At 44.6% G+C, this 72,089-nt stretch overlaps 1 protein-coding gene across 1 annotated transcript; it reads right to left on the bottom strand.

Annotated features, from left to right (window-relative positions):
• Positions 1-13,973: 13,973 nt before the first annotated feature.
• Positions 13,974-64,530, bottom strand: prok2 (prokineticin 2). Its single transcript, XM_068052265.1, has 4 exons — positions 64,361-64,530; positions 61,452-61,626; positions 27,190-27,315; positions 13,974-14,099 (listed from the first exon to the last, which is right to left on the bottom strand). The coding sequence occupies exons 1-4, from the start codon at positions 64,528-64,530 to the stop codon at positions 13,974-13,976; spliced, it is 597 nt and encodes a 198-aa protein (XP_067908366.1).
• Between the last annotated feature and the right edge of the window lie 7,559 nt (positions 64,531-72,089).

The raw sequence follows: 72,089 nt of genomic DNA, 5'->3' as shown, positions 1-72,089 counted from the left end.
ATATGTGACTCCAGACCCACAGCAATGTGATTGGACCAGCCGGCATCGACCTAGGCACTAGAAACGATAATGGCAAACCCAGCCCTGTTCACCCTGCAAAGTCCTCCTTACTAACATCTGGGGGCTTGTGCCAAAGTTGGGAGAGCTGTCCCACAGACCAGTCAAGCAACATCCTGACATAGCCATACTCACAGAATCATAACTTACAGACAATGTCCGAGACACCACCATCACCATCCCTGGGTATGTCCTGTCCCACCGGCAGGACAGACCCACCAGAGATGGTGGCACAGTGGTATATAGTCAGGAGGGAGTTGCGTTGGGAGTCCTCAACATTGACTCCGGACCCCATGAAGTCTCATGGTATCAGGTCAAACATGGGCACTGCTACTGACTGAGCTGGCCAAGTACTAAAGGATATAACTGCTAGACTGGGTCTGCAGCAGATGATGAGGGAACCAGCAAGAGGGAAAAACCTACTTGACCTCGTCCTCACAAATCTACCTGTCACAGATACTTCTGTCCATGACAGTATTTGTAGGAGTGACCACTTCACTGTCCTTGCAGAGATGAAGTACTGTCTTCACATTGAGGCTACCCATCATCATATTGTGTGGCACTACCACCATGCTAAATGGGATAGATTTCAAACAGATCTAGTAACTCAAAACTGGGCATCCATAGGGCGCTGTGGATCATTAGCAGCAGCAGAATTGTATTCAACCACAATCTGTAACCTTATGCCCCGGCATATCCCCCACTCTAGCATTACCATCAAGCCATGGACCAATCCTGATTCAATGAAGAGTGCAGGAGGGCATGCCAGGAGCAGCACCAGGCATTACTAAAAATATCAGCCTGGTGAACTGCAACACAGGACCATTTGCATGACAAACAGCGGAAACAGCATGTTATTGACAGGGTTATGCAATCCCACAACCAACGGATCAGATCTAAGCTCTGCAGTCCTGCCATATCCAGTCGTGAATGGTGGTGGACAATTAAAGCACTGATAGGAGGAGGAGGCTCCACAAATATCCTCCTCCTCAATGATGGGGGAGCCCAGCATATCAATGCAAAAGACAAGGCTGAAGCATTTGTATCCATTTTCAGCCAGAAGTGCCAAGTGAATAATCCATCTCGGCCTCCTCTGGAGGTCCCCTCCATCACAAATACCAGTCTTCAGCTAATCTAATACAGTCCATGTGATATCAAGAAACAGCTGAAGGCACTGGATACTGCAAAGGCGATGGGACCTGACAACATTCCAGCCATAGTACTGAAGACCTGTGCTCCAGAACTAGCCACACCGTTAGCCAAGCTGTTCCAGTATAGCTACAACACCGGCATCTACCCGGCAATGTGGAAAATTGCCCAGGTATGTCCTGTGCACAAAAGCAGGAAAATCCAACCTGACCAATTACCGCCCTATCGGTCTACTATCGATTTTCAGTAAAGTGATGGAAGGGGTCGTCGACAGTGCTATCGAGTGGCACTTGCCAAGTAATAACCTGCTCACTGACGCTTGGGTTCTGCCAGGGCCACTCAGCCCCTGACTTCATTACAGCCTTGGTCCAAGCAAGGACAAAAGAGCTGAACTCCAGAGGTGAGGTAAGAGTGACTGCCCTTGACAACAAGGTAGCATTTCACTCCGTATGGCATCAAGGAGCCCGAGTAAAGCTGGAGTCAATGGGAATCAGGGGGAAAACTCTCCGCTGGTTGGAATCATGCCTAGCACAAAGGAAAATGGTTGTGGTTCTTGGAGTTCAATCATCTCAGTCCCAGGACATCACTGCAGGAGTTCCTTAGGGTAGTGTCCTAGGCCCAAACATCTTCAACTGCTTCATCAACTTCTTCCATCATAAGGTCAGAAGAGGGGATGTTTGCTGATGATTGCACAATGTTCAGGCAATGATCATCTCAAATGAGAGAGTATCTAATCATCTCCCCTTGACGTTCAACGGCAATACCATTGCTGAATCCCCCACTATCAACATCCTGGGGGTTATCATTGACCAGAAACTGGACTGGACTCGCCACATAAATACTGTGGCTACAAGAGCAGTTCAGAGGCTGGGAATTCTGCAGCGCGTAACTCATCTCCCGTCTCTCCAATGCCTGTCCACCAACTGCAAGGCACAAGTCAGGAGCTTGATGGAAAACTCTCCACTTGCCTGGATGGGTGCAGCTCCAACAACACTCAAGAAGCTCGACACCATCCAGGACAAAGCAGCCTGCTTGATTGGCACCCCATCCACCACACTCAACATTCACTTCCTCCACCACCAAAGCAACATAGCAGCAGTGCGTACCATATACAAGATGCACTGCAGCAACTCACCAAGACTCCTTTGACAGCACCTTCCAAACCCCAGACCTCCACCACCTAGAAGGACAAGGACAGTAGATGCATGGGAACACCACCACCTGCAAGTTCCCCTCCAAGCCACACACCATCCTGACTTGGAACTATATTGCCCAGCGACTTGAAATTCCCCTCCTAACAGCACTGTGGGTGCACTTACACCCCAAGGACTGCAGCAGTTCAAGAAGGCAGCTCACCACCACTTTCTCAAGGGCAATTAGGGATGGGCAACAAATACTGGCCTAGCCAGCGATGCCCACATCCCACGAACTAATAAAAAAAATTTGGACCAAGGCTGTAATAACGTCTAGAGTTGAGTTATCCTGACAGAACTTAAGCTGAGCATCATTGAGCAGATAATTGCTGAGTAAATGTTGCTAGATAGCACTTGTCAATGGCACTTTCCATTTCTTTGCTGATAATTGAGAGTAGGCTAATGAGGAGTTAAATAACCTCATTGGATTTGTCCTACTTTTTGTGGACTGGACATACAAGGGAACTTTTCCACTTTGTCAGGAAGATGCCAGTGTTGTAGCTGTACTGGAACAGCTTGACTGAAGGTTTGGCTGTTCTGGAGTACAATTTTTCAACACTACAGCCTGGATGTTGGCCTTTGCAGTATCCAGTGCGTTCTGTGTCAACAAAGTGCAAGGGCATAGTAAATTCAGTTCTAATACCTTTGAACAATTGAATTGCCTGTCAACACTCACTGCCTTAGCTCACATGTAAAGAATTGGTGCACATTGATGCTGGAGAGTGATTAGCATTAATAAAAGCATAAACAGGAACAGTTGCTGCCTTCAGAAGAGAAGAAAAAATGGATGGTGGCAGAATAATATTCTGAGTTTTTATGAGTTTTTATATCTGGAGCAAGGTTTTGGATTTTGGGTCAGGACCCCGATGTTGGGGTCAAATGCCAGCCCCGATCACGCACTGCGTGGGGAGCAGTCATCCGGCAGTGATTTTTCCTGATTTGGCCAATTAGTGGCCAAAGAGCATGCTCGGCATCGAATTAAGAATGGTGGGCAAGCTCTCGAAGCTGGAGGGCCAATAGGAGACACTCCAACACTGTAGTAGCTGCAACCTGCTTTTTCAGGTAAGAGAGAGCGAGGGCACATCCATCTTAAAACATTTTAATTGAAAAATGGCCACAGCTACCGGGCCACCATCATGGAGGGGGAACTCCTCCACAGGGCGGCAACTGTGACCAAGTAGGCAGGGAGGGCTTCAAAGCCTGTCTGGAATGCTGGTCCTCTGGTCTGCCGCCGGGAGGCTGCTTTCAGGCAACTAGCCTGTTCCAGACACCGTGGGAGGGTGGGGGGGATGTGGGGGAAGGTGGGGTGGGGGGCGCGCATGTCGACTGGAAAATTCTCGTCAGCATCTACTAATTGGCCTTAATTGGCCTGATACTTACCTTAATTGGCTACCCACCACTTGCGGACTAGTAGCCCTTCTGCCGCTCAACCTGCCTCCAGGAAAATGGCCCGAGAAAGGGATGCTGCTGGCAAACTGGCATGCTGGCTGGTAGCGTGAAATTACATGCCCGCTTGCCTCTGTACTCTCTAGTATTTCAGGGCAAAAATTCAGTCCCTGGAGTCTAGTAAAGATGCGCATGCTTCATAATGCTTACAGAATCATGCAGTAATTTAGACCACTATTAAGGCAGTGCAAAAAGATATATGAATTGGTAAGGATGTTGTCATGAAGACCCCCACCTGCCAAGAATGAGGCATATTAATTTTGTCACATGAACATTAATTTTAAACTGTTGCTGGAGTGGAGAGATAACTTGATTAAAGAGATCAGCAGTGGCTGGCAAAATATTTGCATTCTAAGAGACAATTGCCTAGGAAAAGACAATGGGAACTGCTCACTGATTTAATTAACAGAGGCTGGTCTGGGCAATAGTGATCCACATCTTGTCAGTGTAAAATACAGCACTACACCGCCACACCGCCACCCCCCCACCCCACCCCCACTGAGAGCTTTGAAATCCACAAATGCAGGAGTGTGTTAAAAAAGCAAGTTACATGACTAACCTGCTGGCACAGGTTTGGTTTTGAACTGCTCACAGGACAACTTGGGTCAGACTGCAGATTGCAACTGAACTTGGAAGAAGAGAGCCTCTCTCTCTCTCTTTCACTAATTTCAGGATCCACTAAAGTCACTTAAACCTTAAGAGGGAAAAGACTCCTACATCGAAACAAGTTTTTAAGTGTGCACTGGGCCCCAATGAAACGGCAAGACTTACCGGCAACCAAAGACTCTACATCAAACTTAAAGGACCGTAAATAGAAACCCATCTATTGCCTCAAACTTTTCCCCTTTATTCTTTCTACTTTTTCTGTCTCTATCTGTGTGTATGCTTATCACCTATGCATGTGAGCGTGGTGACGTCGCGTATTCGTAGCCATTAACCGAATTAGAGTTTAAGATGAATAAACTTCTACCTTTCTTGTTTAAATCAAAGAAAACTTGTCTGATTGATTTCTTTGCCTTACGATTGGAAAGCAGTGAACAAGGATTCACTGAGGGAGAGCTAAAAACACGGCGTTTTTAAAATTAAACCCTGTTACAGTTAACCCAGGCAAAGGCGAAGAGGGAACTCCTAGACCCCGTTCTCACCTGGTTGTAACAATGTTGTGAATGATCCAGCAGGATTTATATTGCCAGACAGCTAATTAATACTTCAGATGAGAGTTAAGTGTTTCAATTACCTAAAACGTCCTCAATTTTATCTGTGAACTTGACAACATTCAAGCGTCACAGCCTGGTTCAGGTTGATCCATTCTTATTTTTCTTTTAAGATAAACATTTTTGAAATGCATCGTCTCTTAACAGATAAGACATTTAGTCCCATTTCACCTTAAAAATTAAGGGGTAGAAACACATTTGAGAATGTGTGTCACAAGAAAATTGAATGTTTTTTTTTATTCATTCATGGGATGTGGGCGTCGCTGGCCAGGCCAGCATTTATTGCACATCCCTAATTGTCCTTGAGAAGGTGGTGGTGAGCTGCCTTCTTGAACCGCTGCAGTCCATTTGGGGTAGGTATACCCACAGTGCTGTTAGGAAGGGAGTTCCAGGATTTTGACCCAGCGACAGTGAAGGAACGGCGATATAGTTCCAAGTCAGGTTGGTGTGTGACTTGGAGGGGAACTTGCAGGTGGTGGTGATCCCATGTATTTGCTGCCCTTGTCCTTCTAGTTGGTAGAGGTCGCGGGTTTGGAAGGTGCTGTCTAAGGAGCCTTGGTGCATTGCTGCAGTGCATCTTGTAGATGGTACACACTGCTGCCACTGTGCGTTGGTGGTGGAGGGAGTGAATGTTTGTAGATGGGGTACCAATCAAGCGGGCTGCTTTGTTCTGGATGGTGTCGAGCTTCTTGAGTGTTGTTGGAGCTGCACCCATCCAGGCAAGTGGAGAGTATTCCATCACACTCCTGACTTGTGCCTTGTAGATGGTGGACAGGCTTTGGGAAGTCAGGAGGTGAGTTACTTGCCTCAGGATTCCTAGCCTCTGACCTGCTCTTGTAGCCACGGTATTTATATGGCTACTCCAGTTCAGTTTCTGGTCAATGGTAGCCCCGAGGATGTTGATAGTGGGGGATTCAGCAATGGTAATCTCGTTGAATGTCAAGGGGAGATGGTTAGATTCTCTCTTGTTGGAGATAATCATTGTCTGGCACTTGTGTGGCGCGAATGTTACTTTCCACTTATCAGCCTAAGCCTGGATATTGTCCAGGTCTTGCTGCATTTCTACACGGACTGCTTCAGTATGTGAGGAGTCACGAATGGTGCTGAACATTGTGCAATCATCAGCGAACATCCCCACTTCTGACCTTATGATTGAAGGAAGGTCAATGATGATGCAGCTGAAGATGGTTGGGCCTAGGACACTACCCTGAGGAACTCCTGCAGTGATGTCCTGGAGCTCAGATGATTGACCTCCAACAACCACAACCATCGTCCTTTGCGCTAGGTATGACTCCAGCCAGCGGAGGGTTTTCCGCCTGATTCCCATTGACTCCAGTTTTGCTAGGGCTCCTTGATACGATACTCGGTCAAGTGCTGCCTTGATGTCAAGGTCAGTCACTCGCACCTCACCTCTTGAGTTCAGCTCTTTTGTCCATGTTTGAACCAAGGCTGTAATGAGGTCAGGGGCTGAGTGGCCCAGGCGGAACCCAAACTGAGCGTCACTGAGCAGGTTATTGCTAAGCAAGTGCCGCTTGATGGCACTGTTGATGACACCTTCCATCACTTTACTGATGATTGAGAGTAGGGTGATGGGGCATTAATTGGCCGGGTTGGACTTGTCCGGCTTTTTGTGTACAGGACATACCTGGGCAATTTTCCACATTGCAGGGTAGATGCTAGTGTTGTAGCTGTACTGGAACAGCTTGGCTAGGGGCGCGGCAAGTTCTGGAGCACAGGTCTTCAGTACTATTGCCGGAATATTGTCAGGGCCCATAGCCTTTGCAGTATCCAGTGCCTTCAGTCGTTCCTTGATATCACGCGGAGTGAATCAAATTGGCTGAAGTCTGGCATCTGTGATGCTGGGGACTTCAGGAGGAGGCCGAGATGGATCATCAACTCAGCACTTCTGGCTGAAGATTGCTGTAACTGCTTCAGCCTTATCTTTCGCACTAATGTGCTGGGCTCCCCCATCATTGAGGATGGGGATATTTGTGGAGCCACCTCCTCCAGTTAGTTGTTTAATTGTCCACCACCATTCACGGCTGGATGTGACAGGACTGCAGAGCTTAGATCTGATCCTTTGGTTATGGGATCACTTTGCTCTGTCACATGCTGCTTACGCAGTTTGGCACGCAGATAGTTCTGTGTTGTAGCTTCACCAGGTTGACACCTCATTTTGAGGTATGCTTGGTGTTGCTCCTGGCATGCCCTCCTGCACTCTTCGTTGAACGTGGGTTGGTCTCCTGGCTTGATGGTCATGGCAGAGTGGGGGATATGCCGGGCCATGAGGTTACAGATTGTGGTTGAGTACAATTCTGCTGCTGCTGATGACCCACAGCGTCTCATGGATGCCCAGTTTAGCATTGCTAGATCTGTTTGAAATCTATCCCATTTCGCACGGTGGTAGTGCCACACAACATGATGGACGGTATCCTCAATGTGAAGGCGGGACTTCGTCTCCACAAGGACTGTGCGGTGGTCACTCCTACCAATACTGTCATGGACAGATGCCCACACTACCATGCTCAGAATATAATTAAAAAGGCATATTGGCAAAGAATGATGACAACAGGACACTTTCTTGTACCTTAATAGTGACAATTTATATTTTTAATGAAGAGCTTAATTTCAGCAACTAGAATCAGGTAGAGCCAATACACAGCTGCCACCAGGCTGACTGGAGCGAAGAGGTAGTTCATTTAGGACTGAGATGAGGAGGAATTTCTTCACTCAAAGGATAGTGAATCTGTGGAATTCTCTACCCCAGAGAGCTGTGGAGGCTCGGTCATTGAGTATGTTCAAGACAGAGAGCGATAGATTTCTAAATATTGAAGATATTAAGGGATATGGGGATAGTGCGGGAAAATGGTATTGAGGTAGAAGATCAGTCATGATCTGGTTGAAGGGCGGAGCAGGCTCAAGGGTCGAATTGTCTACTGTTTCCTATGTTCCTAGGCTTCAAAGCTTCCCATTTCCCCCCTTACTGTAATGGGGGTGTGCGTCCTTTTGAAAAACAAATTACTTGCATCCCAGCTCCCCTTTGCATCGTGAAGAAAAATTTAAACACTAGGCATACATGCTAGCCAGTATACATTTGTTGCAAATTATTTTTTGTTATTAAGAGCTGTCTTTCACTGAAATGAAGTTGTTCAATGGCAGAGACAAGTTCCCAAAAACAGCTTTAATTGCACTGGATGCAGGAATGTGAAATAATAGGGCTGTTGCAGCCAGTCTTTTTTCCTAGGCAGCATTGATGATATTTTCACCACTGGCATAGTTTAACCATCCACTTTCTGGAACAGAGATGTATTACACTGTTAGGAATGTGCATGGATCTGACAATTCTCACACTGCATTTACATAGATTTTTGACAATTAAGTAAGTTTCTGTCACGAGATTCATTCCATCTCCAGAGGACTTCAGACAAACAAAACTAACCAATAGTGATTATGGTCTGAAGCTATGACTGATGATGACTGCTTTGCTTAAACCTAGCTGTCCTGTTGTTGAAAAACTGAAATCAAATTCATTGACCATCTTGACATGCAATAGAAATAACTTGGAATGCTTAAAATGCATTTCGCATGTCTGGATCACTCTAGATGCATATTACAATACAGCCCTCAAAAGATTTGACAGTTTTTTTGTGGCATTTGATGTCCTGCATAACATTGCTACTCAATACAAATCATGGTAGACATTCCCAAGGACAGAATAAAAATGCTTATCTCCAGTAAGCAGCTGAGGTACGTGGCCTTGTGTGAGCTAGTAATGTAAAAGATGAGCTAATCCAGCAACATTTGCTTGATTGAGTGCCCGGTCCCAACCTGATAATATCCATGCACATCAAAAAGAATAATAAATACTCCTCATTTTCAGAAAGTAGACTTTAACCAACCTCAATTTTAAACGTTTCTTGTGTGAAATATATAGTATTTTTCTCTCTTTCATATTGCCTCTTTCCACAGTGTTCAATTTAAATTTCTTTATGAGGTTTTAATTACTGATGGTCAGCCAATCATGATCTTAAATTTTACTCAATCCTGCGTGAATGAAGGGTTGTAGATATGTTATTTAATTATTAGAATTTTGCTTGCTGAAATAGTATGTGTTAATGGGCAGTAAAGTCAACATATCGAGAAAAAGCTCAAACCAATAGTTCATTATTTATCCTAATGGACATTCCTGTCAGGACTGTGATGGAATATGCTCCACTTGCCTGGATGAGTGCAGCTCAACAACACTCATGAAGTTCAACACCATCCAAGACAAGGCAGCCTGTTTGATAAGCACCCCAGCCACCTCCTTATACATTCAATCCCTCCACCACCGGCGCACAATGGCAGCAGTGTGTTCCATCGACAAGATGCACTGCAGCAATTTGCCAAGGCTCCTTTGATAGCACCTTCCAAATCTGTGACCTCTACCACCGAGAAGGACAAGGGCAGCAGGCACATGGGAACACCACCACCTGCATGTTCCCCACCTCATCCTGACTTGGAAGGATAGTGTTGCTCCTTCATTGTTACTGAACAAAATCCTTGCACTTCCTCCCTAACAGTACTGTGGGTGTACCTACACCACATGGACGGTATTGGTTCAAGAAGGTGGCTGACCACCACCTTCTCTCAGGCAATTAGGGATGGGAAATAAATGCCGGCCTTGCCAGTGACGCTCATGAGCCAAGAACAAAAATAAAATTGGCATGAGAAAGGGGAGTACAGTCAACAAGACGGTTGATATTGCTATTAACCTTCTCTCGAATTTTCCACTCTTTTGATTGCACTTACATATGGTAAAGGACAGTGGGCTGAATTTTAATAGTGTGCCATCGGTCTTGGTGGCGTGCTTCAAAGATGGTGGTGACCTCCCATCGTAGAGCTGCTGCAATATTTTGTGCGGCAGCTCATTAACATGGTGGGGGGTGGAGGGGGGTTGTAAAGACCGCCTCTGATGATGTAGAGAGGGCAGGCGCAGCATCCCCGGAAATGGCATCTGGCACCATTGCACAGGCGCTATTTTTAAAGGGCTTCAAGCCCTTACAGGTAATTAGAAGTTTTAAAGTGCAATTTTTTTTTTAGAGATACAGCACTGAAACAGGCCCTTCGGCCCACCGGGTCTGTGCCGACAACAACCACCCGTTTATACTAACTTTTTTTTTAGAGATACAGCAAATGGAGGGAACATTTAAATTTATAAAATTAATAAAAGATTGTAGACTCTCTCCCACGCCCCCAGTAACCAAACACTTCAGTTATTATATTTTCCACACACAAAAATTTACTTCCCATCATGAACTTCCCCCCCAAACTTTGTTTCCTTTGCCCTTCAAGTTTTTCACATATCCCCTCAGCCAATAGTAGTAGTTTTCGCTGCTCCCACCCACTGCCCTGAAAATTTCACTCTTCCCCCTCCCCACCAGTGTTACGCCTTGGGTCTCCGAACGGGACTTCTGGCGACCGACTGGAATATCGGCTGGGATGGCCGTCGCGATGAGGAAAGTAATTATTCTTTATTTATCATTTATTTAAAGATGTTAATTAGGTTTTTTTGCAGAGTGGCGGGGGAGGGGGAGGGGGAGGGGAAGGGGCAGGGGCAGCGGCACCCCGAGTCTTTGCCACCACTGGTAAAATGTTTCGGGGCCTTTCTGGCATCGAGGCCTGTCGTGGGCCTCTCCCGGAAGGATTTTCTGGGCACAGTGGCGCAGTGGTTAGCACCGCAGCCTCACAGCTCCAGCGACCCGGGTTCAATTCTGGGTGCTGCCTGTGTGGAGTTTGCAAGTTCTCCCTGTGTCTGCGTGGGTTTTCTCCGGATGATCTGGTTTCCTCCTACAAGCCAAAAGACTTGCAGGTTGGTAGGTAAATTGGCCATTATAAATTGCCCCTAGTATAGGTAGGTGGTAGGGAAATCTAGGGACAGGTCGGGATGTGGTAGGAATTTGGGATTAGTGTAGGATTAGTATAAATGGGTGGTTGATGGTTGGCACAGACTCGTTGGGCCGAAGGGCCTGTTTCAGTGCTGTATCTCTAAAACACCCCCACCCTGTGAGTTTCTTCAGAGTACTGAAAATTTTTTACTTGGCGCAGCAATAAAATAGATAGAATAAGACCCATAGCATAACATGAGATTCAAGATATAAAAATCTTTCAATTGCAAAACAAAAACATAAAATACTTACTTTATGTTGCACATTAATTTGGCTCTTCATGAGCTGTGAGATTTGGGATTTGAATTATTCACTGGTGCAAACAATCTTTACTATTTTGTTGCCTGCTTCAAAAGTTCTGGGTAAATTGCTTTACAGCAGTTGTGACTGTAAATTAGAGTGCTGATCTTGATATACAGTTGCTAGGTTTCCTACTGCTCTGGTATAATAATTTATCATGATTTACTTAACTTCATATTCAGCTAATCTTCAACCTTCACCTGCATACTTCAAACTAACTGGTCCTATCCAGTTCTAGTTGGTTCTACCTCAATGGATAAAGGAATGTCCATAAATGTGCATATGCAAACAGACATTAAGGAAATTTCTAAAAACGCTCATACAATAGCATTACTATGATGTAATTAGTTGTAATGATGTTAAGAATTTGAAAACCATCATCAGCGAGCTGAGTAGTAGCTTTAGCAATAAGCTTGACTCCACTTCATGTCACAGTGGTGTATGTCCTCTAAATGTTTTAAAAAGGTCCTCAAGCAGAAGCTGACAAGAACAGTTGTTTTTATCTCTGATATTTTGATGGTGTGCCAGGATGATGCCACAAAATAATTTTTTCAGGATAATACAAACAAGAACATAAGCCATTTAATACTATGAAGAACTTGTCCAAAATTATTCAATTTGCAGTTGGGTTTAAGTGATACAAGAAGGAAACATGTGCTCTTGCATAATTTATATTCACAAAGGAAGTGCATACTGCTGCTATTTTTAAGAAAGGCGCATTGGCAGTTAAAACAGAAAAACCTTGTTTTTTGCACATGGATTGCTCACTGGCAGATTATCTCTAAAAAGTGATTCAAAAGTAGAAGCAGTGTAGATAGTGTAGGTTCCTCCTCCTAATATTGAGCATGATTTTCTACTGTGTACTTGGGTTTGCTCTTTTCATAACCAAGTAGGCTAAGCTGCTCTCAGGATCCCTTCCAATGATATTCTGAAACCTGCTGCTGGGTGATGTGGAATGCTGCCCATCCATCTCTTAGGGGAAGTGATTAATGACAGGGGTAGATTTTCCACTTTAGGCATAATTGGGAAATTGTGCCCAAAATGCACTTGAAATTGATCTAATTAGATTACAGTACAAGCTTCTGATAAAAATCACTTGCATAATCACAATCATAAAATCTTCCATGAACCAGTGCAATCGGGCAGTGCAATCGAGTGTAATCATTTATTAAATTTTTGTTAAACAGTGCTTATTGATACATTTAAGTGTTGTAACTTGGTCAAGTATTATTAATAAATGGGTGAATCATAATAAAATAGGCATTTTTAATAAGATTGTCCAGTTCTCCACCATGACAACTTGATTTAAAATCACTGAAAAAGATGTAAAAGACTATACTGAACCATTTACTGCTTTAATTGGTGAACATTAATCAATTTCTTAGTAAATTAAATATTTTTTGATATGTAGAAGCTTTGATGACGTGCCTACTAGTGCCTCTGGGCCTACAAAAGTGAGAGCAATTTGAAAAGCCTTCCTGAACCAGTGCAATCACAATGTTGTCAGCTGTTGACAATTGCATAGTATCAGCTATGGCTCAGCTGGTAGCACTCCTACCTCTAAGTCACAAAGTTCTATGTTTAAGTCCCACTCCAGGGCTTGAGTACAAAAACAAATCAAGGCTGATACTCCCGTGCAGTACTGAGGGAGCACTGCACTGTCAGAGGTGCCATTTTTCGAATGAGACATTAAACTGAAGCCCCATCTGTTTGTTCAGGTGGATGCAAAAGATTCTATGGCACTATTTAGAGGAACAGCAGGGGAATTATCCCTGGGGTCCGGGCCAATATTTATTCCTAATCAAAATCACAAAAAAAAAAGACTATTTAGTCATTATCACATTGCTGTTTGTGGGAGTTTGTTGTGCACATACTGGCTGCTGCATTTCTTGCATTACAACAGCGACCACACTTCAAAAAAAAGGTACCTTATTGGTTGTAAAGTGTTTTGGTGGTTGTGAAAGGTGCTATATAAATGGAAGGCTTTCTTTCTTTTGTTGACCTGAGTGTGGCCAGTTTTATGCAGTGGTCCTGATCTGGTGAATTGAATCGTAAACCAGCTTAAAAGACTGTGGAAGAAAAGCATAAGTGGTTTTGGCTGTAACTCCCTTACATTTACAATTCACTGATCCTTTGCTCTGGTTGGCCGATTCCACACAGATTGCATTGATATTACTGATATAAATGAGCGGAAACACAATGTTTAATTGTCACTAACTCCCAATGATTTTCTTCCCTTTACTGCCTGGTCAAACATGAACTTATTCATTCCTTTGTAATATTTTAATTAACTCAGCAACTGCAGATCTTGGTGGTAGTCAAGAAAATCGGAAGATCTCCCACGTGATTAGTTCCATTGTGCTGTATTATCGAAGCACTCTTTTCACAAGAGAATCCCAAAGAATGTTTTGCTTTGAGTTGCACTTTACTCTTTATATGACAAACAAAGGAAAAACACCGTCCATTCTGATATAGAAATTTATAACAGCAACGGCCATTTACAGACATTCCCAAATGATGATGGGCAAATACATAAAATACTCACAACATCTTTATTTAAATACAAACAATCAACTTGAACATCACCTTACAAATGAATGTGACAAAAATGTACAATTTGTTTCTTTTGTATTGGTTGTTGGAAAGTGGGATAGTTAATGCAAATTTGGCTAACCAGGATTTTTCTGCTAAAAGAAGACATCTTCAATTTTGAACTGTGGTAAACATTTGTACTGGCCATTTCCAAATCTCATACAAATAAGATTTGGCGAACAAGGGCAGGTATGGTGCATTCGTTTCCCAAAGTATGGTACCTAAGAAACACAATAGAGAATAAATAACAGCAGATAATTGAAACAACATTATCATATGCAATAAGTAATTCTTCAAAGTAGTTGATAACTTGCCTTTAAAAGATAAATGTAATGGAATCATATATACATACCTCCAGCTATCTTTCTGTCAAGCCAAACCTTGCTTTAACTAAAGAATAAGTCTTTAGAGATGTTTTATAGGAATTTTAATTACTTTTTGTGTTTTTGTGTTCACAGAGGTGTGGATTATTAATGATGGGAAATAGAACATTTTGCACATACATAAACATGATCTGGTCTGTTTGACAACATACCAAATTAAACTTTGTTATATCTCAGCTATGGGTTTGGGCTAATACTTTGTTTTTTTTTTGTTTTCTGGCATCCAGCGTCAGCATCAAACACCACAAGGACAGATATTAGTAGACATACAGCAAAGTAAAACTGTCTTTTAGGCTGTATCACCTCAACCTCAAAAAAACACCCCTTGCTGGACCAAGTGACTTTTTTCCATTTCCTCCACCAACCATATTGTTGCCTCTGTGAGGGAGATTGCTGATTTGAGCTGAATTAAAGAAGGTTCCTGCTGTATGCCTGTATCCACAAGGAATTGGATGAAGACTATCTAAAAGCATTTAAAAAAGAAAACATGTTCTGTAGTGTTTAAATTAGAATTTGTTAAGAAGGGGGTCTCAGATTTCCCTATCTTGAGTTCCTTTGACTTTGTCTCTGAAAGCTTTAAGATTCCACAAGTACTTGATCATATGTAATAAGGAAAAGAACAACTAATCAAGTTTTTAAAAAATGACAATCAGTTTTTGTGTGCTTTAAGGCACATTTTTCAAAACTATTCTTGATTAAATCCAAGAATGTTTCATTGATGTATATGCATAATTTCTTGCAATCATTTTTTAAACACTAATTCCTTTATCCTTTTCTTTCAACATATAGTTAGATTCATATGATCTCTGTTCACTTTTATCTCTCACTAGATTTGTGATCATTGATGGATTAATGAATTCTCTTGATCAGGGACACGAGTGGAAACCCCAGGGTTAGCAGTCAGAACATCAAAGATGCACTTCTACATTAATTCCTCTTAATTATTGTGACTGACAATAACCAGTTGTTATAGATTCTTACAGCTTGTTCACTGTATTCAGCTTTGTGGATAAGCAAGGTGAGAGAAAACAGCAAACTTAACTGATCCTGAAGTCAACCTGAAAATAACCACTCTTTTTAAAGGGCAATATTTTCCTGAAACTACCAAACTTGTTTTGAACAGGCGTCATATAGACAAAATCCAGAGAGAATTGATCTCCCTATCAAGTCAAAAGGTAAGGAATTGCAGTGTGGCTGTCGGTCAGAAAGAGCAAGAAAACAAAAATGAGATTACTTTTCAAAAGGTAAACTTACCTGAGAAAGATAAATTTACCTTAGAAAAGTCTGGGAGCATGTCAGTCACCTATAAATGAAAGAAGCAGGATTGAATGTGATTTGCAAAAGACAGGTGCGTACTCAGAAAGCATGTTTCAACATTCCAGCAGTGAGTGCGGGACCAGAGGTGAGAGAATGATGGCGGGGGGGGGGTGGGGGGGGGGTGTGGGGGGAGTGTACGGAGGGTGGGGGGCTGTGTAAAAGGAGCAGCGGAGCAAGACAAAAAGAAAAAAAACATCAAGGAGTGATGTCACAGGACAGCAGATGGGTAATTGGTTGGTGAGTATTACAGCATTTTCTTTGTCTCTCTAAGCTAGGGCAGTTGTTTAAACTTAGAGCTGGGGAAATATATCTTTTACTTTGCTAAAATTAATATCTAAACGAATTAATATTTATAAATAATTGTTTAAAAAACAGATTTGATTTATTCAGGCTATCATTAAACAGTGGTTAGCACCGAGCCTCACAGCTCCAGCGACCCGTGTTCAATTCTGGGTACTGCCTGTGTGGAGTTTGCAAGTTCTCCCTGTGTCTGCGTGGGTTTCCTCCGGGTGCTCCGGTTTCCTCCCAGATGCCAAAGACTTGCAGGTTGATAGGTTAATTGACCATTATAAATTGCCCCTAGTATAGGTAGGTGGTAGGGAAATATAGGGACAGGTGGGGATGTGGTAGGAATATGGGATTAGTGTAGGATTAGTATAAATGGGTGGTTGATGGTCGGCACAGACTCGGTGGGCCGAAGGGCCTGTTTCAGTGCTCTAAACTAAACTAAACCAGAGAAAGCCAGGTACTGTAGAATGTGGGAGTTCGTGGACAGTGAGACACTCCCTGATTCCCACACCTATAGGAAATGTCTCTGCCTTCAGTCACTCCGGCTCGGAGTCATTGAACCAGAGTGCAAGTCAGACACACTCCCAAACATAAGGGAGGACGAGGAATTTCTGGATACAGTCACACCCCAGAGGTAAGCACAGGTTCAGTGAGCCTTGAAAGAGACGAGGAGAGGCTGACATCCACAGCTGGGGTTCCCCTCAGGGCACTTGAAGTGTCGACAGTGGCTCCTCAGCCCCTCCGCCAGTGAGGCCAGCTCCAGTAGCTGCGGTGCCTGAGGAGAGTCCTGTACCTGTGCAGCAACCCCTCAGGCAGTCAGAGGACGGCCGCCAAAGTTAACACAGGCCAAGGGGCAGCCTGATCAGCAACCTGACTCCAACTCAGCTGCTAGCAATGGTCTCACACCTCATAGAAGCACTTGTAAGTGTATAAAGAAAACCACCTAGATACAGTTAGGGGTTCAGATTTGCTATTTGTTTTGCATTATAAAGTTTTATCGTTATTGAAGTTACATAGATTTTAGCAAGGCTTTTGACAAAGTCCCGCATGGCAAACTGGTTAAAAAAATAAAATCCCATGGGATCGGGGAAATTCAGTAAGGTGGATACAAAATTGGCTCAGTGGCAGGAAACAATGGGTAATTGTTGCTGGGTATTTTTGTGACTGGAGGGCTGTTTCCAGCGGTGATCCGCAGGGCTCAGTACTGGGTCCCCTGCTTTTTGTGGTATATAACAACGATTTGGATTGTAAATGTAGAGGGCATGATCTAGAAGCTGGCAGATAACACAAAGATTGGCCTTGTGGTAGATAGCGAGGAGGATAGCTGTAGGCTGCAGGAAAATATTGATGGTCTGGTCAGATGGACAGAAAAGTGGCAAATGGAATTCAACCTGGAGAAGTGTGAGGTGATGCATCTGGGGAGGTCAAACAAGGCAAAGGAATACACAATTAATGGGAAAATACTGAGAAGTGTAGAGGAAGTGAGGGACCTTGGAGTGATAGTCCACCTATCCCTGAAGATTGCAGAACAGGTCGATAAGGTGGTTAAAAAGGCATACGGAATCCTTTCCTTTATTAGCCAAGGTATAGAATATCAGAGCAGGGAGGTTATGCTGGAACTCACTGGTTAGGCCACAACTTGAGTATTGTAAGTAGTTCTGGGCACCTCATTACATTGCACTAGAGAGGGTACAGAGGAGATTTACGAGGATGTTGCCAGGACTGGAAAAATTCAAATATGAGGAAAGATTGGAGAGACTGAGGTTGTTCTCCTTGGAACAGAGAAGGTTGAGGGGAGATCTGATTGAAATACACAAGATTTTGAGGGGCCTGGATAGAGTGGAGGTGAAGGCCCTATTTACCTTAGCAGAGAGGTCAGTGACTAGGGGGCATAGATTTAAAGTGATTGGTATAAAAATTAGAGGGGAGATGAGGAAAAACTTTTCCACCCAGAGGGTGGTGGGGGTCTGGAACTCACTGCCTGAAAGGGTAGTTGAAGCAGAAACCCTCAACTCATTCAAAAGGAGTCTGGATATGCACCTCAAGTGCAGTAACCTGCAGGGCTACGGGGCAAATGCTGGAAGGTGGGATTAGAATAGGTGGATCGTTTTTCAGCCGGCACAGACATGATGGGCCAAGTGGTCTTTTTCTGTGCCTTAAACTTTCTATTTCTATTTCTATTTCCATTTCAAGCCTTAATTGTGAGATGCTGACTTCACCCTTCTCCCTTAGTGGCTGCCAATGTAGGCAAAGCCTTCCTTTGGTAAGCGTCTCACCTGGGCCAGAGCAAGTAGGGACAAGGCACAGAATCCAAGTGAAAAGGAGGCGAAGGACTGAATGCTTTTAGGTAAGTCTTTATTGCTTTCACTCTGAGAGGCCATCGTGCAGGGAGCAGGTAAATATGAGACTGTCTCTTGCCTCCTTGGCCCTTCGCTTCATGTGGCTGGTCTTTTGTGCAAGGGATTCAACATCCAGTGCTGCCTGCTCATTAGCCTCCTCTGCGTTGCCTTGTTGGTTGAGGACTGGCAATCAATCTTGTTCTCTTCAGGTAAGGCCTCCGTCTTCTGCAGGGCTAGATTGTGCAGAACACAGCAGACCAGCACCATATGCGAGACCCTCGCTGGGGTATACTGCATGGCTCCACCAGATCGATCTAGGCACTGGAATCTCATCTTCAGCAGCCTAATGACCTGTTCAATTGTCACTCAGATGGACCCGTGGCAGGTGATGTACCTCTCCTCTGCTTCAGTGCGAAGGTTCCTCATAGGCGTCAGGAGCTATGTCTTCAATGGGTAACCCTTATCCCCCAGAATCCATCCCTGAAGGTGAGCGGGGGACTGAAAAGCTGTGGTACCTGGGACTGTCAAAGTATCTAGGCTTTGTGGCTGCTTCCCGGGAAGCGGGTACACATCTGCAGGAAACACTTTCGGTGGTCGCAAACCAACTGAATGTTGATAGAATGGAAGCCCTTCCTGTTGATGAAAGTGGTTGGCTGGTCTGATAGAGCCTTGATGGCCACATGCATGTGGCCAATCATACCTTGCACCTGGGGGAATCCAGTGATGGCCCCGAAGCCGATGGTCTTCTTTGCCTGACTGTCAGGATTGGTCATATAGTTGCCGGCCATCTTGAGCAGTGGATTGGTCACCTCCTTGATGCAACAGCAGGCTGCTGCCTGGGAGACCCTGCACATGTCCCTGGTGGATCCCTGGAAAGATCCAGGCGTGTAACATTTAGTGCCACTGTGATCTTCAGGGCCACTGGCATAGGGTGAGCAGCAAATCCCATAGGCTGCAACTCATCCTGCAGCAGGATGGCCTCCCTGGAGAGCCACATAAGTTAGTGATGGCCTCCCTGGAGAGCCGCAGTCTTTGTTAACAATGCCGCTCGGACATTTAGAGGTAGCTGAGGCAAGTCAGCTGCACTCCCTGTTGCATGTGGGCCCTTCTTGGCATGGCCAGCTGCTGTTGCTCTCGTTGTGGAGCTTCACGGGCAGGCATAGCTGCCTCCTGGCCCTCCATCCATTGGAGGCACTGCATCACGCCACAAGGAACCACAAAGACAGGGTGTACAAGACACATGCAAGGTGATCGGTAGGCCTCAAGAATGCATTCCTTGCAGTGACAAAATTGCCTTGGCATCTTTGCCTTTGCTACTCTTCTCGGCTTATGCTCAATATCCCTCAGTGCCCATCCTTGCAGATAGTCAACCCTCTCACCCAATAGGATGGCCACCCGACCTTCTCACCCAGCAGTATGGCTAACCATGCCAGCCACCAGAGACCAAGCCCCCCGGTACTGCCACCCGTAAATAAGGCCATCCGATACTGCCACGCGAGACTAAGCCCACCCGTGCAAAGAGCAGGGCACTGCAGACCGACAATGGCTTCCACTCCCCACTCTTCCCCTATCCAGTGCTGGTCATGGCTGCCTTCCCATCGTGGCGCTGAGGCCTTGTCTCGGTGCTGCCATCTTTCAGACATGTCAATCCACTGATGGAAAGCAATCTCATGCTGGCCAGCCAATTAACTGCTAGCAGCTGGAGGCGCCGACTAGTCCTGGAATGGAGGGGGCCAGTAAGGCGTGTTAGAGAAACTTCCAAGCCTGTTTGTGAAGAAGACACTGTGACTAGGATACTTTGGTGGAGACTCATTTGGAGACGTTGCCCCGTTTGGAGCCACTGTCCTGATTGGAGACGCTGCCCCATTTGGAGACGCTGCCCCATTTGGAGACGTTGCCCCGTTTGGAGCCACTGTCCTGATTGGAGATGCTGCCCCATTTGGAGATGCTGCCCCATTTGGAGACGTTGCCCCATTTGGAGACACTGCCCTGATTGGAGACGCTGCCCCATTTGGAGACGCTGCCCCATTTGGAGACGTTGCCCCGTTTGGAGCCACTGCCCTGATTGGAGACGCTGCCCCATTTGGAGACGCTGCCCCATTTGGAGACGTTGCCCCGTTTGGAGCCACTGTCCTGATTGGAGACACTGCCCTGTTTGGAGACACTGCCCTGATTGGAGCCACTGCCCTGTTTGGAGCCACTGCCCTGTTTGGAGCCACTGCCCTGTTTGGAGACACTGCCCTGATTGGAGCCACTGCCCTGTTTGGAGATGCTGTCCCATTTGGAGACACTGCCCCGTTTGGAGATACTGCCCTGTTTGGAGCCACTGCCCTGTTTGGAGACACTGCCCCATTTGGAGCCACTGCCCTGTTTGGAGACACTGCCCCGTTTGGAGCCACTGCCCTGTTTGGAGACACTGCCCCATTTGGAGACACTGCCTCATTTGGAGACACTGCCCCGTTTGGAGACAATTCCCCGTTTGGAGACACTGCCCCGTTTGGAGACACTGCCCCATTTGGAGACACTGCCCCACTTGGAGACACTGCCCCATTTGGAGACACTGCCCCATTTGGAGACACTGCCTCATTTGGAGACACTGACCTGTTTGGAAACGCTGCCCTGTTTGGAGACACTTCCCCGTTTGGAGACACTGCCCCATTTGGAGACATTGCCTCATTTGGAGACGCTGCCCTGTTTTGAGACTGCCCCGTTTTGAGACGCTGCCCTATTTGGAAACGCTGCCTTATTTGGAGACACTGCCCTGTTTGGAGACACTGCCCCATTTGGAGACACTGTCCCATTTGGAGACACTGCCTCATTTGGAGACACTGCCTCATTTGGAGACGCTGCCCTGTTTGGAGACACTGCCCCGTTTGGAGACGCTGCCCTATTTGGAGACGCCGCCCTGGTTGGAAATGTTGCCCCATTTGGAGACACTGCCCTGTTTGGAAACGCTGCCTTATTTGGAGACACTGCCCTGTTTGGAGACACTGCCCCATTTGGAGACACTGCCCCATTTGGAGACGCTGCCCTATTTGGAGACGCTGCCCTGGTTGGAAATGTTGCCCCATTTGGAGACACTTCCCTGTCTGGAAACACTGCCCCTATTGGAGACACTGCCCTATTTGGAGCCACTTCCCCACTTGGAGACACTGCCCCATTTGGAGACACTGCCCCATTTGGAGACACTGCCTCATTTGGAGACACTGCCCTGTTTGGAGACACTGCCCCTATTTGGAGACGCTGCCCTGGTTGGAAATGCTGCCCCATTTGGAGATGCTGCCCTATTTGGAGACGCTGCCCTGGTTGGAAATGCTGCCCCATTTGGAGATGCTGCCCCATTTGGAGACACTTCCCTGTTTGGAAACACTGCCCCTATTGGAGACACTGCCCTATTTGGAGCCACTTCCCCACTTGCAGACACTGCCCCATTTGGAGACACTGCCTCATTTGGAGACACTGCCCTGTTTGGAGACACTTCCCCGTTTGGAGACACTGCCCTGTTTGGAAATGCTGCCCCATTTGGAGATGCTATCCTGATTGAAGACACTGCCCTATTTGGAGACACTGCCTCATTTGGAGCCACTTCCCCATTTGGTGACACTGCCCCATTTGGAGCCACTTCCCCATTTGGAGACACTGCCCTGTTTGGAAATGCTGCCTCATTTGAAGACACTGCCCCATTTGGAGACGCTGCCCTGGTTGGAAATGTTGCCCCATTTGGAGATGCTGCCCTGTTTGGAAACGCTGTGCCATTTTGAGACACTTCCCTGTTTGGAAACACTTCCCCATTTGGAGACACTGTCCTGCTTGAGCCATTGATCTTTTCAGAACCACTGAACTCAGCGCAGTCCTGCCAGTGAGAGAAGCCCTATTGCTGACTGAAGCAGGCATTCTGAAGGCCTTAGTCAGTTGTAGGCATGACAGAAGGAAGATCCTGGGTGGCCCCCAGAGTTCAGTGATGACTCCCTGCAGGTTCTCCTCCAGGCTACTCAGGAAAGGTGGGAGGTCCTCTTCCCCCAGGACAGGAGCAGGAGACTGCCCTGCATGACCAAGCAAGTCTGGATGGAGATCACAGAGAAGATCAGCAGCCATGGGGTCATTCAGAGAGCCCGGCTGCAGTGCCACAAGCGCGTGAATGACCTTAATCGTTCCACAAGGGTGAATACTCCACCAGCTTAGTCATTGTGCTTATTTTTATTGGGCAACTAACATTGTTCGTTTTTTATTCCTGTAGTAAAATAGAACCCACAACGCCAAAGAAAGGACCCAGACTAGTGGCAGGGTGCTAGTCCTTGCCAACCTTGCACCGATGGAAGAGGAGCCTCTGGAATTGGCAGGGCAGCATGTCAGCCGCTCCATCATGGACAATGAAACAGGAATGCATTCGCAAGACCGTGAATAGCCTAATGACTAGGCACAAGGGAGCCTTTATCGAACATGAGGGATGTGCTCCTGTGTCTTCATTGTACACCCATGGATCTACACACTGGTTGGTTTTGGAGGCAGGTGTTTGGAATCACAAAACCCTTTGATCTATGTGTTCTCTCATGCAGGTTAACCACAAGAACAGAGAGCTGCCGTGACCATGGGACAGTCACCCACCTCTGCGGAGGAGGAGGGAACCTCAGAGGGTGCACTGTCACATCATTCCCTGCACCTCCAGTAGGTACCAGTTGGAAGACTGCGGGAGGCCAAGTTGATGCTGAGCCCCAGGCCTCGGGAGTTGTCAGTAAGGCGGCAGATGCTGGACATACAGTGTGAGGTACATGAAGCCCTGGCAGAGATTCCAGAGGGTATGCATGCCCTGGCTCGGATAATGGAGGAGTCCATCCAGGGGATGAGTGTTGCCATTTCCCTCGCCTGCATGTGTGGCCTCCTCCATTGAGAGATTGGCAACTGTCATAGAGGGCCTGATCCAGCAGACCACTCAGTGGATGCCGAGGATGCTCGCAGACATGCATGCCATCACCTTGACCAATAGGTCTATTCAGCAGTGGCAAGGCAAGAGGGAGACAGGATGCCTGGAGTCTCCACCAGCTCCTCAGACTACTCAGAAAAGCAGTGAGGTACAAGTGTGCCTGGTGAGCAAGGAGGAGCAGCTGCCTTCCACATCTGGGGGCTCCTCTCAGGGCGTTCCTGGTGTGGGCAACGACTCCTCAGCCCCTCTGCCAGTGACTCATTTAGCCGCAATGACAGCAGAGGCTCCTGCACTTGTGTAGGAGCCCCTCAACAGACCAGGGCCCTCCAGTCCTCAGGCGACCAGGGGCCAGCCGGCAAGGTAATCCCAAGCCACGGGCCAGCAGCCTGCTTTCACCTCAGCATACATCACAGGGGGAGCACCTTGTAGGAGCATATACAAAAGAATTAAGAAATGCCACTAGCTACACTTGGGGTTCGCGGGTTAAGGAGTTGTTCCTTGTGTCTGTTTAAGCTTTCAATAAAGATGTGCTGCATTCTGACAACATATCCCTCCATTATGGTGGCTCTCTGGTACTTCAGGAGTGCCTGGGCTCACCCAAAGGGCTGGCTGGGAGGATCCATAGCATGCGTGGTTGTCACTTTGCTCATGCTGAAGAACAAGGTGTCACTGGGTGCAGGGCCATAGGATTTTAAATGAAGGAAACAGAAACAGTGCAGCAGAAAGGTAGCCCTTTATTGAATTGGAAGGATGAGGTAGCAAGGGTCATCTAAAACTTGCTTGTCTTGGAGCATCCTGAGCCTCCCTACACCTATCTTATTGCACCGCATCCGCTGGTCATCAGCTTCTTCCACATCGTCCTTGTCTGAGGAGGCATCGTACTCCACTATATCCTCACTGTTCAATGCCTGCCCTCTCTGCAGCGCCAGGTTGTGTAGAGCACAGAAGACCACCACCATACTCGAGACCCTTGCTGGGGCATACTGAAGGGTGCCACCAGATCGATCCAGGCACCTGAATTACATCTTCAAGAGACTTATGGCCTGCTCAATGGTCCCTTGGGTTGTCCTGTGACAGGTGTTGTATCTGTCCTCTTCATCTGGCCGTTGGTTCTTCATAGGAGTAAATAGCCATCTCTTCAGTGGGTAGTCCTTGTCACCCAGTATCCAACCTTGAAGGCGCATGGGGGCACAGAAATCCTTGGGCATCTGGGAGTGCCTGAGTATGAATGCATCAAGGCTGTTTCCAGGGTACTGAGCACACACCTGCAGGATCCACTGTTGATGGTCACAGACCAGTTGGACATTGATGGAATGGAAGCCCTTTCTGTTGATGAGGGCCGCTAGCTGGCCTGGTGGAGCCTTGATGGCCACATGTGTGCAGTCAATCACAGCCTGCACCTGGGGAATGCAGCGATGACCCTGAATCATATAGCTCTCTCAGACTGACTGTCCGATCAGGGTGATAATGGATGTGCTGCTGGCCCTCCTGAAGAGGGCATCAGTCATCACCTTGATGCAATGATGTGCCACAGGCTGGGAGATCCCAAACATATCTCCAATGGGTCCCTGGAAAGAACCAGAGGTGTAGAGGCTTAGTGCCAGGATGACCTTCATCACCACTGGCATCAGGTGGCCCCCAACACCATCAGAGCTCAGCTCGTCTGCCAGCATGGCTCACAGATCTATGACGGCCTCTCTGGAGAGGCACAGTCTTCAGCGACACTGCTGCTCAAACATTTTTAGGTAGCTCATCTTCTGCCTGTAGACCCTTGCTCAAAGGGAGTATGGTCAAAAGAATCAGCACTGCAGAGCTGTTAACCTATTTCTGATTGGCACTCTGTTTGAGCACAGCTCCCCGCCGAGAGTGCGGGATGGGAAAATTTACCCCATTAGGTAGCACTTACTGTGTAAAAATGCATACCATATTTTACTTCCATTCCTAAATATTGAAAATATTGAAATGAATATTACTGCATTTTAGTAGAGATTATTACGAGGATGGGAAACATCAATATTTTGCCTTCAATTTGGACAAATGGCCCAGCTGATGATTGACACAACTTATCCAACCAAAACAAGTAAAATCATGTGACAGGATCCCTGAGATTTAAACTTATTGCCTTCTAATGGTGAAGAACTGAAGTACTGGCCAGGCTATTGGCACGGTCAGCCACGTCTCCCTCTTTTTGTCAAAACGTGGTCAGTAGTAGCTAATTAACTGAATGAATTTAGATTTTAATCCCACCAAAAATCACCTAATGTTCTTTTGATGTGCTATCTCTGAACCTACGCAAACTACTAACTCCGACAGAAAAGTTCCATTGCTAAAGAAAGTAAAATGTGTTCAAAGGACTGCTATCATGTGCAGTAGTTGCATGGAAAGCAGATGAGTAAAATTGTAGAAGAATGGTGCAGGGAGCTGTCAGTTGGATTGTAATTGTAACCATTCTGTCAACACAGTGCTGCCCTACATTGTGCTGCACAAGGCCTTTGCAGGAGCTTCCTATGAAAGTCAGTCTGCTAATGCCAGCCAATCAAATATTTTCATGCATAGCTTGGGATGATATTTGTCACTTGATAGAGAGATGAATGTTCCAAATTGTGCACAAATTTGCTAAGACACCAAGTCTTAGGACTCGGCTTCTCTCCTTATTTCACTTAGCTGTCTTCCTGTGAGTCATTAGAAGATGAAACCTTCATAGAGACAAGTGATTGAAGTAAGTGGAACAAACAAAACAGCAATCAAACAACTAAATCTTGATTAAAAAATCTTATTTAAAATTATGGAACAGATATTAGGATTTATTTAGGTTAGTAAAGTTTCAAACAAACTGTTAAATTATCCATGAATTTGAATAAAAGATGTACCAGAATTTTGCAAGCATTTGTTTGGAATGGTGCAAACATTCTACATGTATTCTGGAGCTGTTAAAATAAATTCGAGCTAGCCTCCCACACAATGGCTATATGATTCACTTAGGATGCTGCGAATTACAAAACAGCTCCCAGCATTTGTCTCCACGCATGTGTCACCGTAACCTCTGTAGTTAAATTCATGATTGCACTCCAGAAGAAAAAAATGGCTTTCTTCAACAAATTTCTCTCCTTCCCGACTTCTTCCTCTCTTTCGAGCTTTGTCTCCTTTTTTCAAGTGGAGCCAAATACATACGATCTTAAAATGGTCCAAATTGAGATACGTCTGTGAATAAACCTGGCCAAATTCAGACCACTTCACATCCTTCACTGCCTATGCAGAGGGGATTTTGTGCATAATGTTTAATGGTACCGAAGTCAAAAATATTACACCCAAATTATATTTTGTTATTTAAAATTGTACATAACAATGCGTATGTTCGAAGTAAGGATCTTATAAAATTGTCTTTTAACATTTGATATTTTAGCACTTAATATATCATATAGAAGCGTTCTCCTCTGTATACTCTTTTCTGGGTGCTAACAATGAGTTTACATCCATTAGTTCCCCTTTTTGTTTGTGTCATGGAGAAGTACAAATTAACCAAAAAGAGTAAAGCTAAACTTGAAATGAAAAAAGAATGGAGAGAATAGGAAACAAATGGCTCAGAACAACCAAAACTAAAGTGTTTATATTATTAATGATAATTAGCAGATCTCCTGAGGCATTGCTCACAGTGAGTCAGTAGAGGATGGGGTGAAAATACGAGGGACTAAAGTGTGACAGGTAGTGTTAAACTTATATAAAGTGTGTGCTACATGCAAGATTTTTAATATTATCAAATGGGCTTTTTTCTCTTTATTGTTAATTTTGCAGCAGTAAAGCTATTCCTGGTATCTGAATAGCTTTATTGTTGTAATATTTGTGTTTTGTTCAGCAATTTTAAAATCAACATTTCTTATAATGTGCTGTACATAAATTGATATATTTACAGTTAAACGTAGAATGGCAAGATGTAAATAAAATTATGAAAAATGCTAAAATTATGGCAGATATTGAGAAATTTCACTGATAACTATGCACCTTCATGCATTAGTTCTCGAACATACTAAACCTTAACTGGTATAGAAAACATAAAAATGCTAACTTTGTGACTCAAAGGATGGCATTCGTCCCCTTCATTGCCCATTGGTGTGCATATTCGTAGACTCCTAAGCCACAGAGTGACAGCGCAGCACATGCCTCCTTCACATTGTTGGTCTCTGTCACAAGTCTGGAACCAAATACATAAATCAGCAGAATAAGAGCATTGAAAATATTATCTGCATTCAAATGTGTACATCTGTTGGATACAAATTAATACCAACCACGCCAGACGTGCTGAGGTGTTCTAACATTATGTTTGATAGTTTGCACAAAATCTACTGGCATTTTGTATTTTTAAGAATAAGCTCAGGATAGACATTGAAAATCGAGACAAAAACAAGAAATGCTGGATTCACTCAGCAGGTCTGGCAGCATCTGTGGAAAGAGAAGCAGAGTTAACGTTTCGGGTCAGTGACCCTTCTTCGGAACTGACAAATATTAGAAAAGTCACAGATTATAAACAAGTGAGGTGGGGGTTGGGCAAGAGATAACAAAGGAGAAGGTGCAGATTGGACCAGGCCACATAGCTGACCAAAAGGTCACAGAGCAAAGGCAAACAATATGTTAATGGTGTTTTGAAAGACAAAGCATTAGTACAGATTAGGTGTGAATATACTGAATATAGAACATCAGCAAGTGCAAACCTGAAGAAAAACAACCTGAAAAAAACAGTGGGTAAGCAAACTGAACAAACTAAGATGAAATGAAATAAATGCAAAAAATGTAAAAAGGAATGCAAAAAAAAAGGAAGAAAAAATAACTAAAAATGACTAAAAATGAAAGTAAAGTGGGGGGCTGTCATGCTCTGAAATTATTGAACTCAATGTTCAGTCCGGCAGGCTGTAGTGTGCCTAATCGGTAGATGAGATGCTGTTCCTCGAGCTTGCGTTGATGTTCACTGGAACACTGCAGCAATCCCAGGACAGAGATGTGAGCATGAGAGCAGGGGGGAGTGTTGAAATGGCAAGCAACCGGAAGCTCAGGGTCCTGCTTGCGGACTGAGCGGAGATGTTCCGCATTGAAAATCGAGTCCTGACCAGATCCATACTTTTAGGTGAAAATAATAAAATAATGTGACCTGTAGTTTCCACGTGTTTTCCATCCAGATATCAGCACAACTAGAGTAGCAAAAGGTTTTGGTACAATATATTATTTATTGTTTTAAGGGCTTGATTTATAAGTTCCGGAATTCTTTTAATACAGTATTGAGGAATATTTCTTGTATTTCAAACCTCTGACTCAATTTCGACAATACAATTCCAGAATATTGGGGGGGGGGGTGGGTGGGGAACAATCTATGTTTTCACCTACTTGTATCAGAGTTGTTATATATCAAATGAAAAACTGGTGGAGTATGGGGCCCTTCAAAGTTTGGTATGTCTGCCTCTTCTACATAGTGATGGTCTCTCGAGGCTGAATTTTCAAAACAGGGTCGGGATCCCAAGGCCCGGATGATTCCTGGATCCCAACCCCGTGCCGCAGCTATGTCGTTAACGCGACACAATCTTTAAATGTTAATGCCCTAATTGGGCAGAAGGTGCGTCTGCTGTTTGCAGAACACAAATGGTAAAGGCAGGTGGCAGCCATGATCGGGACTTGCTGCTGCCTTGCCGAAGACAGCAGGCAGCTCCTTGGAGAGGCAGCAGAATAAAGAGGTGAGGCAGTGCTTCAGAAATAAAAAGCAATGTCCTGCACTTGGCCTGGTGCAAGATCCATGTGGGCCTAAAACATTTCAACTTCCAACAATAATGTTTGCCCTCTGCCCACCGTCAGTCCAACAGCTGTGCACTATCATGCACCAGACTGGTTGGGCTCGCCAGAATCCTAACAGGAAATTACAGTGTAGACCACCGCCCCCCCAGCCCCTTGACAAGCTCCTCCATGAGCTTAATGGGCCCTTAGTCGGAGGCGAGAAGCTTCTCTGTTCCCTGCCCCCCCTACCCTCACATTGAAAATTGTGGACTGTCCCGGAGGCATTGGGTTCCTGAGATGATCCTTGGCACCGCGATTTTCAAATCACATCTGCACCCGGTCCCGACCCCCGGCATTTGAAAATCCGGTTCCCTATGTCTGCATTTGATTGATCAGTACTTAGAAACCTGCTAAAATGAAATGATCAAAATCAATCTCCTTAGGAGGAGTCCTAAATGCTCCTAGAGTCGTGGTCAAACCCGATCAGATTCATTACCTTATCGGTGGGTGGGGGTGATAATTTGGTGGTAGGAGACCTCAGTCAGAGATCTGTGAGAACATTCCCTGGCAGTCAATTGGGGGAGGGGTCTGAAGGTGAAGGAGGATGATGCAAACAGCAAGGGGGAAGGTTCCCATTGCAAACAGGGAAAGGGGGTGCTGGAGGCTGGGGCTGGAAACACCCAATGACTCATTGTGGGACCTGCAGGGAGAACTCTGTTGCTCCTGGCCCACAAGGAGTTCTGACAAAGGTAATATTTCAGAGTTTATCGGGGCCTCTTTTAGCCAGTCGTTGTCTCCTGCCATGGTTCAGCTGTTGGGCTGCAGACAGTATGGAACTCGCCCTGACTTTTAGTTAAGATCATATCGTGACACTGGTGACATGTTCAGGCAGTGAATTTTAACTGTATATTTGGCTCCTGCCAGCCTGCAGCTGGAGCCTCTGCTGATTTGAAAGTCAGTGAAGATGAAATGGCACCGAGTAGGGATGAAATGCCCTCAGGCGGGTAGGTGAACTCAGCCTAATCTTAACCCCTTCCTTGCACCATTCCCACAAGGCGAGGTTGGGGAGGTGGTAGTTTAAGATCGAGGCCTTTAAGTTTGAGCTTAGCCAGAAATAGACAAGTTTTTAAGTGTACCACGTGTTTGTAAGAGTTAATTTTCCCTGACCATAAGAGAAACAAAATGTGAAATGAAAGCAAAATACTGCAGATGCTGGAAATCTGAAATAAAAACAAAAAATGCTGGAAATACTCAGCAGGTCAGGCAGCATCTGTGGAGAGAGAAGCAGAGTTAACATTTCAGGTCAGTGACCTTTCATCAGAAAATGTGAAATGGCTGAATTCCAAATATTGCTATTGACATTTAAGGTGGATCTAGCCATCTACAAGACACAGACAACCCAGGAGGGGCAGAATATCACATCTATAGAATAAGATTTACCAGGCTGATTTCCTAGGAGGATAACATAAATTACCAGACAGTGAGCTCTACTACAATGGCTTGTATGAGGTCAAGGAATCACGTTGTTCTGAATTTACCAGTAAATTGCTGAACCAGACTATAATTTTTCCTATGGACATGTTATTTAAGGCTGCCAACTAATCAGTTTTACAAGGAATCTAACTGTAAATGAATCTTGCTGACTTTGGGCTGAATTTGTGGGGCCTCCCCGAAGGTGGGGACTCCCCCAAAATACCAGATGCCAATTTCAAGACACTGATCCTGTTGCTGGCAATAACCACCAGGGTGGGGGAAAGGCAGGACAGGAAACCCGTTTTCCTCCAAATTGAGGCCATTTAAAGCTGTTGTAAAGCTCATTACGAGCTTGCCAGGGTTTGAGGTTTAAATTTTTAAAAGAATGCATAGGTTACCCATGCCTTCAGAAACAGATCATCTGAAGGGAGTTAGGTACAGACTGAGAAGCCAGTCACGGCTGCCTCAGGGCATTACAACGGCCCCATAAGAGAGTCAGCGGGGCAAAGGGGGACTTGGCACTTGGTAAAGAGGTGCCCTAGTCACTGCGCAGGAAGCAGGGAGAATGGGAACTCAGCGTCTGGGATTTGAATGGGATTGACATCCCCCCGCCACTCCACCCTGGCATTGCGGAGGCAGAAGAACAGGGGCAAAGCTGCCAATGACAATTGGGTGATCACCTGCCCAGAAAGAAGGCTCCAGCTGAGGGATACGACCCTCGGGCCCAGTGGCGATGAGGGGCAACAGCTTCTGCACGAAGGGCAGGACCCTGGGCATTAGGGGGGCATGGGAGAGGAAAGAGGTGCAGGAAGGCAACGGAGGCCAAACCCTCAACACAGGATCTACCTGAGCTACCTGGAGATGATCGAGAACCAGTGCTGCAGGAGAGTGTGACTCTCCCGGCAGATGGTCGCAGGCATTTGTGCCCTCATCGCCGAAGACCTCACACCTCGCAGCGTTGGTCGCCAAGCCTTGCCAGTGGCCGTCAAAGCCACTGTGGTTTTGAACTTCTTCACTTCTTAATCCTTTCAAGAAACAGCTGCGGACCTTGTTGGCATCTCGCAAACATTGCAGACCACTGCATCTCGCTGGTCACTGATGCCCTCTTTGCCAGAGCCGGACAACACATTCGTTTAACGACAGACATGGTCTCACAGGGACAGAGGGCATGAGGTTTTGCCTCCATCACTGGATTCCCCCAGGTGCAGGGCATCATCGATTGCACCCATGTGGCCATCAAGGCACCAAGTGACCAGCTAGTGAGATCCATCAACAGGAAGGGTTTCCACTCCCTTAACACCCAACTGGTCTGCAACCACAAGAGCTTCCTCTCTGTGTGCGCTCACTTTCCTGGCAGCTGTCATGACTCCTTCATCCTCCACCAGTCTAGGATGCCTTAGATAGTCACTCTAACCTCCAAAGCGTGTGGATGGATCTTGGGGGACAAGGGAAATCCCTTGAAGAGATGGCAACTGACCCCTGTATGGGAACCCCAGACAGAGGCACAGAGGTGATACAACCAATGTCACCTGCTTAGCAGGATAACCATTGAGCAGGCCATTGGACTTCTGAAGATGTGATTCCATTGTCTGGACTGGTCGGGTGGTGCCCTCCAAATACCCTCCTGCAAGGTTTTCGGTCTTTGTGGTGGTCTGCTGCGCTCTCCATAATGTGGTCCCAGAGAGAGGTGTGAACTTTGAGGACAATAAGGCCCGGAAAGGAGATAGGTTAATAGGGGAGGAGCAGGAGGTGAGAGGGGAGGAGGAGTTGCCGAGAGAGAGAGATGATGCTAAACAGAGAGGTGCCCCTGCTGTATGATGAGGTGGCCTCCTCCTGATACCCTCCGGGAAGAGTACTTTCCTCCTCTCCCTTACAGCCTCTAGCATTAGATCCAGATCAGCATCGATGAAGTGAGGGGTCACTCTGCCTTGGCTGCCAGGCCTCTGGCTCCCCATGACATCTCGCTTCCCTCTTGTGCAGTGGAAGGCTTTGGCACAAACTGCAGCTCTCTCACTCAGGACAGCCAGCTGCCTCAGTGATGGCTGTCATTGGAAGTCTAAATGAGTTCCACACTTGATCTGACCCACCTCCCTTCCCGCCCCTACCTGGCTCTACGTGGACAGGAAATCCACCTCCATATCAATTAAGGGCTTCCCCACATGAAAATCCTAACTTTAATCAGTTTCCCACCAGAAGTGGGTTTCTGACCCACAAACAAACCCGGCTCCCGTTTCCCGCCTCTGTGGCAGAAATTCAGCCCATAATGTCAGTCGAACTTTGAGCCCAAGTGAACTTATTATAGCCCAACCAAAACTGAATAATGTTGTTAATTTTGAACAACCTTTATGACTTTAAGTTTATTAAATTCCTCAGTTAAGAACATCTTCAGTATTAGATTGCTAATTGTGTTATCATAGTAAAGAAATTATTTTGTCTGACTTCTTTGTTGGTTATTTGGCAAGATGAGGTTAATTCAGTCATACAGTGATACACTATGGGGGTGGGTTGGTTTGTGTAACTCAATGTAATTTGGACAGGTTATTGTAAGACAGATCAAGTGAGCTAAATTTTAGGCATCTAATAATTCCTAGATGTGAGTGGCAAACCTCCAGATAACAGCTTGAAGAGAAACGAAGATAAAGGGGTTAAGGATTTGCCTGGGCCCTTCTGAGGTAATATATCTGATAACATCAATGAGTGTACCAACCACAGTGTGTTTGTCTTGCAATATTAAACAGTTCTTGTATATACCAATGGCATTATTTTCTCATAATTAACTGCTCATTGTCCAATGGCCACATTGTAATTATTAATTCTTCAAGGTGGATATTAACATATGTCTTTTAAGAAGAAGCATTGACAGCAAAAAATGGACCCAAACCAGAACATAAATAATTTCCACAGTTTATATTATAGAGATAGCAGATACCCTGGGGTGATCGCAACCTGATTTATAAAATTTCAGGTGATGGCTATAAATTATTAAAGGCTGATTTGATGCTTATACCATTACCAGTTTTAATCATTTCTAGATATCCATTATTACAGCAGTCACAACACCATTTATTTTAATACCATCACACAGGAAAGAGAGGATTTCAAGGATGGGTCCTTAGAGAGAAAGGAGATCTTCTTCTGCCCTGGCTAATGACATCCACAGACAGAAGTAGGCCACAGGTATAATGAGGCTCATACAATGATGAAGACCATTGTACAGCATACACTTGGCATTTTGAAGCATTGCTTCAGATGCCTCTATAAATCAGGGGTGTTTAACAGTACACCAAGGTTTTCAAGATCATTAGCATCTGTGCATGCGATAGAACTTTGCAATACAAAGATACATAACCCTGGAGGAGAAGGCCAACCTGCAAACAAAGCCCACAGAATGCGGCCTATATAGATTTATAGCCCGAAGACTAGTGCATCAAGCATTCATGCAAAACATACAAATTAAGTATCTGAGCTGGTCATTTAAGGAAATCTGCTGTCCACATAAAAGAAAAAAAAGACTTACAAATGTAAGTCTTTCATAACCACCGGACGTCTCAAAGTACTTTACAGCTGATGAAGTACTTAGATGCGTAGTCACTGTTGCAATGTAGGAAATGCTGCAGCCAATTTGCACACGGCAAACTCCCCAAAACAGCAATGTGATAATGACCAGATAATCTGTTTTTGTGATGTTTATTGAGGGGTAAATATCAACCAGAACAATGGGGACAACTCCCCTGCTCTTCTTCAAAATAGTGTCATGGGATCTTTTTCACTCACCTGAGCAGGCAGGTGGGGCCTTGGTTTAACATCTCATCCAAAACACAGCACCTCCAACAGTGCAGCTTTCCGTCAGCACTGCAGTGGAGTATCAGCCTTGATTTTTGTGCTCAAGCTCTAGAGAGGAACTTGAACCCCAAACCTTGTAACTCAGAGGCAAGAGTGTTATCAACTGAGCCATGTCTGACACATGAAAATAATAAAGCAACCCAAAGCAGCAACAGAAACACTATCCTCTCCTCTATCACAACTGCTATCACTGCACTCCTTTGCTGTTCTGGCACCTTTGGACAAAGTTCAAATACAGTGTAACCAGCTTATTACTCTGCATTATTAGTTCAAAGGTTTTTTTACTCAGTTACTTTTCTTCATTGCTAGCATATCATGTGCAACTTTTAACTCCGAAACTGTGATTTCTTCTAAGTGTGGTGCTTGGCTGCTAGACCTCAGGGCTCTGTACCTCCTTGTACTGGTTCCCAAGGTAGCCCTGCAACTGTTTTCACTAAGTTGACTGCTGTATTGGGCGACTGATCTGCTTTCTGGGGTACATATATTTTCACATGCTGAGAAGGTTAGATGTGCCGGATGTGATACCGCCACGACAGGGAGCACTTTCCTTCATGCCTATCTAAGCCATGTACTTGCTGCTGGGCACTCCTTCAACACGTCCATGAATATAAATGGAACTAGACCTCTGGGCAGCAATGAGGTGAATAGTGCCAATCATTGTGCTGAATGAAGACTGAATAGAATTGCATTTCACAGCAGACAATGCTAGTCTGTAACTGCATGCCTACAATTTTTTTAGATAGTAATGTCTTAAGAGGTTAGATTATTGAATTGGACGTTAAGTACTGGCCTTGAGGCTGTAACAGAATGAATACATTTGAAAAAGTTGCCTATTCCTTGAAAAAAATTATCTTTGGACAGTAAATGTCTTTAAACACATCAATGTTAATTCAAAAATGCCTATTGCAAAACGCATTATATTACAAAATTTATGTACAAGTCAAAAATGTATAGTACACAGGATATGCTTATGTCCATTTATTGAAATGGTCTTTCATGGTTTCTTCTTTAGTCCTCAGTCATAAGCCTTGCTCCACCTTTTTGTGGTTGTAACTCCCAACAGCTGACCCTATGGTCCTCCACTTGTCTCGACATTTCTGAAGCTGTCAATTTGCTTAACCACTCTGTCATCGCCACCTTTAATGCCCTTCTCCTCAATAAGACCTTTTGGCCAAGTCACCCTACCTGTTATAGCCACCATTTCTGCTCCTTCAAGTCGAAAGGGTTTAGGCTTGTGTGCATGTGGCACAGAATGAGCTTCACCATTAAATCACCAGATCTAGTTGGACCACATCAAGCACGTCCAGGCCTCAATCCACTCCACTAAATCTGTAGACTACTCCAGGATCATCCCATAAAGCAAAGATTACCCCGGCCTCTTTTCTCTGCTACCATCTGCCTCCGGAAATCCATCACTCTCTCTTCTTCCAGCCTCATCTTGAACAACAAAGGTAAGGAGCTCAAGGACTTCTTTGTTACCAAGATTGTCAACATTTTTTCAGCTCTCTCTGCTGCTTCCCCCTTCCACATGCCCACCAAGACAAACATTCTCCCAGCTTACCTCAACCCATCTCTCTTTTAAGTTTTTCTTCTAAATTTCACCAAGCTCTCTCTGAGTTTATCTCATTCATGTGATCCATATCCTAAAAGAGGGTGGGGAGGGGTCATGTGAAGGGAAATTTAGAAATCTAAAGACAAAAGTTGGGACAAAAGAGCAGTGTAGTGATTTAAGTAAAGGCAAGCAGAGTGGGACCAGGAAGAGATGGAGACCAGAATTTAAATTTAAAGACCACCGAGAACAATAGGAGGCGGGGGTTGGATGTTATATTGGGTGGGAGGCAGGTATGCCATGCCTGTCACCTACTTGCCTCCACTGCTATTTTACCAATGGTGGGGGAGGAACTCCAAACCCCACTGAGGACACATAAACCCCAAGAGAGAAAAGTCTCCTACAGTGGAAGAAGAATACTGGGCCCCAACGAAAAGCAAGATCTACCTACAATAAAGGACACTACAGTGAGCTCGAAGAACTGTAACAAAAAACCTCCTCAGATATTGCCTCAAACTTTTCCATTTTATTTCTTCTGTTTTCTGTCTCTATCTGCATGTGTGTATCGCATATGCATGCTAGCGTGGGCGCGTCATGTATCTGTGGGCTTCAATAGAATTAGAGTTTAAGTTTAAGTTTAATAAATTTCAATCTTTCTTCTTTAAACCTAAGAAGACCTGTTTGTGCTGGTTTCTTTGCCTTATAATTGGAAAGTGGTGAACAAGGATTCACCAAGGGGGAGCTAAAAACATGGTGTGTTTAAAAATTAAACCCTGTTACAGCAAGACCAGGTGAAGGCTGATCGGGAATCCTAGACCTCTTTCTCACCTGGTTGTATCAGAAATTTGACGGTTCATCTGGTATTGACCCACAGACAAACGAGAGAAATTGGAAGTGGGAAGCCAAATTGTTCCCAAGCAAAAAAAAACAAGATTAGTACAGGTTCTCTTGTGGTTGTGCGTGATTGAATACTAACATAGCTGCAACTGAAGCTAGTAGCTCTCCAAGCCAGGGTGAAGTAACTTGGGATAAGTTAAAAGCACTGCCTATGAAGGAGTTGAGGAATATGGCTGAGCAGTGTTGGATCACTGTATGTGGCATGGTGAGGAAGTCTGAACTCCCAAGGCTAGTGGCCAACCATTTTTCCCTTGAATCTGAAGAAGCAGAAACACGGTTAGAAGCAGAAGACAGGGAAAGAGAGAGAGAAAGAGAGAGACAGGAGGGGGAGAAATAAAGAGCCTTCTAGAAGGAATGTGAAGAGAAAGAAAGAGCCTTCCAGAAGGAACGTGAAGAAGAGGAGAAAGAGAAAGAAAGACAGGAGAAGGAACGAGAGAGAGAGAGAGAGAGAAAGAGAAAAAGAACATTCCAGAAAGAATGCAAAGAAAGAGAGCTGAAGCAATTGAGTTAACCAAGGGACAACAGAGTAACCCCAGTGAAAGCATGGCCAATATGGAGGAGCAGAATTCAGGGCTGGGTACAAAATTGTTAAAACTAACTCAATTAGTTCCAAAATTCAATGAGGAAGATGTGGAGGAATTTCTGTGTCTTTTGAGAAACTGGCAAGGCAGCTAAAATGGTCAGCTGAGACCTGGTCTCTTTTACTGCAAAGCAAACTAACTGGAAAAGCCCATGAGGTTTATTCCCTTTTGCCAGATGAGAGTTTGTCAAATTATGAATTGACCAAAAATGTGATCCTCGGGGCATATGAATTAGTACTCAAAGCCTATCGCCAAAAGTTTAGAACCCTCAAGAAGCAAGCAAAGAAAACTTATCTGGACTTTGAAAGAAGTAAGCAGCTGGCTTTTGACCAGTGACTGAGGGCTCTTAAAGAACAATTTAAACACTCTCTCCCACTCGCCATAAAGACCCATGTAGAGTAGCAGTGGGTCCAGAGAGCCCGGCAAGTGGCTGTTCTGGCCGATGAGTATGTTTTAATTTCTAAGTCGGTTTTCCAGGGGAGAACCTTTCCTAATCACCCCCACAAATCCGAAAAGGGTGGGGAGGTGATGGCAGTCCAGGCAGTCCTGGGAGAGAAAGGAAAGCAAGGCCCTCTTCCAGCCAAAAAGGAAGGTGCTGTGAGCCAGAGTGAGACCTGGAGACCTGTGTGCTTCCATTATAATAAAGCAGGGCATTTAAAAGCTGACTGCTGGAAACTAAAGGGAAAACCGGTAGGGTTGATGAGGGCACACCCGCTCAGTAAAGAAGGGACCCTGATGGAAAGCACAACAGAACAAGCTGCGGCTTTAACTGCAGTAAGAATGGGACCCAGGAAGCTTACTACTTCAAGTGCAGGAAAATTTAATAGGATTCCTGAAGGTTATCAGGGTTTTGTGTTTGAAGGGAAAGTAACCCCATACCCGTCGAGTGGGGCAAGCAAGCCCATAGTAATTTTCAGGGACACAGGGGCCACTAGATCCCTTTTACTGAGAAAAGTACCAGAGAGTGCAGTGAACATCAAAATGGAGGTGAACAGTATTGGGGGGCAGTGTCTGCCTGTACCTGTAGACCGGGTGCACCTGGAGTGTGACCTAGTTTCAGGATCGGTGACCGTTGGGATTGTCCCTACTTTGCCTGTGGACGGGGTTGACCTGCTCCTAGATAATGATCTGGCGGAGGTGAAGGTGGTAGCCCCACCCAAGTAGTGAAAGAAAGACCGCAGGAGGTCAGAGAGACATGGCTGTGGCGGGAGACAGACCCCTGTAGGTTTCCCTGAATGTGTAGTAGATCAGGCCATGATCAAACCAGCTTCCCCAGAGGAGACTGAATTAGCACTGCAAGCAGATGGCCAGGAGGTCTGTCTGTCTGAGACTTTCTTTGGAAAGTTAGGAGACCCAGGGAATTAATTAAATGGATTTTCCCTAGCTGAGGCTCAGCGAGCTGCCCCAGTACTGTGAAAGTTAGCACAGGCTGCCCAGTCTGAAAGTGAAGCAGAGGGAGTCCCTGACTGCTACTATTTAAAGAATGAGGTACTGATGAGGAAATGAAGTATTCCTCACAGACCTGAGAGCAAGGAGTAGACAGAAGTTTACCAGTTAGTGGTGCCACAGAGGTACTGGGGAGAAATATTAAGGAGGGCCCACGAGACTACAATGGCTTTACACGCCGGTATACGAAAGACCAAAGCCCACAGTTTGACTGTCCAAAACTCCATAAAGATGTCGTGGGGTACTGCAAGAGTTGCCACATGTGTCAGGTTGAGGGGAAACCCCAACATACAGTGAAACCTGCACCCCTAAATCCTGTACCGGTGTTAGGAGGACCCTCCAGCAGAGGGCTGGTGAACTGTATGGGACCCCCACCGAGAGCAAAAAGGGACAGGTAGGCACAAGGCTGGCAAAAGGTTCGACAGGGAAGGGGAAAAAGTGACAAAGAGGGCAAGTTAAAGGAAGTCCGGGAGGAATCCCAAACCCTTACTGTCCGGTCAGCCAACCCTAAAAAATGTGAAAAGTTAGACCCCACATCCTCCTACGTAAATGCAGGCACAAGAAGCACCCCACCAGAGCTGCTAACAGCATTTACAGGAACCTGCAGGGACAAAGAAAGACCTCTAGGGGGCAGAGAAACCATGAGGGTGATGCCTCACCTAGTCGAAGTGCCACAGGGGAGTGCAGTAGAGTCTACACACATATCTTCCTGCAGGAGTGTTCCAGCGAACAAAGGGGAGAATCCTCTCCCACAGTCAGAGAAAAAGGGAACCACCCATTCCCTGAAGTCAAAAGCCTTTGCACGTCTCAGCAAAGCACTGAAAGACATTTCAGGATATACCTGCCCACTAAATTGCAATTTAGGGCTAATTAAATCCAATTCCCCCGCCTCCCCCCAACAATCCCCCTTCCCCTCCACCCCCCCCACCACCTTGGCAGACCTCAGCAGGAACAAAGAACCTAGGCAGTATGGCAATGGGAAAACTGAAGAAAAACTTCCCCAAAGAATGACATGGTTACTGGGATGCCAAAAAGGGGAAATTAAAGCAGCATTGGCACCAAGAAAATACAGTTTTAGGAAGTTTTAGGATTCATGAATGAATGGAAATGAATGAGAGAAATGAATGTTTTTTTCCTCTATCTTACATATTTTCCCTCAACCCTTTTAATGAAATGCCCTTTTCTCAAATCGCATTTAATTTCCCTGGGCATGGAGGTATCATGCAGGCGCCCACCTGCCAAGAATGAGGCACATAAATTTCACCACATGGACATTAAATTTCAAATTGATGCTGGGAAGAAGAGAAGGCCGGTGACAAAGGGGTTGCCAGCCCCTGACTGGAAAGACATTTTTGCATATTAACAGACAGTGCTTGTCGACAAAGGAGATATTCCCTGCTACATTTCAATCCACAAACAGATGTGGTCAGACCAGTTAGTCATATGACTAACTTGCGGTTGCAGTTTTTTGAACTGAGAGCCTACAGAAAGCAGAATGCTGCTGGACTGAAGAAGACCTCCTGTCTGTCTGCCTGCTCCTATCTCTTTCTCATGGAACTCCAAAACCCATTGAGGGCACATGAACCCCAAGAGAGAAAAGTCTCCTACAGTGAACAAGGTTTAAGAAGAACACTGGGTCCCAACGAAAAGCAAGATCTACCTACAATCAAGGACACTACAGTGAGCTCGAAGAACGGTAACACAAAAAACCTCCTCAGATATTGCCTCAAACGTTTCCACTTTATTTCTTCTGTTTTCTTTCTGTCTCTATCTGCATGTGTGTATCGCATATGCATGCTAGCATGGGCACGTCTTGTATCCGTAGGCGTCAATAGAATTAGAGTTTAAGTTTAAGTTTAATAAATTTCAATCTTTCTTCTTTAAACCTAAGAAGACCTGCTTGTGCTGGTTTCTTTGCTTTATTATTGGAAACTTGTGAGCAAGGATTCACCAAGGGGGAACCAAAACATGGTGTGTTTAAAAATTAAACCCTGTTACAGTAAGACCAGGTGAAGGCTGATAGGGAACCCTAGGGCTCTTTCTCACGTGGTCGTAACACATTGAATAAATATTTTGTGGCTTCTTCACAGTAGAAGGCACAAATTACATACCAGAAACAAAGGGTAACCAAGCAGCCAATAAGAGTGAGGAACTTAAGGCAATTAATATCAGCAGAGAAAAAGTATTAGAGAAACCTAAGGGACTAAAGGCTGACAAATCCCAAGGACCTGATGGCCTACACTCTAGGATTCTAAAAAAGGTAACTGCAGAGATGGTGGATGTATTGGTCATGATTTTGCATATTCTCTAGATTGTATTGTCCCAATGGAAAATGTAACACCACTATTCAAGAAAGAAGGGAGAGAAATAAGGACATTACAGGTCAGTTAGCCTGACATCAGTCAACAGGAAAATTCTGGAATCTATAATTAAGGAAGTCTTAAGAGTGCACTTAGAAAATCATCGTATGATCAGACAAAGTCAACATGTTTTATGAAAGGGAAATTGTGTTTGACAAATTTATGAGAACTTTTTGAGGATGTAACTAATAATGGAGTCAGTAGAAGTAATTTACTTGGATTTCCAAGAGGCACTCAGTAAGGTACTATACAAAAGGTTAATATGCAAGTTAAGGGCTCATGGAATTGGTGTAATATATTAGCATCAATGGAGGATTAGTTAACAGATAGGAAGGAGAGATTAGGGATAAATGGGACATTTTCAAGTTGACAGGTTGTAATTAGAGGAGTGCTGCAAGGATCAGTGCTGGGGCCTCAACTATATACAATCTATATCAATGACTTAGACGAAGAGACAGAGTGTAATGTATCTTAAGTTTTCTGACAATACAAAGTTAGGTGGGAAAGTAAGCTGAGAGGAGGGCACAAAGAGGCTGCAGAGAAATGATTAAGTGAGTGGGCAACAAGGAGGCAGATGGAGTAAAATGTGGGGAAATGTAAGGTTATCTACTTTGGTTGTAAGAATAGAAAAGCAGATTATTTTTTAAAAGGTGTGAAACTTGCAAATGTTGATGTTTAGAGGGACTAGGATGTACTCGCACAAGGAACACAAAAAGTTAGCATGCAAGTACAGCAAAAAATTAGGAAGGGAAATGGAATGTTTGCCTTTATTGCAATGGGATTGGAGTACAAGAATAAGAAAGTCTAGCTACAATTTTATAGGGCTTTAGTGAGGCCACACCTAAAGTACTGTGTGCAATTTTGGTCTCCAAATCTAAGGAAGGATATGCTTGCCTTGAGGTGGTACAACAAATGTTCACTAGATTTGTTTCTGAGATGAGAGGGCTGTCCTATGATGAGAGGCTGAATAAATTGGGCCTATACTCTCTGGAGTTTAGAAGAATGAGAGGTGATCACATTGAAATATACACAATTCTAAAGGGGCTTGACAGGGTAGACACTGAAAGGTCATTTCCTCTGGCTGGGGCATCTAGAACATGGGTGCACAGCCTCAGCATAAGGGATTGGTCATTTAGGATTCAGATGACAAGAAATTTCTTCACTCAGAGCATTGTGAATCTTTGGAGTTCTCTATTCCAAAGGGTTATGAACGTGCCATTGTCAAGCATATTCAAGGCTGGGATAGAGAGATTTTTGATCTCTCAAGGTATCGAGGGATATGGGGAGTGGGCAGGAAAACAGGAGTTGAGGCAGAAGATCAGCCTCAGTACCTTATTGAATGATGGAGCTGGCTCCAAGGGCTGTATGGTTGATGTTTTTATGCTCCCTTGACTCCAATCCAACTTCCTTCCCTAACTCCCAATTTAGCTGAGATTATACATGGTTCCCTCTCCTCAGGTACTGTCCCTCTTCCTTTCAAAACTGCCATTTCTTCCTCAGAAAACACATCCTGAACCTAATCTCCAACCACATTTCCTCTCTAATGTCCTTGTCCCCTTCCAAATTGATGTTGATTGCTCCCACATTTCCCTGTTCGAATCCTTCCCCTACCACAGCACCAAAATGACATCGCCAAAGTAACAATTGAGATCTTCCTTGACTATGGCATTATCTCTTTCCATCCTCCTTGACCACTCTGTAGCCTTTGATGTGGTCACACCATCCTGCTTCAACATCTCTCCTCTGCTGTATAACTAGTAGGACTGCTCTTGCATGATTCCACTCTGATCATAGGCAGAACATCTCCAGTAATGGCCTCACCCTTCCTTATCTTCAAGGTCTCATCCGACCTTGTCTCTGTATCATCCTCCTACCCTACAACACCTCCATCCCCAAGAACCCCTGCTCCTCCAACCCTTGGTTCTTGTGCAACACCCTCTTTCTTTGCCTCATCACTGATGCTATGCATTCAGCTGTATAAGCCCCATGCTCTGGAATTGTCTCCCTAAACCCTTCCACCAACACCCCTTCCTTTTGTTCTTTAAAATCGTCCTTAAAACTCACCTCTGACTAAGCTATTGGATACCTTTTATAAGAACTCCTTCTTTGGCTCCGTGTCCATTTTGTGATTCCATTTTTGTGTAGCACTTTGGGAGGTCTTTCTACTTTAAAGGTACTATATAAATACAAGTTTTTGTATCAGCTACAGATCCTTCAGTAATGGCTACTACATAATTCTATCAGTCTTCCAGATAGCTAGGTGCCAACATGTCAGCAGTGTTTGTGGCTGATCAAGCACTTCAGCTCTTATGTTTTGAGGTACAACCAGTTGTTAGATTGCCTAATTTCCATGAATGGATTCCCTACTGTCTGCAAAAACAAGTCCATTTCTTCTTGCTGTGAGCTTAATCTCATTGTAGTAAGTACAAATTTGCTGTAGGATATTCATTTAAGATTTTGGCTGAGTTGCTGCAATATTGTTCAATTTATTTCCAATTAAGATTCAGAATTAGTTGGCAAGTGGACATTGCGGAGAGTGTAGTGCAGTTTCCAAATTGCTGTAACTTTGTGCATACCTCAGCTTTTGATTATGCATAGTAGAGTCTCATCAATATTTAGAGAACTGTGAACTATTTTTCACTTTTGTTACTCTTTCTCTTCCTTTGTTAATACTAAGTCTGCACAAGGCTTCCATAACTTTGAAAGGAATAGCAACCTGTGCCACTTGTGTTTTCTGCTGTTCTGTGTTGCAGTGCTAGTGCATACTCAGTAAGTAGTTACCAGATCACTGGTAATGCATATATTGTTTTGGACAAGTGATTAAAAATTGAAGTCAGAGATTTTCAATATTTCTGCAAATATCTGCTTTGTTGGCAACTAAAGAGTTAATGGCCCCTTGATCTGATGCAGTTTGGCTTAAAATTAATATTCTTTTAGTGCAGCGCCCACACAAACATTAAACCACCCTTTAGCTTTACAGATGCTCACAAACATCATTTTCATTTTTATTTCTGATCGAGTATCTAAGCTCAGTTGTTTATTCTTTTACTTCAAATGGAAGATGCCTAATTATTTTCTAGAAGAAGACTCCTTAATAAAAAGAAAGTGCTGTATTCACTGGATCCCAGCAGAATAATAATTACTCAGGTGTCAAGCAGAAAGTTAATTAGGAGTTTTATATATTTCTGTTGTCTGGCTTTTCCTTTGAACCTAGACATTGTTTTGAATTGAGAGTTCTAATTCTCTAACAATTATATAGGGAGCTTAAGGCATGGCTTTATTCTGAGCTCAGAGTTAAATGAATGGAGTTACAGACTAGGCTGTCTGGTCATTGCTGCTTTCGGATCAGTGTGTGGGCCCAAGTATTGCAGTGTGAGTCTCCTTTATATACCTGAACTAACATCCCATCCTTTATTTCTTCAATGAATGGAAAGATGACATTTTCCTGTCTAGCTGAAGTTCTCCACTTATTGTTATACTACTTTTCCTTAAATTGAGAGCATTTCCTGTTGCCATCCTTCCTGTCACTTTTCATTTTCACTAAAGACTACTCATTTTCATAATTTACATCTGAAGTCATCTAGAGATTATAAGCACATGTCCAAACATCTTTAATATATCAGAACACGGATCTATTTAGGTACACATCACATCTTGCATTCCTGTACAGGTTCTCAAATCTATCGTTGAACATTGATTTAGTCTTGCCAAATTCACTGCTGAGAATCCATCTGGGCTTGATAAGTCTTAGCCAAGACGTTTTTTCACAATTTGCTACTGAGTTGTCTTACCTTTTAAAGTATATTCAACATCTAGTCATGAATATTTGACTGATTCCTATGATATGTTGGGAGTTATGAGTTTTTCTCCACTCTGAGGTTACCTTCTGGAAGTTTTACCTCCCTCTCTATTACCAACAGCTGCAGCCTATTCACCATTTATTTCCCTGAATGAGATATCAATATTTCAATCACCAATGTGTAACATGAGGTTTTATTCCACGGATCCAGAAAATAAGAAACAGATCTAGACTTAAAAGCTGTGCTACTTTATTTTCTAATTGCCAGTTCAGAACCTTAGAGATTTAAACCTCAAGTCTTCTGGCAAGTCTTACTGAGGAAGTTGAATATAAAGTCCAGCATTTTGCAGTAAAAATAATGCTGAGGCTATCAATAGTTATTAAAGAGTAAATCAGACAGCAACTTTTGTGACTGTACATGTACAGTTAGACATGGAAATCAGGAAATTGCAGTCTGAGTTGCCCTGCTGCTGCAAAAGCTGTTTACTGACAGTATTTCGCTGAGACTGGGCATTGAAACACATGGAATGGCATGAAGTTGCTGTAATTACATGATAGGTATCCATTAAATACACTGGAAAGTGCTAGGGCTGGTCCATTCCAGTCTGTGAATTTTTAACAGTGTGATAAGTCTTAATTACTGTCAAACAACCTCTCTGGCACTGAAAATTAACTTTCATAAGTGGAGTGTCTCATTTCTTCAGATTTTAATAATTGTTGGGGATTTAAATAAAAAAGAAATTTTAAGCTTTTCTTTGTCTCTTTGGTCTCTCTCTTTTAATCCCAATTTTTATTCCCTCTGTTTATTTCGCTTTCTGTACATGATTTGGCATTACATTAAATATTCTAACCTACTCTTCTCAGTCTGGATTCTTCAATCTGATTGGCTGAGAAGATACACTGAAGCTTGCCCTGTTCACACAGGTCCCAAATCCCTTGTAAAGGGTGCTGCACTATTTTGTATTTCTAATTGCTGCAAGTTCCGGTGCAAAAGGACATAGATGGTTGGTGGGCAAGTGTAAGTAAAATGAATGGCCATTCATTCACTGCTGACCACAAAATCTGGGTCATTAAGTTTATATACAGATTTATTTGAAAATAATGGTGGTAAATCAACACAGAGCAAAAGATGTAAGCTCGAGGAACAGCACCTCATCTTTTGATTAGGCATTCTATAGCCTTCTGGACTCAACACTGAGTTCTACAATTTCAGATCATAATCTCTGCCCCCAATTCATTTCCTTTTTCTCTGCAGGTTTTAGCGTTAGTCTTGTTTTTCCTTTCAGACAACAACTATTCCTCATTCTGCCATTCAGACCTCCTCTAGACACATTCTTTGTTTCTTTACTTGTCCCATTACCACGCCCTTTGGTCCTGCATCACCAACTCTTTTGTTATTTATCTCTCCTGTCTTCGACCCTATCGCAGACCTTCCCTTTTGTTCTTTTTCTATCCTCCCCCCTTCCAGTTGTTTAAAACCTATGGCATTTCTAACTTTTCCCAGTTCAGGTGGAAGGTCACCAACCTGAAATGCTATCTGTTTCTCTCTCCACAGGTGCTGCCTGACCTGCTGACTATTGTTCCGACTGACGCAGGAGGAGTGCACTGTTAATTCAGTCCCACTTCTCCACAGGTCACAACATATATTTACATTTTCCAACTTACTGCAACAGTCAATCTGATACACTATTTGTCCCCAGGATAAAGCACACCAACCAGGTTTCTTTAATAAACAACAAAATTATCTGTTTATTATACCCCAAGTCTTAACCAATAATAAACATACACGCAAATTGAAATATTAAAGCCCTTTTTTAAATTCTAGACCTCACACACACACTCACATACACAACTGGTTAACTGGGGGGAAAAAGGGAGTTTTGTTTACAGATGTTACAAAGAAATAGAAGGAATAAAAAAAAAACTTATACTGAATAGATGATATGGAAGTCCTTTGTTTTGGCGAGGTGTCCCAAAGGCGAATAGGTGGCTGCCACTACGAATCTTCCTAAAACAGTACTTTCCAGATGATGTTGATGAATAGTCTGGGTAGGCTTTCAAAAATATTCAAAACAGATGACTTCACATAGGTCTTACATCAGGTGTGCAGCAACAAAGGTTTCAATTCTCACACATTTGATGTAAAGTTCTTTTAAAGATGCAAGGTTTCTGCAAGATTTCAAGATTTCTTCAAAATACAGGAGGCAATAGTACAACTTGATGCAGAATTTGCTTTTCAAGAGCAGGGATTATTCAAAGAGAGAGAGATATCAGCTGGCTGGATCTTTTGTCCTCTTGTAATGTCAATAAGCAAACTCCAACTGCTTGTTTTTAGCTAAATCAGGTGGGCTTTTTTAACAAATCAAAATGAAACTAACTTTTTCCAGAGGTAAGTCCTATGACACCATAAATCCTGATTTGTCAATAAGCAAAAGCTCTTCAGGCCAAAACCCTCTGCTGGGTTCTTTACAAACATCTACCTTCCAGTAAAAACTTGTTTACTGGCCAACCTTCTGTTGACCTTCCTTTTAATGAAAACACCCAAAGTTTAGCTTCTTCAAGATTCCAGCATCCATGAAATCCTTTTCTGTTTTTAACATATAGATTCTCAAGTTTTGACAAAAAATGGAAACCTTTGTGACAGTATTTCCAGCATTTTCTGTTTTTATTTTATAATTGACAAAGCAAATGATGTTTTCTACAATGTAGAATGCTGTTCTGTTTGTTAAAGGAATTAAATCATAAAATAAAATGTGGGAAATATCCAATTCCTGACTAGCAGCAGAGAGAATATACCTGATCCATGGTAGATTAGTAAGCATGTGGTAAATGCCTTCAAGTAAAGTCCCAGATAGTCTGGTGGAGGCGGAATGCATCCTTGTAGTAGTGATGCATTCACCTAATGCCTATAGTGCAGTTTTCCTAACTTTGTCACTCTTAAATTCTGTAGCTTTCACTTTAACTAACCTACTATGAATAAGTGAGTTTATAAAATCAATAGTTGGTTGAATCAAAGGAGATTAGATAGTGTTCTAAACCATAATGTGGTTCCTGTCTCAGCCCATCTGCTGCTGAATTCATCAAGCATGCCTTTGTCACCTCGATTTCAATGTAATCCTGGCTGGCCTGCCATTTTCTACCCTCTATAAAACACTGCTGCCCATGTCCGAACTTGTATTCACTCTGGCCAGATAGTAGCAGGCAGAGCGTGCACATGATGTCGACAGGATCGCAGGCTTCCCCATGGTGCAGGGTCCCTTCGATTTCACACATGTGGCTTTGTGGCACCACATCTAAATGCTGAAGTGTACCACAACTGCAAAGAGTTCCACTTCTTGATTGTGCAGTTGGTATGTGACCATGCTTACCATATCATGAAGGTGAATGCCCGCTATCCTGGCAGAGCCATGATGCCTTTATTCTGCACCAGTCTGGTGTACCATCAGCATTTGAGCTGCCATGTCAAAAAAGAGGGTGGCAGCTGGGGGACAAGGGTTATCTGCCAACCACCTGATTCATGACTCCAGTGCACAGCCCGACCACACATGAACAGAATGCATATAATAAGAGCCTTGTTGCCACACGTAACATCATTAAGCAGACCATTTGGGTGCTCATGCAATGCTCCTGCTGCTTGGACTGCTCTGGAGGACTCCTCTAGTATTCATCGCAGCACGTATCACAATTTGTCATGGTCTGCTGTATCCTTGCCATCATGAGTGCACAATCCTTGCCACCAGGGATACGGAGAGCAGCTCAGGAGCATGAAGAAGAGAAAGAGGAGGAGGAGCAGGAGCAAGGGAGGAGGCAACCACCTCAATTCCTTTCTGGTCAGGCTGTCCGTGATTGGCCCATCTGACTGTGGTACCAGTCAACACATCCCAAATTCTCCATTCAGCAGCATTCCCATAACTTACCATCTCTCTGTTACCGACCATCATGGTGTCCTCTTGGCCACAATGCTGAAGTAAAAGCTACCACAAAATAACAATTCAAAATCAACTTTATCAAAAAAATCATCGAATATTCTGTACAAAAATCAAGTCATCACTCTTGTGCATTCCAAGTTGGTGCTGTTTGATGCACCTTGACTATGCAGACTTTATGGCAGGCCTGACAATGCACCAAGCATTTCATTGTGCATTTCCATCAGCCTTTTTCTGTACACCACCCCATCAAAGTTCTCATCTGAGTTCTCAGCAGCAGAATTCATGTTGGACCTCACACTCCATGGAATTGGAACCAGAGCAACTCTTTCCCCTGCCCTGGTCACTGGCCACTCATGTCCAGTGTCTCACCTATATGCTGGTCTCTAAATTACGTGCAGTGCCAATGTCTGAGCTGGTAGCTACAAGTGTGAGACTGAGTGATGGTGTTTCATCATTGTTAGCCTGTAGTTCCTCTGGCACTTCATATACCTGCAACACTGCCTGGCCAGGTGGCAATCTTTGGGTACCTGAAAAGAGAAAGGGACTAGGATAGAGTTGTGGTGAGTGGGTGGAGGCAAAATGTGCATGCTTAGACCATCTGCAGCTGGTAAATCAGAAGAGACTGGGATGTGAGAAGGAGCATTAGGTAGGAGCACACCGACACCTTCAATGGTTTCAGCCCTGCCATTGGCCACACCCTCCGTTGCGGTCACTCCAATGATGGCAAGCACTATTTCCTCTATCAGCGTGTGGTTATGCAGCCATGCACCACCTCCCCCCCCTCCCCCCGACCCCACCACTGGTTAGCTCCTGCTGCCTCCGGTGGTGTGCCACCTTCTTGTGCAAGAGAGAGGGGAGTGTGTCATTGAGGGTGGTGCAATCTGTTTAAATGATGTATCTGTCATGATTGAATAGGTGATAGTGTGTGAAAGCTGTGAGATGTGAATGTGAGGCTTGTAGCGGTATTAGGTGTGTGACGGAAACCCCACATGCCACTTTTAATGGACATTATTACAAATAACTTTAAAACAGAACAGAGAAGCTAAGATGGCCACGCGCAATTTGCATATGACAAGCCAAAGGCCAGCTGGAGACAGAGGTGATTACCCAGTCTAGGTAGAACAATGGGGGTGCTCTCTGATTAAATTACCTAGAATGGTTTTGTCAATGTTGATAGTCAAAAGTCATCGACACCCATTGACTTTGAAAGAGCCAATCCCCTCCCACCCCTCCAACAAGTATGTTTGAACAGCTTGAGGAAAGCCTTGAATCTCAAAGAACATTCCGGAAGACTTTTACTGAAACACAAAGAGGTGGTCACATCACATGACCGCTTGTGCAACTCTGGAAGTTTGTGAATTGTGCCTCAGAAGGCAGACACTAAGTGAAATCCAGGGAAGGAACATCTCCTCTCTCCCTCTCTCCAGCAAAGCGTCAGGGAGGCCTCAGCTGCAAGCCTACAGCTCAGCACAGTCAGCAATTGGAGGACATGGATAAAGCCCCCTCTTCTGCCTTCTGGAACCTGAGAACCAAGCCTAAACCGTGCACGTGGCCCAGCGAGGACTTCAAGACTACAATTTCAATTAAGGACAATGGGACTAAACTTCAGTATTTAAATTCTATTTTTATTAAGGAATGTACTCCAACCTCCCAGCTCTGTTTTTCCCTCCGTAATCTATTTGTGTGTGTGCCTCTCATGTGAATGTGAGCGTATTTTAGCAATTTTAACCAGTTTAGAATGATAAGGTTAATAACCTTACATATTTGTTTAAACTCGAGAAAACTTGTCTGATTGGTGCATTTGAAATTATATTAAAGGAACAGGAACAAGTGCTCACTGAGGTGGTAAGTTAAAACACTGTGTTAAAAAGAATAAACCCTGTTGTGGTCAAACCAGAGAAGGGGTGAAATAGGAGCCTGAGATCCCTTCCTCAACTGGTCGTAACAGGTGTTACAGGATGAGGTGAAGCTATGAATGTGAAGTATGAGTTGTGACTGGTAGGGACTGTTGGTAGGTGAGGGAGGGGAGGGTTGGTGGATTGAGCAGTGTGCGAGGCTAATGGTGCAGTTGGTAGGATTTGACATTTGAAGATGATTAAACTTACCTTAACCACTTGTATGGAGGCCATACTTCTCTTGGCATTGCATCTAGCTCCTTTGGGCTACACTGCTGTCATTGACCACAACGGCTTTCTGTATCTACTGCCTTTGCGGTGTCTGTCTGGAAAGCCTCCTGGTCTCCTGTGGATAAAAGACCTCTCCCCTCTTGTCCATCTCCTGCACCAAGGCCTCATGTCCTGCGTCAGAGAACTTTGGAACACACATTCTGCCCTGTTGAGCCATTATTCTCAATTCTTTCTGCTTTGACACTCTTAGAGTCATAGAGTCAGTGAGTTATACAGCACAGAAACAGGCCCTTCGGCCCACCGTGTCCGTGCCGGCCATCAAGCCCATCTATTCTAATCCCATTTTCCAGCACTTGGCCCATAGCCTTGTATGCTACGGCATTTCTCTGGTACCTGGTTATTGACATCTCTGCTAAGGGAAAATGTTTCTTCCGATCTACCCTATCTATGCCCCTCATAATTTTGTATACCTCAATCATGTCCCCTCTCAGCCTTCTCTGCTCCAGGGAAAACAACCCTAGCCTATCCAGTCTCTTCATAGCTGAAATGCTCCAACCCAGGCAACATCCTGGTGAATCTCCTCCGCACCCTCTCCAGTGCAATCGCATCCTTCCTATAGTGTGGTACCCAGAACTGTACACAGTACTCCAGCTGTGGCCTAACTAGCGTTTTATATAGCTCCATCATAACCTCCCTGCTCTTATATTCTATGCCTTGGCTAATAAAGGCAAGTATCCCTATGCCGTCCTAACCACCTGATTTATCTGTGCTGCTGCCTTCAGTGATCTATGGACAAGTACACCAAGGTCCCTCTGACCCTCTATACTTCCTCTGGTCCTACCATCCATTGTATATTCCCTTGCCTTGTTAGTCCTCCCAAAATGCATCACCTCGCACTTCTCAGGATTAAATTCCATTTGCCACAGCTCTGCCCATCTTACCAGCCCATCTATATCATCCTGTAATCTAATGCTTTCCTCCTCACTAATTACGACATCACCAATTTTTGTGTCATCTGCGAGCTCACTGATCATACCTCCTATATTCTCATCTAAATTATTAATGTACACGATAAATAGTAAGGGTCCCAGGACCGATCCCTGTGGTACACCACAGGCTTCCAATCGCAAAAACAACCCTCGACCATCACCCTCTGCCTCCTGCCACTAAGCCAATTTTGGATCCAATTTGCCAAATTACCCTGAATCCCATGGGCTCTTAACTTCTTGACCAATCTCCCATGCGGGATCTTATCAAAAGCTTTACTGAAGTCCATGTAGACTACATCAACTGCTTTACCCTCATCTACAAACCTAGTCACCTCCTCGAAATATTCAATCAAATTGGTTAGACATGATCTCCCCCTGACAAAGCCATGCTGACTCTCCTTGATTAATCCCTGCCTCTCCAAGTGGAGATTAATCCTGTCCCTCAGAATCTTTCCAATAGTTTCCCTACCACTGATGTTAGACTCACTGGCCTGTAATTACCTGGTTTATCCCTACTACCCTTCTTGAATAAAGGTACCACATTCGCTCTCCTCCAGTCCTCTGGCACTTTTCTTGTGGCCAAAGAGGATTTGAAAATTTGTGTCAGAGCCCCTGCAATCTCCTCCCTTGCTTCACATAGCAGCCTGGGATACATCTCATCTGGGCACTTCCGGCACCTGCTGCAGCTGGAATGCACTTCCTTTTTAAGAGGTGCAGGTTGGCTTTAAGTCGTGTTAGCCTCACATGAACTTTGGCCCCCTGCTGCAGCATACAGCCACTCAGCAGTGTGCTTAATGCTGGGCTGGACACTATCTTTTAAGTGAACATTCAGCACAAAGTTTGTGCACTGCCTGCATCGGAAGTTATAGGCATGGGTTAAACACACATTGCGATCCTCGTGCCACTTTTTGGGCCATCTTGAATTTTTCCTCATATACGTTGCCCATTTCATATGGGCAAACTATTAAAGGCATGCTGAATGAGGAAATAATGAAAAACCTTGATACGTATGGTGAGTTATGAGGGAGTCAGCATGGATTTATGAGAGGAGATCCTGCCTAAAAAATGTACTGGAATTCTTTGAGGGAATGACAGACTTTGTTGACAATGGACATTTTGTGATATTTAGTCTTCAGAAAGGCTTTTAATCAACATTACAATTAGTCCACAAGGTAGGAAGATAATGGAATAGGAGGCAAGCTCCTGAGGGGGACTGAAAATTGACTAGATCAGAGAAAGCAAAGGGTGATTATGAAAAGACCTGCACTTGACAGGCTAGAAATCACTGGCAGGTGCCACAGGGGTCAATGCTGGAAATGCTGCTTTTTACAGGGTATATTTGGAACACTAACAGAAACAAAACTAAATTTTGATGTTGGCACAGTGGCGCAGTGGTTAGCACTGCAGCCTCACAGCTCCAGGGACCCGGGTTCGATTCTAGGTACTGCCTGTGTGGAGTTTGCAAGTTCTACCTCTGACCGTGTGGGTTTTCGCCTGGTGCTCCGGTTTCCTCCCACAGTCAAAGACTTGCAGGTGATAGGTAAATTGGCCGTTGTAAATTGCTCCTAGTGTAGGTAGGTGGTAGGGAATATGGGATTACTGTAGGGTTAGTATAAATGGGTGGTTGTTGGTTGGCACAGACTCGGTGGGCTGAAGGGCCTGTTTCAGTGCTGTATCTCTAAATAAATAAGTAGGGAACAGGCAAGTGTAAAATAAAGGGAGATAGGTTGGGAAGGTGAGCTGACGAGTGGGGAATAACATTTATCATACTCAAATGCAACATAGTGAAACTGAGGAGTGGGAAATAAAAAGGAGAAATGGTTTTGGGCTGCAGAACACAAAACAGAGGAGAGGGATCTGGGAGTATTGGTGAATAGCTTCCTGAAACCATCAGCAGTGTGCTGCAAGCAGCAAGGAAAACTAACTGGATATTGTGATTATAACCAGAGGGATACAGCACATATCCCAATAATGAGTCTGTATAACAACAATAACTTGTATTTATCTAGCACCTTTAACATAGGAAAACATCCCGAGGCACTTCACAGGAGCTTAATCGAACAAAACTAAACTGGCATTGAGTCAAAGAAGGAGCTATTAGGACAGGTGACCAAAAACATGGTTAATGAGTTAGGTTTTAAAAGGAGTGTCTTAAAGGAGGAGAGAGAAAACACAGATTTGACCACATCTAGACTGCTGTTCTGGTCAATATATTAGAGCAAGGATATCCAGGCATTGGTAATAATGCAGTAAAGAGTAACAGAACTGATATATAGCTTAAGGCATCTGTACCAAGAGGAGAGTTCAAAGAGCTCGCACTATTTACTGTGGAGAAAACACGGCTCAGCAGAAACGTTAGTCAATATTCAAGATTCATAAGGACATCGATAAATTGAACCTCCTTAATCACAGAATCACAGAATCGTTACAGTGCAGAAAGAGGCCATTCGACCCATCGTGCCCGCACTGGCTCTCTGAAAGAGCAATTCCCTCAGTTCCATTCCCCTGCCTTCTCCCCGTAACCCGGCACATTCTTCCTTTTCATATAACTGTCTAATTCCCTTTTGAATGCTTCAATTGAACCTGCCTCCACCACATTCTCAGGCTATGCATTCCAGACCTTAACCACTCACTGTGTGAAAAAGTTTTTCCTCATGTCCCTTTTGCTTCTCTTTAAATCTGTGCCCTCTTGTTCTCGATCCTTTCACGAGTGGCAACAGTACCCCTCATGATTTTGAATACTTCTATCAAATCACCTCTCAGCCTTCTCTTCTCCAAGGAAAACAATTCTAACTTCTCCAATCTAGCTTCATAACTGAAATTCCTCATCCTTGGAACCATTCTTGTGAATCTTTTCTGTACGCTCTCCCATGCCTACACATCTTTCTTAAAGTGTGGCGCCCACAACTGGACGCAATACTCCAGCTGAGGCCGAACTAGTGTCTTATACAAGTTCAACATAACTTCCTTGCTCTTGTACTGTATGCCCCTATTAATAAAGCCCAGGATACTGTATGCTTTATTAACCGCTCTCTCAACCTGTCCTGCCATCTTCAATGACTGATTCACATATACACCTAGGTCCCTCTGCTCCTGCACCCCCTTTAGAATTGTACCCTTTATTTTATATTATCTCGTCATGTTCTTCCTACCAAAATGAATCACTTCGCATTTCTCTGCACTGAACTTCATCTGCCACCTGTCTGCCCATTCCACCATTTATGTCCTTTTGAAGTACTACACTATACTCCTCACAGTTCACAATGCTTCCAAGTTTCGTATCATCTGCAAACTTTGAAATTGTGCCCTGTACACCAAGGTCTAGGTCGTTAATACATATCAGGAAAAGCAAGGGTCCCAACACTGATCCCTGGGGAACTCCACTACAAACCTTCCTCCAGCCCGAAAAACATCCATTAACCACTACTCTTTGTTTTCTGTCACTCAGCCAATTTTGTATCCATGTTGCTACCGTCCTTTTTACTCCATGAGCTACAAGCTTGCTCACAAGTCTGTTGTGTGGCACTGTATCAAACAGGATTGAGATTGGCACAAACTCTGGAACCAGGGCACAAAAGCTCAAGCTTAAACGAGAGGTGATAGGTACACAATTCAGGTTTAATTATTTTATGCAGAGTGGGTGAATGTATTGAATGGACAGTGGATACTGATAGTATGGAATTCTTGTTTTTATTCATTCATGGGATGTGAGCATCACTGGCAAGGCCACCATTTATTGCCCATCATTAATTAGCTTTGAGAAGATAGTGATGATCAGGCTTCTTGAACCGCTGCAGTTCAAGTGGTGTAGGTACACCCTCAATGCTGTTAGGAAGGAAGTTCCAGAAGTTTGACCCAGGGACAGTGATATAGCTCCAAGTCAGGATGGTGAGTGACTTGGAGGAGAATTTGCAGGTGGTGGTGTTCCCATACCTCTACTGCCTTTGTTCTTCTAGGTGATAGAGGATGAGGATTTGGAAGGTACTATCAAAAGGAGCCTTGGCAGGTTGCTGCAGTGCATCTTGCAGATGGTACATACCGCTTTCACTGTGCACCGATGGTGAAGGGAGTGAATGTTTAAGGTGGTGAGTGGGCTGCCAATCAAATGGGCTGCTTCATCCTGTATGGTGTTGAGTTACTTGAGTGTTGTTGGAGCTGTACTTATCCAGGCAAGTGGAGAGTATTCCATCACATGCCTGACTTGTGCTTTGTCGATGGTGGACAGGCTTTGGGGAGTCAGGAGGTGAGTTACTCGCTGCAGAATTCCCAGCCTTTGACCTGCTCTTGTAGCCACAGTATTTATTTGGCTAGTCCAGTTAAGTTTCTGGTTAATGGTAACCCCCAGGATGTTGATGGTGGGGGAATTCAGTGCTGGTAATGTCGTTGAATGTAAAGAGGAGATAGTTTGTTGGAGATGGTCATTGCATGGCACTTGTGTGATGCGAATGCTACTTGTCACTTACCAGCCCAAGCCTGAATGGTGTCCAGGTTTTTCTGCATGTGGATATGGACTGCATCAGTATCTAAGGAGTTGTGAATGGTACTGAATACTGTGCAATCATCAGCAAAATCTCCACTTCTGACATTATGTTAGCTCCCCCTTGGTGAATCAGAGCCTCCACTCTGATTGGCCGGTAGCTCTTGGAGGTGGAACCTTGTTCTTAAAGGGGCAGGGTCCCAGACACTGGGCAGTTAACTTCCTGAGCTCTGTTAAAATGCAGCCATGGTTCCCCCAAACAGCCGAGGCAGGGTTTCTCGTGCCTTTCTGGCTCAGAGTTGGGATCCCCCCCCAACCTGGATAAAATTCAGCCCATTGTTACCTCAGCCTCATGCTCACCTCTTCCATTATTTCCTATTTGAGATGCTTCAGTCTGATTTCTGTCTTATCCAAAACAGAGTCTTTTCTGTTGAATGCAGCTAATGACATGCTGTGACTGTGGCTACAATTCACTATACCTACTCATCATTCTTGACCCTTCCACTGCCTTTTGAAAACTTTTCTTTTCAGTTGTTCTTTTGGCTCAGCCCCCTAATTTCATTTCTTCTCTTTCTACTTCTACAAATAAGGTGTTAGCCATGACTCAATTTTGTTTTATTCATTCATGGGATGTGGGTGTCACTGGCTATGCCAGCATTTATTGCCCATCCCTAATTGCCCTTGAGAAGGTGGTGGCGGGCTGCCTTCTTGAACCGCTGCAGTCCATTTGGGGTAGGTAGACCCACAGTGCTGTTAGGAAGGGAGTTCCAGGATTTTGACCCAGCGACAGTGAAGGAACGGCGATATAGTTCCAAGTCAGGATGGTGTGTGACTTGGAGGGGAACTTGCAGGTGGTGGTGTTCCCATGCATCTGCTGCCCTTGTCCTTCTAGTTGGTAGAGGTCGCGGGTTTGGAAGGTGCTGTCTAAGGAGCCTTGGTGCATTGCTGCAGTGCATCTTGTAGATGATACACACTGCTGCCACTGTGCGTCGGTGTTGGAGGGAGTGAATGTTTGTAGATGGGGTGCCAATCAAGCGGGCTGCTTTGTCCTGGATGGTGTCGAGCTTCTTGAGTGTTGTTGGAGCTGCACGCATCCAGGCAAGTGGAGAGTATTCCATCACACTCCTGACTTGTGCCTTGGACAGGCTTTGGGGAGTCAAGAGGTGAGTTACTCGCCTCAGAATTCCTAGCCTCTGACCTGCTCTTGTAACCACGGTATTTATATGGCTGCTCCAGTTCAGTTTCTGGTCAATGGTAGCCCCTAGGATGTTGATAGTGGGGGATTCAGCAATGGTATTGCCGTTGAATGTCAAGGGGAGATGGTTAGATTCTCTCTTGTTGGAGATGGTCATTGCCTGGCACTTGTGTGGTGCGAATGTTACTTTCCACTTATCAGCCCAAGCCTGGATATTGTCCAGGTCTTGCTGCATTTCTACAGGGACTGCTTCAGTATCTGAGGAGTCACGAATGGTGCTGAACATTGTGCAATCATCAGCAAACATCCCCACTTCTGACCTTATGATTGAAGGAAGGTCATTGATGAAGCAGCTGAAGATGGTTGGGCCTAGGACACTACCCTGAGGAACTCCTGCAGTGATGTTCTGGAGCTCAGATGGTTGACCTCCAACAACCACAACCATCTTCCTTTGCGCTAGGTATGACTCCAGCCAGCGGGGGGTTTTCCCCCTGATTCCCATTGACCTCAGTTTTGCTCGGGCTCCTTGATGCCATACTCGGTCAAATGCTGCCTTGATGTCAAGGGCAGTCACTCTCACCTCACCTCTTGAGTTCAGCTCTTTTGTCCATGTTTGAACTAAGGCTGTAATGAGGTCAGGAGCTCAGTGGCCCTGGCAGAACCCAAACTGAGCGTCACTGAGCAGGTTATTGATAGTACTTTCACCTCAGAGACTCGGCAGTTGTGGGTTCTAGTCTCACTTTAGAGACTTGAACATAAACTCTCGACTGTCATGTCAGTGTAGTGCTGCAGGAGTGTTTTGCTGTCAGATGTGTTGCCTTTAGGATGAGATGTTAAACAGATATTCTGTCTTCCCTCACAGGTGGATGTAAACATTCCCATGGCACTACGTTGAAGAGGTTCTCCCTGGTGTCCTGGCCAAAATTTATCCCTAAACCAAAACCACCAAAAAATAGATGGGCAAAACTGTAAGTGTTCACTGAAACCAAATACAGAAGTTGATGTCAGTGAGCCTACTCTCCTCTACAGGGTACAATGTAGAGGTTCCTACAGACTGTAAATTCCATTACAATCATGATTTGATGAAAACTTCGACTTCTACTCTGCTATTCTTGTTGCAAAAGTTACACCTTGTTGAATGAAGTATAACTGGGTTTTAATAGCATTCTAAATTTGCAGTTACTGTTAAAACCTTTACTGGCCCTGGAAAGCTAATTCTGTATTTGTAGTTTGTCAAATTTCTCCATAGAAAAGTTATGGCACAGAAAGAGGCCATTCAACCCTTTGTGTCCGCGCCGACTGAAAAAACTCGCTGCTTATTTTAATCCCACCTTCCAGCACCTGGTTGTAGCCTTGCAGGTTACAGCACTTCAGGTGCCACTCCAGGTACCTTTTAAATGTGTTGAGGGTTTCTGTATCCACTACCAATCCAGGCAGTGAATTCCAGCCACCCACCACGCTCTGGCTAAAAAAGTTTTTCCTCATGTCCCTTCTAACCCTTCTACCAAACACCTTAAATTTGTGGCCCCTGGTAATTGACCTCTCAACTAAGGGAAACAGGCCCTTCCTCTACTCTATCTAGGCCCCTCATAAATTTGTACACCTCGATTAAGTCACCCCTCATCCTCTTCTGTTCTAAGGAAAACACCCCCAGCCTATCCAATCTTTCCTCAAAGTGCAATTTTCAAGCCCTGGCAACATTCTTGTAAATCTCCTCTGTACTCTCTCCAGAGCAATTATGTCCTTTCTGTAATAAGGTGACCAGAACTGTACGCAATACTCCAGCTGTGGCCTAACCAACGTTTTATACAGTTTCAGCATCAACTTCTGTATTTAGTTTCAATGGAATAATGGCAGTGAACACCAACAGTTTTGCCCTGTTTTTGTATTCTATACTTTGGCCAATAAAGGAAAGCATTCCATATGCCTTCTTCACCAATTTATCTATCTGTCCTGCCACCTTCAGGGACCTGTGGACATGCACTCCAAGGTCTCTCACTTCTTCTATCCCTCTCAGTAACCTCCTGTTTATTGTGTATTCCCTTGCTTTGTTTTCCCTCCCCAAATGCATTACCTCACACTTCTCCGGATTGAATTCCATTTGCCATAAAAAAAGTTAAATATAATTTTTCTTAATCCAATCATAATTCTTTTCTTCACTATCTGGAAATTTAAATTAAAAGTGAAGGATATTAAGTGCTTTTAATTTCCTAGTTTGCTGTGTGTGTATACTTCAATGTGATTGATTCTTTACCTATTTGCTGACGTCACTGCTGCTGCTTGCCAAACCATCCCCTGGACTTGGCGCTAGATTGAAACTGCTGTCAGGAAGGGGGAAGAATGCACCACAGACATTGCTAGATCTTTGTGGCAGCTTTCTTTGAGATCATGAGTTGAGTGCCCTTGCTTTGCCACTGATGGCGTTTATCACATTGGTGTTTGTGGGATGCTGTTGGCTGCTGCATATCCTGCATTACAACTGTGACTACACTGCACTGTAAAACATTTTGGAATGTCCTGAGGTTGTGAAGACCACTACACCCTCTCTGCACTAACGCTTTGTCTTTCAGCACACCATTAACACACCCTTTGCCTTTACTCCATGACCTTCTTGTCAGTTATTCTCTGTGACCCTCTGTCCTATCAACACCTTCCCTTTGGTTATCTCTTGCCCTACCTCTGCTTTATTTGCTTAAAACCTATTACATTTCTAACCTTTGCCAGTTCTGATGAAAGGTCACTGACCTGAAACGTTAACTCTGCTTCTCTCTCCACAGATGCTGCCAGACCTACTGAGTATTTCCAGCATTTTTTGTTTTTATTATATATTATATATAAATGCAAGTCTTTCTTTTACACACGATATAAATGCACATCACTGTTGCTGCTGCAACCTGATAATTATAAATCCTTCCAAAACACTTATTATTCCAGGTATTTCCAATTTGGATGGCAGGTACTTATATAAGTACATTGGAAAGCTGCAACATATGCGATTCAGTGAATGACAAACCATAGGACAGGCACTCAAATTATTTCCGAACACAGTAGGAACTCACAAATGTTAGGCAGCCCTGTGACAAACAGCTGTACTTCAGATACAATACTTCAAAGACTACTTGGCTGAGATAAAATGTCTGATGTGAAATAGTGAACATGGAGATTTTCTGCGTGGATATCTTGTGCAAGATGTGTAGTTCATTTGTTGGTGGGTAAGGCAATTCATTGAAATGACTGACTTCACAGATGAAAATGAGTTTGGTGGCTTCAAAACCAAAATGACATGTTGCCACTTGACTCATTTTTCGGTTTGCTGATGTTGCCTTGCCTGGTAACCTGGTGATTTATGATGACAGGAGGAATAAAACAATGTACAAATCCAGTCAGTTTTCTTAATTATCAGGACAGTGGCAATAACAATAATTAGGCAAAAATCTGTGCTGTTCTGAGCTGTTATGAAATCAGCAATTTTTCTATTTTTGAAGCTTAGATATTAGTTTAAAGACGAATAAAGCAGCAACTCCTACAAACCAATTTAACGTGAAATGTTATTAAATCTGAGTGGCTTTGTTTAATTTTGCAGCCCCTGAAGAGGGAGATCTTTTCAGAGAGCCCCAAAACTACAGGGAAACAAAATCTAAGTTTCAAATGGCAAATATTAGTTCTAGTTTTATATCCAATAGCCTTTTTAAAATGAAAAACCTACTCGAGTCTCAGCATATGATGTCTCATCAGAGAAGTGTCACGGTAACAGGTAGAGACTGCAGTCTATTTAGCACACGGGAAACTTTTTGACCGCACATTTAAAACTCGAAGCACAGATTCTAACCTCTGCTCGGACAACTGTGATTTCATTTATTACTCCCAACAATTGCGAAATAATTCTAACATAAATTCCTTAACTCACCCCAGTAATTACAGCAGTGTAAACGTAGCTGATGGCAGCGAAGCTGATGAGGGCGAAGAAGAGTCTCTTCATGACGCCCTTTCGATAAACTTTTGGGGTTTTGCCCGCCCTGGTGTAGTTACACTGGTTGCTGATTCTGTTGGACTGACTGATCTGCTTTGATGAACCTGTGCGGCTGTAATATAAGGGAGCCTGAGCAAAGGGGCGATCTGTCATTCAGCTCTATATGACTCATCAGAGGCTGCGGCCACATTGCTAGTTGTCAATACTGCGTAAAGCACTCCACTGCAAACTTGGAAAAAGCCGGAGCAACTATGACTTCAACATTCCTGAAGCACATGCACACTCTCAGTCCCAGGGCCACTCACAGCTAATCTCACAAGTTTACTGGACACCTGGAAAAATAACTAAAAACGACTCTAGCCATCAACAAGCAAAGGTTATTCTCCTAATGCAAGTACAGGAGCCTGTACTGTAATTTATTGCTTGGACTCAGGTTAGTGAAGTTCGGACAGTACGTACTGTAATCCCCACCCCTGCTAATAGTTGCCATAACCTAATTACAAGGAAATTAATACTTTGAGACAAATAGCTGCACTAAGAATGTTAAAAAGTGCAAACCTTCCATCAGTTTATTTGCAGTCAATTAATGTACTGAGGCAATTATGAGTTATTTCATAATCAATCTTTATTGATGTTTTCGCTAATTTCTTGGCTTTGTAAAAACTTATTGGTATGTAGATGACCCAGCAATATTATTTCATATCACAGTAAAAGCACCCTTCAAATGCTTCGCCATTATTGACTGTGCTTTAGGAAATTGACAATAATTTCGATCTATTAATATATTTAAGTACATCGGGCATAAATAGATATCACACTCTGTAACAGATGGAAAACAAAGATATGATATGGGTACTTTTAAGTTGCAGTCAAACTTCCCTGACCAATGAACAGTTATACACTGATTCACCTAATTTGTGTTTGACAACAATTAGATTTAATTACCATACTGGGGGAGAACTTTTGTGAAAGAAAGACTTGCATTTACGTAACCCCTTTCATGAGCTTGGGATATTTCAAAATGCCTTACTTCATGCCAATGAAGTATTTTTGAAGTGTAGTCACTGTTGTGATGTAAGAAATGCACAGCAAAATCCCACAAACAGCAATGCACTAAACAACCAGATCATCTGTTTTAGATATTGGTTGAGGGAAAAATGTTGACCAGGACACAGGAAAACTCCCCTGTTCTTCTTTGAATAGTGTTGTGGGATCTTTTACATGCACTTGAGAGTGCAGATGTGTCCTTATCTTATCCAAATACAGTGCATTGAGTAATGCAGCACTCCCTCAGTACTGCACTGAAGTGACAGCCTAGATTATGTGTTCAAATTTCTGGAACTTAAAACTTAAGTGGCACTTAAACACACATCTGACTCAGAGGTGAGAGCTCAACCATTGAACCATAGCTAACACAATTCAATTCTTTAGCAAAATGCTACACTGTGTATTACATGGTAGAACAATTCTGTCCTAATAAACACTGCAGCATCCCACTTACCATGAGAATGCCACAGGAAATATATAGTTTTGAGGTACATCCGACTTACTTCAGTACGGATTTCTGTTAAACCAAATAAAGTGTTTTTAAAAAGTGAGTAAGAAATCCAATCATTTCTCATGAAGAGATAAAGGAGGAAAATTTGATTAGGCCTGATATCAAACGCAGGGATCTTGATGCATGATTAACCAGCACCAGGTCCTATTGAAGCAGGCAGCATGCAAACTTTGTGCTGCCTGCTCATCAACATAATTGTAGCATGCAGCCATGTTTTCACAAGGTGCCAGGAAGCCCTCAAGACACACCCTGTGAAGGGAATGGGAATCAGGTGGCCAGGGAGGTCAATTCCCAGAGTCTGGCCCCGAAGACCTAGCTACAGTGCTGGAAAATGTTCAATGACCTCACATGTGTGGTCAAGATCAATGAATGCATCTTCACATGCCATCTGTTACCCATCACACCACCAGCCTCACACTCTGCTCAATGCACCACAGCCATCAACAATCAGGACTCATGCCTAACATTTAGATGCTCCACCTCGCCCTCACACACTTGCTAATGCTGCCAGCTTCACACCCACCTCTCGCAGCTTCCGCATTCCTCCAGCTATTCAGCTATGACAGGCACATTGTCCAACTACATTGTATCACACTCACTGTCATTCTTCCTTCTCTGTTGTATGACAAAGTTGTGTATAACCACAGGGAGCAGCAGAGAACCGGCAGGGGATTGGCACAAATACATTTCCTCAGCCCTTTGGAGGAGATGATGCTCTGCATCATGGTGCCAGCTGTGATTGAGGCCATTGGATCCAGCCTCGCCAAGAACTTTCAGGTTGACAGTATTATTCTGCCTTATGCCCCTTCTAAAATTCTACTTCATCCTCCTCCTGCTATCTGGCATGAAGTGAAAGCTGCAGATAGTGTGACCATTGACCTCTTGCTTTCTACCCCAGCCCCTTTCCCTCACCCCAACCCTCCCTTCTGCATTTTTGCTTTCTGATACCCAAGATTTGTCACCTGGTCAGTAAGTGCAACTTCGAAGGGTGATGGTTACACCAAACCTTGGATGGAGAAGCACCATCACTTGCTCTGACACTTGCAGCCACCAGCTCAGTTACTGCCACTGTGTATACCTTAGAGGGTTGTATAGAGTTGAGATCAGCTTGTGGTGAGTCATTGTGCACCAATGGTCTGCAGCCAGGCCAGGGGGAGAGGATAGAGCGAGTGTCAGATCACCAGAGGGCGAAGTCACAGACGAGTTCTGCTGCCAAGGACTCAAATGAGGACTTCGATGGGATAGAATATAGGAGAACGCTGTTGAACATGCACACCAAGATACTGACCTGTGGTCACTGCCAAGAAGCATGGTGGAGTCTGGCTTGAATTTGGCACAGGGCTTTGCACAGAGCTTGAATCCCATCCTTTCCAGCATGGAACTGGTGGCCAACTCCATGACAGCACTTGCGGACCCAACTGTGATGCAGTGTTTGATGGGTAATATCTCAGCTTCCATTGCAGCACAATCAGACACCACCCAACATCTAAATGCTGCAGTGGGAACTTAGACTGAGATTATGAGAGCTGTGCTGGTTGTCATGCAAGCCCAGCTTGGTGCCATGCAGGTTCAGACTGCCACCATCATGGTTGCTGATACTAATGCTCAAAGGAGCACACAGGCTCTCACAGCAGAAGCAATCTGTCTTCCAATCTGGCCCAAAGATGGTGTTTCAGCTGACTGTCCCAGGACGAAGGCATCACAACTGTTGCCAGGATAGTGGGCATTCACCAACATGATGTTCTGTGTATGGTTGCATAGCAATTGCATGTTCACAAGTGGTAGCCCTTGCAGTTGCAGTACATCTCCTGATTAATATGTGGGGTCATGTGCCTGCAGCTGGTGGTACCCTGCACCACTGGAATTCTGCTAGCCTGACAAAGGCAGGTGCTCCTCCTGTTTTTTTCCGGTAAGAGAGAAAGAGATGAAGTCCTCTCTCCTCCTGTACAGGCCTCTGTCACCTCCCAGGTGCAGCAATGCACGTTGAAGATGAGATGTTGCAAATGTCACCTGTTCCTACCTGGAAGGATCCACTGGCATAGAAATTTAGGGCCATGGGTGATCTTCCTGGCCATTGGCAGCGCATGCTTCTAGTACATACATGCAGGCCCATGCTAGCACCCTTACAGTGAGAGCATGGTGCATGGGCCAAGGGCAGATGTAACCTGAAGTGGTCTGGCTAACATTTTTAGAGTTTCAGGCTTCCGTAACATTGGCACCAGTTGGCAGCATGTCCGGTTGTAGGAGGTGACACAGTTCAGTCACCACCTCTTTGGTGAAATGCAGGTGCCTCAGATGCTACTTTGGCTGAGATGGAGAAAGGAGAAGTGCTTCCTAAAGACCCTTGGAGGGTAGGGCCTTCTATTGAGAGCCTTCCTCTCCTCCCTCTGCATACAGCTTTCCCTCTCTGCTGCCTGTGCTCCATCTCCAAGTGTGACTGAAGCCCAAGAGGAACTGCAACTATAGCCCCCATTACCAAAAGCAGGCTTTTTCCTGACAGGCCTTGCAACTCCTCTGACCTCCTTGTCAAAGTCCAGCACAACTCCCTTGAAAAGCTGAAAGGTTTTCCGATCTGCTCCAAGTACACTCAACACAGTACTTCCATTGCACCAACAAAAGAAAGTCAAAAGCACCTCACCTGAATGTCCCAGGTGCAGCTAACACCTGATGCCTTTAAAAAGCAAGGGTGTCCCTTGAGCAGCTGAACACATATTCATCTAGTAGAGTTTAAGAGAGGGCATTTACAGACCTGCGAGGTCCAAAATGGCAAATTGCATGCCAAATCAGTGTGGATGCTGTTTGATGTCACGATCTGCTCACTCTGCATGCTTCTAGTACATACATGGCAGGCCCACGCTAGCACCCTTACAGTGAAAGCACGATGCATGGGCCAAGGGCAGAAAAGCCTGCTTTTGGTAATGGGGGCTATAGTTGCAGTTCCTCTTGGACGCAGTCTGGCTGACATTTTAGAGTTTCAGGCTTCTGTAACGTTGGCACCAGTGGCTCTATTGAGCTGAATTTCATGGCCAAATTTTCTCACCAATAGAAAATACCTTCCAGTTTGCTTTAGAAGTCACACTTTAAAAAGGTACACAAAAGTAAAATTGACTTCTAATTGACCCAGACAATTTGTTCAAGAATGATTACCCTTTAATTAAAACAAGCAGTTGCAGTAATAATACCTTGAAGAGATGTGCTACGTTGCACACAACTGCACTTTAGCAGGTGAATACTGTGTTGAGCATTCCAGGGTATAATGATCCTGCGTTTAGTAAACAGTCTATCTAGCACTGGTGAACTACATATATCCAAGTTTTGCATTTAGTATGTGTTGTTACTTTTCAAACACCACATTCCAGATTGCCACCATTTGTTACAGATGCAAAACAATCATAAATAAATGAGAAAGAAAGCCCTCAGTTTCACGCTCTGTTCTTCAGACCTAGAGTCAAAAAATTACGAGCACCTTCCAATTTGCAAAAAGCAGGCAGAATTTTAAAGGACCGGTCAGTTTAAACATAGCTTCACTTAAGAAATAAAAGGATTGTGTGCTTTACATTGTATAATGCTACCGTCATTTATAAATAACACATCATTCAACTTAACGTGAGCAAAGTTCACGAGATTCTTTGTTTGTGTGTAGTTATGGTGGAAATGTTCATTTACTGACAATTAGTTGGATAAAGAGCTTAACATTTTTCTTAATTATTTGGATTTGTGGCAAGAAAATTGGGGGTTTCTGCAAAGATTGACTTTCCAAATCAAAAAATAAATGTCGCCACAATTTCCTTAGAATTTAAACCTATATATTTTAAAATGTCTAATAGGGCTGGAGCAAAACATTATCCATGTTTTTTGATTAATTTTGATTTAGAGAGATGTCAAAGTATTTCCTGGGGTAGAAGATTACTTCAACTAATCGGATTGTTTTCGCAATTAGTTCCAAAGGTACTCAAATAAAAAATAAAACTCAGGTAAAATTAGGTTCTACATTACTTTTAGGAACTCCTCTCTACTTCTCCACTCTCATAGATGCACTGGGCTGAATTTTCGCGACAGAGGTGGGAAACAGGGCCCGGGTCTGTTTTTGGGTCAAAAACCTGCCTCCAGTAGGAAACTGATTAAGGTTCAGATTTTCATGGGGATGAACGCTTAACTGATATGGAGACAGGTTTCCTGTCCACTTAGAACCAGTGGGGACAGGAATGGAGGTGGGTCAGATGGAGTGTGGGACTCATTTAGACATCCCACAGCAGCAATCACAGAGGCTGCTTATTGTCCTGAGGGTGAGATCTGTAGCTTGTGCCAAAGTCTTCCAATGCAGCAGAGGGAAGCGAGATGTCACAGGGGAGCCAGAGGCCTGGTATCCAGAGCAGGGCAGCCCCTCGTTTCACCTCTGTGCCTCTGTCTGGGGTTCCCATAGAGGAGTGAGTAGCTTCCTCTTCAAGAAATTTCCTTTGTCCTTAGGATCCATCCACGCACTTTGGAGTTAGAGTGACGATCTAATGCAGCCTGGACTGGTGGACGATGAAGGAGTCATGGCAGCTGACAGGAAAGTGAGTGCAGACGTAGAGGAAGCTCTGTGTTTCCACAGATGCTGCCAAACATGCTGAATATTTCCGGCACTTTCTGTTTTCATTTCAGGGTTCTGGCAGCTGCAGTATTTTGCTCTTATATTAGAGAAAGCTCTTGTTGTGGTTGCAGACCAGTTAGATATTGAGGGAGTGGAAGCCCTTCCTGTTGATGGATCTCACTGGATGGTCACTGGGTGCTTTGATGGCCAAATGGGTGCAGTTGATGATCCCCTAGATCTGGAGGAATGCAGCGATGGAGATGAAACCCAATGCCCTCTGTCCCTGCAAGGCTGTGTCTGTGTGAAATGAATGTGTCGTCCAGCTCTGGCAAAGAGGGCATCAGTGACCAGCAAGTTGCAGTGGTGTGCAGCCATATTTAAGATGCCACTAAGGTCCACTGCTGATACTTGGAAGGAGTCAGAAGTGAAGAAGTTCAAAGGCACGGTGACTTTGACAGCCACTCGCAAGGCTTGGCAACCAGTACTGCGAAGTGCGAGGTCTTTGGCAATGAGGGCACAAATGCCTGTGACCATCTGCCTGGAGAGTCACAGTCTCCGCAGCACTGGTTCTTGGTCATCTCCAGGTAGCTCTGCCTTTGGCGGTCAATCCTGATGAGGGTTTGGCTTCTGTTGCCTTCCAGCCCTTCTTTCCTCTCTCATGCCCTCCTGATGCTCGGGGTTTTGCCCTTCCTGGTTAGGGTGTTGCCCCTCATTGTCACTGGGCCCAAAATATGACAGTCATGTCTCCATTGCCTGCTGGAGCAAGTGGCCACCCAATTGTTCTTGGCAGCCTAGACTCCTGCTTTTCTGTCCTGGCAAGGCCAGTGGGGTGCTGAGCCCATTCAAAGTCCGGGCACTAAGTGCCTGCTCTCCTTGCCACCTGTCCAGCGCCAAAAGCACCTCCTTACCATGCCAAGTCCCCCCTTTGTCCCGCTGACCCTGTTATGGGCCAGGGTGGTGCTCTAGGGCAACCATGGCTGGCTTCCACTTTGTACCCGCCTCTCCTCAGCTGTTCTGAAAATTACAGCTTCAAAAACAGTGCGCTGTTTTAAATTTCCCACCCTCTCCCTTCAACAAGCTTTAAATGAGCTCTTTAACAAATTTAATTGGCCTGAATTGGAGGGAGAGCAGGATTCCTGTCCCGTGTTCACCCCCATGCTGCTCAAAGAGGGGAGGCGGTGGCATACTGGTATAGTCACTGGACTAGTAACCCAGAGACCCAGGTATTGCTCTGGGGACGTGGGTTCGAATCCCACCAAAGCAAAAGGTGGAATTTGAATTCAATTAGTAAATCTGGAATTAATAAAAAGCTAGTTTAATGATGGCCGTGAAACCATTGTCGGTTGTTGTAAAAACCCATCTGGTTCACTAATGTCCTTGAGGGAAAGAAATCTGCTGTCCTTACCTGGTCAGGCCTACATGTGACTCCAGATCCACAGCAATGTGGTTGACTCTTACATGCCCTCGAAATGGCCTAGCTAGCCACTCAGTTCAAGAGCAATTAGGGATGGGCAATAAATGCTGGCCTGGCCGGCGATGCCCGCATCCCATGAAAGAATTAAAAAAAAATTATTGCCGGTGCCGGGATCGGCACCTTGAAATCGACATGTCACCCAGCGCTGTTTTTTTCAGGGCCCCCTGCCTCCTTTCCCATCTTCAGGGGCCCTGAAAATTCAGCCCACTACATTTCATGCTGGTGACAATTTTAATTAAAGAGTTATTAGAAACTAAAATTGGCAAGCTGTTTCATGCAATACTCGCATTTTTTGTCCTCAAAATTTAAAGACCTAAGATGAGGCATGGCACAGTCTTAAATAGTAGTCATAAGGTGATAAAGCCTAAGCAAATATGCTATGGCCTTGGTAACGAAACATGCAACTTGCTATTTCATGACAATAGATGAGACTTTCTTCTAAGTAGCAGTGTACAGTTGGTTGGTAGTCTTGTTACTGCTCATTTTTAGTAACTAATTCACTGACATTATCAAGACGTTGCATTGTCTATTTTCCCTGACCATAGATGCTGATGCTAGTTATGGCTGTTCAGATGCAAATAAAATCTTTCAAAATCTGACTAAATATTGGAGCTCATGCATTATTGACATTCATAAATGGGACCATATCTATAGCACTATGATTAACTGTCTGAAATGCATATACTTTCAATTTGAAGGTTGTAAAAGAAAATATGCAGCAGAAATTAGTGATTTATGCAGAACAGGCTGCCAAGTCTCACCATGCTTTTGCTATGCAAGAGCTATGAGTTACCATGGTCATAAAAGGAGTAGTTTATTTTGCATAAACCAGCAGTCCCAATTTGTAATCTACTTGGACAATTCTTTGATTCATGGAATTTTTTCACTTCAAAATTTATTTCCAAAAGCTTTTAACCATCTTCAGGCAGCGTAGCCATTATGCAGTAAGTGAAGTTGCCAAAAACATGGATAATTATATGTAGTGCAACAAAATTGACAACTAAGTAGCAAATAGTAAAATTCCAAGTTTAAAAAGATAAACATATAAAATTTAACAGGACACATATCAGGAGTGACTGGTTCGTTAAATACTTGAACCAATTCTGTTTGAAACAAAAATTTAGTAGTTCTTTCAATGAAAGCAGCAACTGAACACAAGTTGAAGCAAAAACTTTTAGAACTTTTAGAAACAAGAACTGAAGAATAGTACTAAAAGCAAACAGCTTTACTTCTTTGAGACATAGGGCTGAATTCTAAGAGTCCACCGCCGAAGTAGGCGGCGGACGTAAAAAATGCGGCCTACGCACACAGGCACCGCGTCATGGAGCTGCCGCGATTGCAAACGCAGTGGCTCATTTGCAGTAGTGCAGCACACGCACCCCCCACTCATGCGGAAGGGGCCAGCCGAATGACGTCACGAATGGCATCAGGTGACGAATGGTCAGGTGCTGGCGCCATATTTAAAGGGCAACCAGCCCTGCATCAGTTAAATGTTGCATTTTCAGACTTCTCTGTGAAGATTTAAACTGCAGATTAAAAACAACCATCAACAGGAACATCCCTGCTGCCAACAAAGATGTCAGAGGCGCAATCCAGGATGGCCCCATGGTTCAGCAATGCCTCCCTGCCCCCCTTCTCACTCTCCTTCAGGCTGTGCGGGCAAGGTGGGAGGTCCTTTTCCCCAGTGATGGCAAGAAGAGGCCCTCCCGCCAGACCAAGCAAGCCTGGGTGACGATTGCAGAGGATGTAAGCTGCCATGGGGTCACCTGCCGCGACTGGAACCAGTGCCGCAAGAGAATGAATGACCTGCGCTCGGCCAAGGTAAGTGGCACTTTTTTTGGGGGGCCCAACTGACCCAGGTTAGCCCACACTGAATGGCATATAGGTGCCACTGTCATGTCAAACACAGGGAGGTCAGGCGGGGAGGATTGATGCCAATTGGGTGTCTGCATGAGTGAAAGACTCAATCCCTCATTTGCACCCCAGAGCATGGCACCATCATGACAGGCTGAGTCCATCTGAAACACAGACTGTCACCCACCTTTTGTTGTAGCGCCCTTGTTAGGCGAAGTTCCATGTAGTTGTATGTTAATGTTTAACATCTGCATCCTTGCTCTTCCAGGCAAAGAGAGCACATAATGTGAGGGAGTCCTCCAGGACTGGAGAAGGGGTACTGGACCTTCGTCCACTGACCCAGGCTGAGGAGGAGGCTCTCAAAATATGTGGAGGACATGTAGGATGTCCAATTTCAGAAGTGGAGCTTGGCGTCCATGGTGAACATTCATCTGTTTGACAAATGCAATGATGGCGGCACAGTGACGCAGTGGTTAGCACCGCAGCCTCACAGCTCCAGGGACCCAAGTTCAATTCTGGGTACTGCCTGTGCGGAGTTTGCAAGTTCTCCCTGTGACCGTGTGGGTTTTCGCCGAATGCTCCGGTTTCCTCCCACAGCCAAAGACTTGCAGGTGATAGGTAAATTGGCCATTGTAAATTGCCCCTAGTGTAGGTAGATGGTAGGGAATATGGGATTACAGTAGGATTAGTATAAATGGGTGGTTGTTGGTCGGCACAGACCCGGTGGGCCGAAGGGCCTGTTTCAGTGCTGTATCTCTTAGTAAAAAAAAAATTATTCCAAACATTTCCTTTGTGGACACAATGCTGTCATCTTACTGATATGTACACCAGTGAATGTAAAACTGTGTTCTTCACATTGTATCTTGCAGGGTGACGCTCTGAGGTTGCACCAGAGGCCCCAGAGAGTGCTGGCACCTCTGAGGAGGAGACAACCTCAGAGGACGCAGCCTCCCATGACACTCCCACACCTTCCACCAGCACCGAGACACCCACCTCAGTGGGAATGTGTTTGGCTTAAGAATCTGGGTCACAAGCTGGTGACAGCACCATGCACCCGCCCGAGACAGGCGAGGCCTCTGATAGTCGGAGGGCTGTGGGTGGCCAGGTCCATACTGA

Source organism: Heterodontus francisci, chromosome 19 (genome assembly GCF_036365525.1).
Source record: "Heterodontus francisci isolate sHetFra1 chromosome 19, sHetFra1.hap1, whole genome shotgun sequence".
NCBI classification, from domain to species: Eukaryota; Metazoa; Chordata; class Chondrichthyes; order Heterodontiformes; family Heterodontidae; genus Heterodontus; species Heterodontus francisci.
The sequence above is the reverse complement of the archived record's forward strand: the minus strand, read 5'-3'. Positions and strand labels throughout refer to the sequence as shown.

What these genes read in the sequence shown, in the direction of transcription:
- prok2 (XM_068052265.1), bottom strand. Translation starts at nt 64,530, where the DNA reads ATGGAAGCTGAGATATTACCCATCAAACACTGCATCACAGTTGGGTCC. An exon ending in CTTCTTGGCAGTGACCACAG is followed by an intron (nt 61,627 to 64,360) that starts GTCAGTATCTTG and finishes CTTATATTACAG; the next exon opens with CCGCACAGGTTCATCAAAGC. An exon ending in ACACTGCTGTAATTACTGGG is followed by an intron (nt 27,316 to 61,451) that starts GTGAGTTAAGGA and finishes ATTTGGTTCCAG; the next exon opens with ACTTGTGACAGAGACCAACA.